A 61,129-nucleotide genomic window follows, 5' to 3' on the forward strand; every position below is an offset into this window, starting at 1 on the left:
TGGAAGAGTCAGGGGAAGAATCTGGAGCAAAAGCACACGTCGTTGTTTTCATGTCCCTCTTTGATGTGCATTCTGGCCTACCCAGAGGAGGCAGAATCATAAAGGCAAGAGAAAGTATGTGATTATGACCGAAGCAGAGTGTCACTAAGGCTGTGTAAGGGGCACAGGCATAAGACTGGATGGAAAGGGTTGTCTGATGGGGAGACCGCGCTGGCCCAGGTGCAGGCTGAAGAGGCTAATAAGCAGGCTTGGTGGGGAAAGGGGACCACTTGCTGAGGTAATGGGGTGGCTTTGCCCTTCAGGGAACATTTAACAATGTCTAAAGACCTTTTGGATTGTCACGGGCTTCAGAGAGGTGTGGAGGGCAGTGCCAATGGCATCTTGTGGGCAGAGACTAGGGCTGCTAAGCTTCCCACAGTGCACAGGGAGGCCCCCAACATGGAATTCTCTAGGCCTGAATGTCCACAGCAGCCCTGAATGTGCCAAGGCTGAGAAGCTGGTCTGAAGGTAAATCATAGTTTGCTGATTTGGCAATTTCTAATTTCTAAAACCCTGGAATGTATGTTTTATCTCCATTTAACAGATGGGAAAATTGACAGTAGGAGAGGTTAGCTGGCTCAATGTTGCTCAAATGCTAAATGGCTGAACTGAGTTAGAGTTTAAGCCCCTCTTCAGAATGTTCAATTCAATCTGCTAGAGCAGTCCACACAAAGACTGGGTAAAAATGAATTTGTTTTCATCTATTATAAATAGAGGAAGGCAAGACAAAATGGGTAGAAATGAATTTGAAAAGCTGAAATGTTCAACCAGTAAGTCTTGGTTAACTAAACAGTATTTAAGGTATCTGTAAAACTTCTGAACATGTTCACTGTAACTAGAAACCTTTCTTCTTTTTACCAATTTATAAAAATAAAAAATTTTGCAAATTCCCAAACAGACCTAATTGGCGGAAAATAAACTGGGAGGAAGAGCTCTCTGAAAACTTCCCCCAAATTTCAAATCCTTTTGTTACTTGATTGCTTAATTAATTTTTTCATTGTTTAAATTCCTTTTAGTAATTTGTTGTTTTTACAAAAGCAGTGAGTGCTCATTATAGGAAAACCAGAAAATTAGGTCAATCCAAAAACCTATAAAGAAACTCCATGAGGAACCTTATACCCACTTACCTTCCTTCCCCCCCCCCCCCCCCCGAGGTCAAACATGGCTTATATGGCTTATTCTTCCAGACCTTTCTCTATTATGGACATTTACATGGATATATTTTCCTTCATTCTTCTCCATTATTCTTGTTTTTCTCTTTCCTTTTTAGCAAAAATAGGATGACATAGTATCTTCTCCATACTTTATGTAACTAATCCCCTATCTTGAACATTCAGATTGTTTTTCAACATTTTGCCATTACAAACTTCACAGAATAGTGAGGAAATTGAATGTATGGCAGCCATACACAAACCTCACAGTCATAATTGTAAGTGAAAGAAGCCAGACACCAACATGTATGGTGTGATTCTATTTATATAATAATCCAAAACAAATAGGCAAAACAAAGTCAGTGTGTAGAGATGCACATTGAGGAGGCAGAATCATAAAGGCAAGAGAAAGTATGTGATTATGACCGAAGCAGAGTAGCTGTGATGATGTGTCGGGAAGGGTATCTGGGGATATGGGGGGGCCAGCTGTGTCTTGATTCTTAAGTGGGTGGGGTTTATGTGGGCATTTACTTTACAATAATTCACTAAGCAGAACATTTATGTTCTCTGCACCTTTGTCTATGTGCATGGCATTTGACAGTACACTTTTTAAATGTTTGAGAGGCGGGGGAGGGGCAGAGAGCGAGGAAGAGACTGTGAATCTCGAGCAGGCTCCGTGTTGCACAAAGCCCAATGAGGGGGGTTGAACTCCTAAACCTTGAGATCATGACCTGAGCTGAAATCAAGAGTCAATGCTTAACTGACTGAGCCACCCAGGAGCGCCTCACAATACATTTTAAAAATGTACAGAATTAAGATAGGTGGCTGAAATATTAACTAGAAATATAAGGCAAAAATAGTTGAAGGTACAAAAGGATGTATGCTACCTCCATTCTACATCAAAATCCCATTAAAAAATTTGATCTTAAGCTATTTAGAGAAGGTGCAAGTGAGTGAGGGGTAGAGGGAAGGAGAGAGAAGTGGGGCCTCACCCAAAGCGGGGCTCACGGTCGCCCGATAAGGGTCTCGGATTCATGAATCATGAGATCATGATCTAAGCCCAAGTCCGATGCTTAACTGGCTGAGCCAGCCAGGCATCCCAAGTCCCAATTAAAAAAAAATTAATGTGGACTATTTTTCCACCAAATTGTCCTTTGGGCTGAATTGTTTCCCCTACCAGAACCCCCACCAACTTGTTCTCCAACCAGATTGTTTTCTATCAAATTGCTTTTGTTTTTGACCAAGTCCCGTGGATTATTGTAAAACGTAGGTACTTTCCGTGGTGTTCTGCCTTCCCTCCTGACCCTGTCCGTGATAAAGTCCTTTATTTATAGTGCACCCCTCACTTGCCGTGTTTGACCCTGTACTCTCTGGGCCACATGACCCCAGAGATTCTCGTCCTGCCTCAGCTGTGAGCTTGAAGTCTGTCTCTTGCTCCTAGTCCCTCACTTGTCAGCCTGCAGATGTGGACAGCTGAGCACGCTGTGTGCCAGGTGCGGGTGTGGGTGCCGGGGCACCTCCGGCGTGGAGACTTGTCTTTGCTCTTGCAGAGCCCCATTTTAACATCAGACAAAACCGAATGTCCTGTGGTATGACGAGATGAGTCCGGATGAGAGGGAGAGTGGGTAGGAAGGAGGGATGTGCAGTTTTGTATGGGGGGAGTCACGAGGGCCTCGGGGATGAGGTGACCTCCGTGCAGAGATGTGAGTGAAGGGAGGGGAAAGCCACGGAGGTGTCAGGGGAGGGCATTCTGGGTAGAAGGAGTAGCAAGTGCAAAGGCCAGGGGTGTTCAGGGAACAGCCCATGGGACAGGGTGGTAGGCTGAGGTCAGGGAGGGTGGCCAAGGTGAGGTCAGGGGGGACTTGCTGCTGAAGACACTCTAGTGTTCCTCTGAGAGACGTCTGTTCCACAGGCGGTGTTTGCACTGGAGGCTGGGATCTGAGGTCTATTTTAAAGGATAATGGTGTGTGGGAGATCCTGGGGGCAGACCAGCTTCCCGGTGACCTCCCCATGGCTTCACTCTCGTCGCCCCTTCACTCTAGACTCTGGCCACTGAGCCCCCTTTCCTCTCTGACTCGTAGCAATAGGTGGCAGTCCCCTCTGGGACTGGCATGTCCACAGCCAAGGACAGGGCGGGGGGCCTGCACTTCTCTCTTCAAATGCACTTGTCTGAGACTCCCCCTCACAGTAGCGCTCAAGAAGTTTTGGATCCTGCTTCCTTGAGGCAATCCTAAAGAGTGCCACTTGCCACCTTGGGTCATTCCTCTGATGTGGAGAATATGCCGTCCATACCGGAGTCCAAATTATTCGTATTGAATGGGACAGGGTTGGGGTCCATGTTCCTCCATGCCACCGGATGCCTTCTTGTAGATAGACCTGCATCCACTAATTTAATCTCCATGGACCACAAGGAGTTTAATGCTGAAATTTGCAAGCGATTTTCTCTCTGAAAATACACAACAGAGCACATTCCAGGCTAGTGACTCGAAAACAATTTCCTCACTTACTTGTAATCCAATGAACTTTCTTGAGGGTCGGAGGCAGGGAGGAGAAAGGGTGGTGTTCCTTCTGCTTCTGACAGGTGACTCAGACCCAGGCCAACTCTGCTACGGCCTCCAGCCTCTGCGGAAACCCCCAGAGGAGCCCCAGTTCCTCTACACAAGTAGGGATTGCTTTCAGCCCTGACGCAGTTCCCTACTAGTCTTGGGCAAGTTTATTTCCACTGCTTAAAAAAACACCACACTCACCTTCACTATCTCCGCTCTGGACCCCAATAACCTTACCCTTTGCTTAGTCAACCTCCCTTTCCTCTGCTTGCCGAAGAGAGGACCAGAACATTTTTTTAAATTATTATACACCGGTAGTGCTCTTTCTTATACACCTGTGTCCTCCCTGTTCTCTACAAAGGCAAGCCTAAAATGACTTCCAAAATTACATATATTAAAATAGAAGAAGAAATCTTAAATAAAAATCAAGGTCAGGGAAAAGACTAAGGGGAATTTAGATCTAAATATCCAAGTCTCAGGGTCTCACGTAATTCCTAAAAGCGAGGTGTGAATTTGGCTTTGAGCTTCCTGACAGCCTAAGCAATAAGAGAAAGGTGACCCATTTAATGAGTCACTTTTTCCCTGAGGAATCACACACCCATTCTTCAGGGAAAGCAATGAGATTCTGGCTTTGAGTTCCGAAAAGTGGTTTTGCCCATTAATGAGGGATATAAGCGTGGGGAAGAGAAAGCGGTGCCTCACCCAAGTCCTCTCTTGGTCATCTGTTTCCACTAAGGCCTCTTCTGGGCCCCATGCTGTTCCATGTCCTGTGCTGGTCTGTGCTTGTCTTGCAGTTGCTTTGACCAAAGCTTTTAATTGCCAAGTTGTGGAGAACTGTCACAGCCCTGGCAGCTGCAGAGTTCACACTTGAAGTGTGGAGTCTTTGTTGACTGGCTAGCACTCTAGCTATTGTTCTGAATTTGCTTTTAGAAAAACCCCTGCCAACCTGGTCCCCCCACTCTTCTGAGGAGGAGCCTGTAAAACGTAGGCATTTTCGCAAGGGTCTCTCTGGTTTAACCAGCCCTGTACTTCCTGGTCTTCCTTTGAGAGTCTCTGAACTGCCCTGTAGGGCTGGAGGGGTTTTAGGATTTGTTTTGACTTTTTGAACAGCACCTAGGTGAGATCCAATCTGAAAAAACGCCCCTTTCCCCACCTTTGGCCACATTCTGTCCCTGAGTCACTCTTCTCTGTCTCCCCCTGTCAGTTTAACCACTTCCTGCCTGCTGTTTGTTGTCTAAATAGCACAGTCAGAACAACATACTTGAACACTTCCTGCCATCTCATGTAATTTTCCCTTCTAGGCTGATATCTTTCCTGACTGTTAGAATTTTGTCTTCTGAAAACCTTAGTTGAGTCTCTGACAGTGTCGGGGCTTCTCTCCTTGCTGGTAAAGGAATCCTGATTGCTCCTATGTGCTGAATGCTCCTGAAAGTGAGGAACGGGGCTGGGCTCTTTCTATACCCTTTCTTCCATAATCCCCCAACAGTCCCAGGAAATAAAGACTATTACTATCCTTACTTTACAGAGTAGGAAAATAGAGCCCAGCACAATTGCCCCAGGTCACCCGGAGTACACAGGCTAGAGCTGGCACTGGCTCTTGGATCCATCTGACCAGAGTCCATGTGCTCAACCATCACCCGGGACCCCCATCCAGGGTATCTAGAGGACATCGTATTCCCCCCGACAATCTCTCATTCGGCTCCTGACCAGAATTCGCTCCAGTGCTCCCTGATAACCGTGTCTTCTCCCTTTTGGGCGATGGGAACATCAGTGAGGCAAGGCAAGAAATTGTCAGACATTTTTAACTAAATGACCTTTCCAGGAGATGGTTTGGCTCTCCCAGACCTACTGGGGCAGGGCCGGCGACTACTGCCGGGTGTCCTCCAGCCTGGCCATCTGGGTGGCCAGCAAGTCGGTTGGGCTGGTGCTTCTCCCTTTCCTCTATCCTCTAGGCCCTCCTCCCAGGTGTCTTCTCTCCCGGGCCCATGGTTTCCTTGCAGGTAGACCTATTCCTGACCCACAGCCCCCTACCATGACTGTCCTAGCTCACGTCTGCCCCCCAGGTCAGGCCAAGAGCATCTGATGAAGGACTCTTCTCTCTTCCCTCAGCACCTCCGTGGACCTCTCCAGCCCGTGAGTCCCCAGTCCGCCAGCTCTGTCTTGACCCTTTGCTCTGCACCTACTCTTGCCTCAGTTGTCCCACTCAATCCTGAGCCTGTCTTCACCAGAGATGCTGCCTTTGTGCACATTGAGGGAGCGTCCCGGAGGCCGTGGCCTGGCAGAGGCTGCCTTCCTGCCTGCTGAAAGGGTGTCAGTGACTCTTGTCCGGCATGCGGCTCCCTGTTCCTCTGGACAAGCGTTCTCCCCTAGTCACAGAGCAGCCCCATCTGCTTTGTGTGGTCCCCACAAGGATGTCCCGTGAATTCCACATGGGACAGAGCACGCAGAGGGCCGACTTGCCACCTGGTCCGTGCCAACCCGTGAACAATGCTTCCTGCAGGGTCCTTTCCTGTGGGGCCCTCGGCCATGGGAAGCCCAATGCCCTTAGTGGGCAGGCCCAGGTGGGCAACGGGAACAAGAGGCTTCCAGAGTGTCTTTGCAGAGAGGGTTGCTGTGTCCCTCCTCGTCTAGGTCATGGTGACCTCTAAGAGGTGGACCAAAGTGGCACTTGATTAAGGGAAACTCCAAGGCCTACGTGGAAGTGTGTTAAGTAAATACTGGTTGAATGAAGTGATGTCACATGGTCTATGACCAAAAAGACTTGTGTAGAAAGAACGTCTTCAAGTCCTGTACAGAATGTCTTCCTCTAGGAGCGTGCTGGGTTATTGTCACAAGACCCCCATGGGTTTCAAGATCAAGGGTTAATCCTCACGAGGGGCAGAGAGGCACGTTAAGATGGAGGGGAGGACAATGACTTAGCAGTGACAATCCACACTTGTCCTGTGCATTCCCAGTTTCTGCCTCATTAACTGGAGCCTAAGGCCCCTTCACAGAAAATAGCCGCATCCAAAGGCTTAAAAAAAAAAATGTTATATATGGAAAACTGATTAAAGTTTGACACTGCTCTTGCAAAAATTGAGGCAAAGGAATGTGGGCTCTGGAGTTCAAGCCCCCCAGCTCTGTGGACTCGGGGCCAAACGTGCGCGCCCCCCCTCCCCCCCCCACCTGCATCCTCTTCTGAGAGACAGGGACAGTGGCTGTGGTCACCAGCAGGGCTGATGTTGGAGCTCCCAGAGGCACTGAGGCAGAGCCCTCAGGACCTATGAGTTGACCATTTTGGTGACATGGACCCATATGGCAGAAAGAAGGACACTTCATCGGGCTGTTGCTGTGAGCGAGCAAAGTCAGGAAACCTTGGGAATAAGATTTGTCATCTTGTGGGGGTGGCTCTTTATGTGAGCGCTGCCTCCGTGATTATCTGCGGCCCAGAGCTTCCTGTCCCTCAGCCACAGTGAGCAGGGGGCCTGGTGCCGGGGCCCGATGCAGCTTTCGTCCGTGTTGCTGACAGTTCAGTGCCTGGTGGGTTTGGTTTGGAATCTGTCCACAGAGGTGGATTCTAGAATCTCCCATCCTAGACTGGCCCAGCGCACGGCTCATGTTTTTTGGAGAAAGCAGAAGAGAAAGGCTACTTCTCCCAAGTAGAAGTACCAGAAAGATCCCCCCCGCCCCATTTTTTTTTTTTTTTTTTTTAATAAGCCCAGCAGGCTGTACACCATCATGGATAACTTCCAGGGCCCCATAGAAACCTTTCAGAATTTTTAGGTGGTTTGAAGAATAGGAGGTCCCTGGTCAAGAAGGAGAAAGCTGCCTTTTTCTTTCCTCTCGACTCTGGACAAGTGCTTTCTTGAGGGAGCAAGAAGAGTTAGGTTGGGACGGTGCTCAGCTCAGAGGCTTGCTGGGCAGGACTTGATCAAGGTCCAGAGCCAGTCAGTGACACTAGAAAGTGGTGCCAGAGGGCAGGGTTTTGTGTTTTGTCCATAGATATGTCCTCAGTTCTATATGACAGAGCCCAGCTCAGAGCCAGCGCTCAATCCCTATTTGTTGAATGAATGTATATAAACCAACCCCCTAAAGCAGGTGCCTTCTTTCCTCTCGGTAAATCTCCTGTGTCTTTCACCGTATGTCCTCCCTGCGTGTGTCCCGTCACCTGCCACATGCTCTGGCCTCCAGGCCACACCCCAGCTGTGCGGGGCTGCCCCCTTCCTCAAACACCTGCCTCTGCTTTGGGCTCCTGTCCTCGCCGACATCTACTTTCTCCAGGGCCCAACTCGAATACCACCATCTCTGTGATTTCTCATGATATCGTCCCTGCCCAACTTTATTCCACAACTATGTGATGTTAAATTGTGACTCCATCTGTCTTCTCAGCAGAGCATGGGCTGGAGGGATTGGGTGCCATCTTGGTTGCCCACATCAGAGGTGACTGCATGGTGATCAGAGACCCAAGGGCAAGTGTGGAGCAGAGAACAGGTAAGAGGGGCAGCTACACGGGCATTGGTTCTGATCAATACATGAGCTCAGCCCGAGCCACACAATCTAGTCTTCTCACAGAGCCCGAGAGCTGAAAACTTTTGGCCAGTGAATATTCTATGAAATTAAGAAATCTGATTAACTCAGTTCTGGAAGTAAAAACCCCCCAAAAGGGCACAAAAGAACAGGAAGACCCAAATTTCTTTAATAATGAAATAATTTATTTGTTAACGGTGGGACAATACAGAAGTTTACATATACACAGCAAAGATTCTCTAAAACAGGTAGTAGTTCTAAAAATGCATGTGCTAACTGTAGTAAAAAGCACCATTCTCTAGATCTTGACACAGGATTTACATTGGCGTCATATTTACATAAAGAAATAAACAGCTAGAAACAGAATTCCATACTCTCTCATCTGTTGCTCCCCTCTCTAGGCTGTGTTTACCATTAGGAAGATGGCCCCCAATGTTGATGGTTAACAGCAATATTCCCGGAGCACCAATTCTGGGGACAGGGGTAAAGGCAAGTTTGGTTCTCAGGTAAAAGCTAAACTGAAGAATGCCCCCATTAACTCACTGCCCCCTCCCCCACCCGGAGTAAGAAATCATACTTAAAATTTTGGATAAATCTTGGAATTGGGTCCCTTACTAATTCTCATCTTATGATTTTGAGAGAAGACAAAGATCCTCAATTTCTTCAGCCATTTAATAGCTGACTCTAGCAGTGCTCGGCAGTTTCTTCTTTCAGAAGAATGTAGCATAAGAAAATCATCCATGTAATAAATACTAATGAAGAAATCATGATCAGTCACACACACAGCACACACACACCCCTCCCCATCCCCAGAGATCTTTGCAAACAAAATATCCCATAGTCACAGATCTGAATGAGAAAATCCACCCCCCTAAAAGGGTCTTTGGGTCATCTTCTCCCAGAAAGGATTTTAAAACTCAGTAGCCAGCTACCTAAACATACTGCATCCAAGAGTTAGATACACACACACACACACACACACACACACAAATCACAAAAACCAGATGGACCTGCAGGAAATCACCTTGTAGCCATGGACTTCCTGGGGTTCAAAACACGGAGCAGGTAAAGGAGGAAGAGAAGACAGATTCAGGGATAGGTTATAAAGCATAATGAAAGTGGTATTCTTGCCCATATGGCATGGTATAAAAGCCTAAATAACATGTATGTATATGCTTTCCAAAAATAAGTTTTCTCTTTAAAGGATGGGATAGAGGCAAGGAGGAAAACAGCTCATAATCCCCTTAGTGAGCCCCAAGACCCTGCTCGGCAGTTACTTTGAGCATTACCATCCTAGGTTGACACTTCCCCTCCCCACCCCCACCCCAGCATTTGCTCTTGGCCACTTCAGGAATGGATCAGAGAGGCCCGTAGGGAACCCAGGTAAGGACTATATTTAAAAAAAAAAAAGTGGCCGATTGCAGGGTCAGGGGCCTGCTGCAGTGCTCAACTTTGAATCGCCCCAGGCATTATCGGAGTCTTGGGTTGACTGGAAGAAGAATTTAGGTCCTGCTCAAGTGATTCTAAGAGGATCACAAACTAGCATTATGTCTGTGACTAGAGAGAGGAGTCGGCAGTCACTATCAGCACCTTGGAGAATTCAAGATCTTTGCTTAGCAGAAGAAATCCAAACGGAATACCCTGGGTGCTTTGCCTGCCATTCTAAGCCAACAGGTGTGGAAAGCTATGCGTTCTGGGATGTTAACAGCACGCACCATTATTTTCTCACTGCACGAAACTGGACTACATACTCTTCCCTTCCCATCTGCATTGCGATGGTATCAGTAAGAGTATAGATTTCTTTTCAGTTTTTAAAAATCAGTTTTACATAAAAATATGCATGTGCCTATATTTACACATCTATATTTACGTACAGTTGTCAAAGTCTTAAAGGCTGGGGTTTATCTTTGCCCGTTCCCCTCCCCCCAACAACCCTAAATAGAAAGGTTTTCCATTTTGCTTAAAACAAGAACAAACAACCAAAAAGACTTTATAGTTCTTAACAGTCACGCTGGTGGATCAGTGAATGAGAGGGTAGGTTGGCAAACGAGGGCTGCCAATCAGCCGCGTGGGGAAGGGGATTAGCTGCCTTGGGCTGAGTTTGCTGGTCCTGAAGTTTACAGTTTTGGTTAGAGGCCGATCTAGCACGCCGATTCAGTCTACCTCGAGCTTTGAAAAGTAATGTCTAACCCTGGTGTCAGTTTATCACAAGTGCATTAAAAATAGAGCAAGTTCCACATTTATATATGCAACCAAATTGAAAAGGACCAGACAAACAGTGCAAAGGTCAAATAATTACTATTTTATATTGGGACAGTACATTTCATATTTCAACCAAAAGACAAAAATGCACTTTAACTTAAACACAGAAAATGGCATCTCTCAGATGCCTTATTTCAAAATCAAACAAATACACAAATTCTGTTCCCTTACCTCCCCCCAATGCAAGCCCACAAGCTGTGCCCAAAGTCTTGAGTTTTCGATGCCTTAAGGCATCTGGCATCTTGGACTTGTGAGGCGCTTGAATGTAGCAATTAAAATGCTTGAGAGGTCTCGCGAATGGTATTCGAAAGGGACCTCAAAGTGCAGATACATCTTTTCAAACATGTTACAGGCTGAGCTGGCTCTTTGAACACTATCACTCTGCTTAAATTCAGGAAGCAGGCTTTAAAAATGCAGAAGGCATACAAGTTGTATTTCAGTGCAAATCTTCAGCTGGTCATTGGAAAAGCTTCCAATTAAAAAAAAAATCCTTTGTGTCACCTGCCCCTCCCTCACCCAAAGCTGAAATGAAGGGGTGGAAAAAAAACAAAAGAATGACAGATGACTTTGGAATCATTTAGGAATCGACTACTTCCAATTAAAATTTTTTTAATGGAGAATCATTAAAATGAAATCTCTTCACGTACAGAATGAGCTTCTGTGTGGAGCACGTTTGAACTCGGAGTCGTGTGGAAGGCGGAGGCGCTGGAGGCGCGGTGAGTCTGGGGGGCCAGAGACCGCAGGCGGCGGGGAGCACAGGGGGGCCGCCGGCTGGTGCAGCCGTGGAGCCCTTAGGTTGCAGTGCGTCTGTGGATTTTAGGAATGTTCTCGTCACTTCGTGACACACACGGTTTCAGCATCACCGGGTTTACAAATGGTTCAAATTCAATGAAAAAGATTTGTCAGAGGCGGAAAACCTCGACGTCAAAAATGTGAATGCAAAAATAGTAAGGGGAACGAACCAATTTTGTAGATACCTACATACAAAGTTTCTAGAACATCTATAAAAGCACAAAGTCATAAGAATTTGTTTTCCATTAGTTTATATAAAATGAATAAATAGTATTTATAGATTTAAGGTGTCTTATGTACATATACATGTGCTCTGTTTTAGCTTAAATAAAAATGCTACAAAGTGGGAGACCACTTAAGGGGGAAATCATAACCAAAAAGAAAGATCAGCCTTTTAAACTACCAACCCAAAAGCCTCCATAAAGAAGATTCTGGGTGTATCCAAAAATAAGGAGAGGAATTCTAATAACACTGTACCATCCCCTCCTGTTCACCTGCAACAGAGTAGAAATGCGGATTTTTCCTTTCACTGATGATGGACACTAGCTCAGCTAGCGCCAAAGCTCAGTTATTGCTGAAAGTTAAATAGGAAAATAGATTAGAATTGGACCAAATGTCACTTATTTGGGGGTGAAAAAAAGGCAGAATCACTTTGTGTTAACTGGGAAATGGAGATCTCATTTATCTCTGAGGTAGGAAAAAAAAATGTTCCAGAGACAAGTAGCATAACGAACTTGGGGGGAAAAAACGGGTCTTGGGACAGCAGTAGACGGCGCGGCCCCGAGCGCATTGCACAGGGAGATTGTACCGTCTGGTGGGTGGGAGCGAGTGCCGCCAGAGCTCTGGGCAGCCTGAGCCCTGCCTTCAAGGGCTCCACTTTTAAGTGAGAAGTCCTGCTCCCATCCACACGCGGGTCAGGGAAGGAGCGCAGGGGGTGTGTGAGGGGGGTTTTCTGGAGGTATTCCTGACTCCTCACTGGGGGTGAGGTCCATGGTTAAGTGCTCTTAAATGCCACTTTCAAAGCTTACTTTGGAGTTCTGAGATCAGGCTCTCAATTTTAAAAGTTTGTTTCCTTCAGGTTCCTAAGCACAAGACCCATTCGGACATTTCTGCTAGGTGAGTAACAGAGCCAGAAAACTCTAAGAAAGGTTTGCTAGACTACACGGGGACGGTAAAGATGAGGGGAAACTGCTGAGATGTGACAGTTGCTTATTCGGTCTAAGAATTCTTGGGTGCTTCAAATTGATTGGAATGTACAGTCTCTCGGACGTTTTATGGAGAGAGAGAAGCTAGTGGATGCAACCAGAAACCCACAATCCTAAGCACTTCCTCGAGAACGTTTACAAAGCCGAGTTTGGTAGAGGTGGTACATGGAAGCTTACGTGCAGGGGGGCTGTGGGCAGGTCCAATACACTACCTAATCCCGTCCGCCGGGAGAACCATCGGGAGGCAGCCGAGGCGACCACGCTCTTAGAGGCCCAGACACGTCTTGTGATGGTCCTGGAGCTTTATCCTCTTCATGCTAGAGCTGGAGTAGCCCTCGTCACTGCCGAGGCTCTGCATGCTTCCCCGCTCGTCGGAATCGCTCACGCTGCTGCTGCTCCAGTCCAGATCCCCCGTGAGATAGTCTGTGCTTTCCACGTCCACATCGATCTCTTCTGTGGGGAGGACAAGAGACACAGGTGAAGCCATGCTTGTGAGGGCTTAGGCCGGAAATCCGAGCCAGCCCCGCCAGGCCCTTCTCTGGACCTGCTGCCTAAGTGCAGAAAGGAAAGAGGGCCTTGTTCCCGGATGTGCCGTTACTCAACAAGTCTAAGTTACCCGTGGGCTCCAAGTTCCTCCCCTGCGCTGCCTGGGCCGGGCCGGGGGACTCACCCCTGTCGGAGTCCGAGCGCTCAGAGGAGACAGTGGAGCCGATGCTGTCCATCCGTATCCTCTCGATGCCCAGCTTCTCCAGCTGCCGCTTCAGGTGCCGCTGTTCTCGCTGAAGCTGGTCTATTTGGTGAATGGCTTTTCTGTCACAATCTTCAAGTTTCTGCAAGTCAGAGGGGGTAGCTGTTGGAGCCCGTGGGCAGATTTCACAATTGGCAATGACTCTGCATCTTCCCCTCTAGCAGTGAACCGTGCCAGCTTTTCACAGGGCAGGAAATCGGCTAGTGACTCCTGCCTTCGTCTAACCTCTTCCGTATTGACTCGGCCGCAGGTACCTGCACCGTCGGGGGCCCTGGGGAGGAGCATGCCACTCTGATGCCCGGAAGAGACAGCAGGTGGGAGCGGCCGGTGGCCCCCTGGGCTGCGGGAAGGTCCTGACCGCCTCTCTGAGCTGGAGCGATGCGTGTGACGGCAGCTGTAATGTGTGCCATTTACAAGTCTGGCTTTTCAACTACATGTTAAGATTATAGAAACACTATTTTGAGTTCTGCCAAGTCCCAATTAACTTCTGTTTGGTAGCAGGAAACAAACAGTCCCTTTTGAAGCCCTGCTTCCAAGCTGTCCAACGTAAGAGCTTAGATACGTTTCCACAGACCACTTGTTTTTACAAATCTGTTTAACTGTAGTTATTTTGCTCTAAACGGAGGTTCTCCACCCCGCGCCCCCGAGCTGTCATGCATACAGGCCTCTAACCGTAACCAAAGTGACACTTGTCCAATGACTAAAGGATTATAAAAACAAGCAAAGGGTAAGGTGGCTGTGGTTCTCAGGAGTTCGAATACCACCAAGGTACTACCAAGCGAGGACTCTGTTTCAGACCCTCTGGCAGGTGAACGTAAAGACCTGGTCCCCTGCCACTAGCGACAGATCACCAAACAGTCCTACAAATCATGGTCAGATGTCACCTGGGACCAGTGCTGAGCAGGTGTGCTCTCCCAAAGACAGATCCATCTGGGACGGTTAGGATGTAAGCGGGGCAGGAGAGGTTTCCCTGAGCCAGTGATACGGGTGTTAAGGTCCGAAGGCCAACAAGATAAGTGGGCGAAGAAGGGGGCGGAAATCCTAGCAAGTGGAGGGAACAGCACGTGCAAAGGGCTGAAAGGGCCTATGGCACAAGGTGCTGTACAGGCACGTGAGGGCCTGCTGCAGTGCACCTCCTGAGCCACTGAAGACTTTGAAAAGGGGTGACATGTTGACTTGATCTTTAGAAGGATTCTTCTTGGGAAGCATAGAGCTTAGTTCAGCAGTGGCCAGAAGGATACAGGGAGGCCTTTATTGGAGTTCACCGTAGTAGATGATGGGGAGGGGAAACAGAATGTGCCCGTGAAATGTTTAGGTGTGGGAGATGACTTAGACGCATGTGGCTACAGAGCAAGAGTTAGCAAGGGTGACCCTGAGTTTCTGGCTTCATCAAATAGACAATGGGATGGGCCATCTAACTTCTGGTACACAGGGGTGAGAACCTCTCAGCTGGGTGCTTGGACCTGTTGGGATGCCTGAGATTCATCGAAGAGGTAGGGTAGGGGAGTCCAGAGGAAAGGGCTCTCTGGGAGATACACGTTTGCTATCCCTCACCAACAGGCAAGCCCTTACTGAAGGTTAAGCTAACAAGGAATCCCAAGGATATACCTACCTTTATGTGCAATTTGGCTTTTGTCAATAAACTCAATGTAGTGTGTCGGTTCGATTCAGGTCCAAGCGGCACTAGCCCCTTCAACTTCTCCAGGCACAAGCGAAGATGGGCCCGCCTATGAAAACAAGGTCCCAGGAGCATTGAGAATTTCAGAGTGGGCTAGGAGGCATCCTGGAAGAACAAGGTCTAACGGAGTCTGAAGTGGGGTGCCTGTGTGGCTGAGTTGGTTGAGCGTCTGACTTTGGCTCGGGTAATGACCTTGCGGTTGGTGGGTTTGAGCCCCGCATCAGGCTCTGTGCTGACCGCTCAGAGCCTGGAGCCTTCTGTGAATTCTGTATCTCCCTCCCTGCTTGTACACGTATACATTCTCTCTCTCTCAAACATTAAACTTTTTTAAGAATACGAAGTTACCCAGGCCCAGTTATGGCAAATGCCACCAAAAACCTCTGGCCAAATAAACATCTTTGGAAATCAGATAGCTCTGGTGAAAGGCACGGAGAAGCAAAAACTGGGGTTTTCTAAAGTGTCCCTATAATACAGGTGCGGGGGCCGGGGCTCCTATCTACTCTTAGGAGGCACATGTAGCAGGTTAGCTCCGGGTTATGATGTGACTTGACACAACAGGCCAAGGTTGTGTCCTACTTCAACCCATATTCTTTTCCCACTCAGGACCACTAGAGCTCTAGCCCTGCTAAATGTAGTCTTTAAACATGTGAATGACCTACATGGTCATTCATCACTGCTTGCTTTATGCAAAAAAAACCAACAACCCAACTCACCATCAATAGGGAGGTGGTTAAATTATGGTAGATCTAGACAGTGGGATATGATGTAGCTATGAAGAAAATCAGAAGGTTTTCTATTTACTACGAGGAAAGAACTCTCAGATATGGTGTGAAATGAAGAAAAACAAGATCTCAGACCATGCATTTAACATGCCACCTGTGGGTAAAATGGAAGAAATATATTTTTGTTGTCTTACATGGACATAAAGTCTGGAATGATCAATAAGAAACTTAGTAATGGTGACAGGGAGAGAGCAGTCAGGGAATAGGCAGGGACAAGACAGTGGACTTTTCCTGAATATATTTTCTGGTTTTTCAACTGTACGCTGCTATTCAAAAAGTTAAATACGTTTTTATTTTTTTAAATAAGGAAAACGCACTGGCATTGCTACACTAACAGGCACGCAGAATGGCTAGAGAACCACACGCAGGTCTTGGCAGTGGGTGGAATGGTGCAGGGGGACAGAGGGAAGGGCAGGGGCCACCTGAAGCAGAAGCCGCAGCGAGCCCCCAGGGACCCTTTGCTGCTAGCTGGCCAGGAGCACAAGCGTCCCTCAAGTTCTGGAGATTAACACCTCCTTGAAACCCTTCTTTGTGCGTTATTTTAGAATCTAGCAGATCCCAAGAGAAAAGGCCAAAATTCAGAGCTTTTGCTTCAGCCTACCAGGTCCTTAAAGCCTTCACAGGTCATTCCAACCCATAGTGATCCCTCCGCTCTCTGAGCCCTTGTTTATACTGCTCATCAGGAAGTTCGCTGTTCTGCCTCAATTGTTTGGTATTTGCTACTTAACCATTCATTACAGACTCCTTAGAAAGTTGCACTTCCACTTAATCATTGCTGAGTTACCACAGGCCTCCCCCCTCCCCCCTGCTTAATAAATGTTTGCTGAATGGCTTATGTCACCTATTCAACTAGGCTGTAAGCTCCTCGAGGACAGTCCATCTCTACACCTGCACCTTCAACGGTGCTTAGGCTCCTGGAGTTTTAGACGCGTGCCCACTGCCCACACACGACCGCTTGGAGCAGGGCTCCCGGGAGCCTGCGAGGCTACCCTCCAGAGGGACTGGGGGACAACCTTGAAGCTTAATCTGCCCTTTTCCCCCTTCTTAACATTTTTGAACATATTAGTGAAAGTTGGGAATGCAGACTAAAAGAAAACTGCCTCAGAAAGCTCTAAGATGTCAATACGCAGGACAATGACCAAGGAAGGCAATTCACACCCTTCTCCTCCAGACTTCGGCTGTTGCCCCAGGAAGATCTACCACGTGCTGCTTCGGACATCCTTTTCTGCCCCCTGCCTCATTTGCTTCCAAGCCGCCCTCCCTGTCTAGGCCTTGAAGGAGCGGTCCTAGACTCTCCAAGGGCCCCCTCAGCCTGGACAAACTGGAGTACAGCCTTCACTCCTGAGCTCGGAAGATTTAAGGAGACAACAGTGCCTTACTAATTTAGAAGACTTCCACTTGCCCTGAAAACCTGTCCATGGGGGATGGCCACAAGCAAAGACTCAGACGAGGGGTTTGCTCCTCCCTCCACTACACGAGGGGAAAAAAAGAAGCTGTGTGTAAAAAATCCTTGTTCACTTTGGATAATCTTCAAAAAGAGCCATGAAAATAGATATTAGAAACACCATGAGAAAGTATAGTCACTTAATTATCCAACTTATTTCTCCCAAAGTTTATAGACTAATTGTCAAGTTAGGGGAAAAAAGTTTAAAAATTAAAATTAGATCTAGACATTTTTCAGCTTGCTTGTTATCTGCAAAGTCTGCATGATTCAGAACAGGGTCCTATTAGTCACTTATGATGTGGGTTTATCTACAAATGAGTATGTAAAGTTTTTAGGAAGTTTGTCTACTGATAAAAGTAAAATAATAAAGTCATCTTTCCATGCATTGTCATTTCTAGTTATACAAGGAGTCTGGCCCAGGAAGTGTAATTTTCACTACCCAAATGTGGGTTTTCCAAAGAATACTTCCAGTTGTGAAACTAGAAATAAGCCGTCTGATAATTCAAGCTGAGGATAATACATGTTCATTCAGTGGTTTCTGGCCTGGTTCTGTGAAAATAAGACCAGAGCCTTTTTCTGGGTTTTTGTCGAGATCCAAAGCCAACTTCCACATTTGGCAGCACCTGCCGTGGCCTCCTCCAGCTCCTCACCACTCAAGCCCGACGCCCGCCCTGCCCACCTGCCACCTGCCGCAGACACCCCCAGGCGGGAACCCCGGCCAGCTGCAGGGAAAGGGGGAAGAAATTCAACTCCTGAACCAGATAAATAAGCAAACAGCCTTTCTGTGGCTCCTCCACCCTGAGACGCGCGCGTACCCTGCACTCTGGGATGTGCAATCCCTCAGCCAAGTCCGACAACACCCCTGAAGCACGAGATCCCAAGTAAGTAACGCAAGCACCTGTCTCTGCTCTCCTCCCCCATCCTGACTGTTCCCCTGCCCGGGACTCTGGTCCTCCAGGAGGGGCCTGACGTCCCGTTCTGAACCTGGTCTAACTCCCCTTGGGGGAACCAGCAGAGGTTCTGCCACACGGACTTAACAGGAAGCCCCTCGATGCCTCAGTCTGATCCCTACATAGACCTTCTCTCATCCCGTCTTCAGCCCATCCTCCTCCTGTTGCCAAGAGCTGCCTCCCAGCACAAGAGGGCTGGGCCAGGTCCTGGCTGCCTCCTGCTCCCAGCTGCCTCTTCTGTTTACGCTGATCCAACTGCTTGGTACCTAGGTCATGAACTTTGATGGACTTCGTGTGCTGACTCTTCAGAAATACCACTTGCATTATTTGGAATGGACTGATATACCTCTGGTCTATAGTAGCATTAAGAGGCCAATCTTTGATCTGAGCTATAATCAGTAAAGCTCAGAATCAAGTGTGCCCTATAACCACAGGTAACTAAGTACAAACTATAGCTTTTCGTCAGTAAAGTTTTGAAACGGATCTCCATTTTTGTTTTTATGTTTAGTTACTTTAGTATTCTGAATCTGTCACTATACAACCAAATGTTCGTGTCATATGTTAAGAGTAAGGGTTTAGGATCCTGGCTTTACCACTTACTCCCTGTGTGACCCTGAGTCACTAACCACTCCATGCGGCATCAGTTTCCTCAGCAGTAGATAGGGGATGGTCGTGCCTGAGAAGGCCAGTGTATTAATGGAGACGAGGTATGGAAGCCCCTGGCCAGGGTCTGACAGGAGTGCTCTCTAGGTGGTAGCAGTTATTCTTTCTATGCTAGCTTCCTCTGTAGACTGACAATTACCAGGAACAAAGAGATAGCACTATAATATTCCTTTTAAAATCAGTAGGAAACTCAAAGTGTCTCACTAGGTAGATAGAGACTATCTGGTAAAATTCAGTTCTTCCTTAAAGTTCTCTTTTGTCATTAAAGAAGTTTAATGGAAAACGTTAACCTCTTTTCTATGGAAATACAGAGCTTGCTTTTGCTAAAGGTACTACTTTTACATTTAAAAAATTAGCAAGGACAGGGAAGGAAACCAACAAATCTCAAAGGCAACCTACAGAATGAGAGAAGATATTTGCAAATGCAATATCTGATAAAGGCCTAGTATCCAAAATATATAAAGAACTGACACAACACCCAAAAAATAATCCAATTAAAAATGGGCAGAAGACATGAGCAGATATTTCTCCAAAGACGACATACAGATGGCTGACAGACATATGAAAAGATGCTCAACATCACTCATCAGCAGGGAAATACAAATCAAAATCACAAAGAGTTCACCTTCCATCTGTCAGAAGGGCTAAAATAAACACAAACAAGTGTTGACGAGCGTGTGGAGAAAGAGAAACCCTCTTACAGTGTTGGTGGGAATGCAAACTGGTGCAGCCACTGTGGAAAACAGTATGGAGGTTTCTCAAAAAGTTAAAGACAACTACCCAATGGTCCAGTAGTCGCATTACTGGATATTTACCCCTAAAATACAAAAACACTAAGTCAAAAGGATACATGATCCCTAGATTTACAAGAGCATTATTTACAATAGCCAAATGATGGAAGCAGGTCAAGTGGCCATCAACAGACGAATGAATAAAGAAGATGTGATATGGGGGCACCTGGGTAGCTCAGTCGGTTAAGTGTCCGACTTTGGCTCAGGTCATGATCTTACGGTTCGTGGGTGCGAGCCCTGTGTCGGGCTCTGTGCTAACAGCTAGCTTAGAGCCTGGAGCCTGTTTCAGATTCTGTACCTCCCTCTCTGACCCTCTCTCACGCTGTCGCTCGCTCTCTCAGAAATAAAAAAACATTAAAAAGAAAAAAAAAAGATGTGATGTATGTGGTATGCATGTACACACACACACTAGTATTATTCAGCCATAGAAAAGAATGAAATCTTGTCATTTGCGATGACACAGATGGGGCTAGAGAGTATTATGCTAAGTGAAAGAAGTCAGAGAAAGACAAATACCATATGATCTCATTCACGTGTGGAATTTGAAACAAAACACATGAGCAAAGAAAAAAAAGAAGAGACAAAGCAAGAACCAGTCTTTTAACTCTAGAAACAAAGCTTTGCTTACCAGAGGAGAGGTGGTATAAAAATTGCACATCTGGGGGCGCCTGGGTAGCTCAGTTGGTTAAGCACCCGACTTTGGCTCAGGTCATGATCTCACAGTTCGTGGGTTCAAGCCCTGTGTCGGGCTCTGTGCTGACAGCTAGCTCAGAGCCTGGAGCCTGCTTCGGATTCTGTGTCTTCCTCTCTCTCTGACCCTCCCCTGCTCATGCTGTCCTCTCTCTCAGAAATAAATAAAAAACCATTAAAAAAAGTTTTATATATTGCCCATCTGAAACTAATATAACACTGTATGTTAACTATGCTGGGATTAAAATAAAAAATTAAAATTTGCGGGGATCCTATAAAGCTAATAATGCATGTGAACGGAAAGACTCTTTAGTGGCCACACATCATGTAGAGGCCTAGATAGAAGGGACCAGAAGGTTGGGAGGGAAGCGTGTGCAATGCACCCACTCCTCCCGGCTAGAGTAGCAGCCAAAGGAAAATACAAGGGCAAATACTGACCTTGGAAATGCAAGCACATCTCTGGACGTGCTGCCTATATTCAAAGAACCTAAAATATCTCACATACAATAGCAAGAAGAAAGGATAGCATACTTAGGAATAAACTTAAAACAGCTTCGGAAGGATGTCAAGGAAGGAAACCATAAAACTTTGCTGAGAGATCTGAGAAAATCTGACTAAATGGAAAAAAGTAGCACATTCTTAAATGTGAAACCTAAAAGTAAAAATGTCAATGTTACCCAAGTTTGTCCACAAATTTAACATAATTTCAAGGGGGAAGAATTCCAACAGTGTTCTTAATGCTGGGAAATTAGTCTAAACTTTATCTAGAAGAATAAATGTGTGAGGGATGGCCAACTTTTTTAAAATGAAGAATAAGGAGGAATGTGTTCTACTAGATCTTAAACTGTATTATAAATACGGCATAATAATTTAAAAAAACAGTATACACTAAAACAGTCGTAGAGCTACAAATCAAGTGCACAGAGCAAAAAATTCACAGAAACAAACCCAAGAATCGGTACGAATTGAACATAGAGATAACACTGCAAGTCCCTGGGAAAAGAATGGATTATTCAGAAAATAGTGGGGAGATTAGCATCAAAATCAATTCCAAATATATGAAAGGTTTAAATATAAAATATATTTGGATACCACAAGTTCTGCTGTTAGTTTTCCTGAACTCTGGTCAGCCATGAATTCTGGAAAAACTAAATATCCAAGTGAAAGGAAGTCATTAACGAAGAGGCACTACCACCTACCGGGGCTTTGGCACGGACAGAGGGCACCTGGGCTAGGTGGCATGCTCTTAGCTCTGAATGCGGCTCTTTTTATTTCTGCCTCCAGACTTCAGACTCCTCGGTTCCATCCAGGTCTCTCCCCCTCTTAGGCCAGCAGATGTGTAAATTGGGGAATAAATGAGAAAAGACTAAGACTACAGGTGGACTGCGCTATCTGCAGACAGTGCTCTTGAATTTGCAATGTTATCCTCAAAGTTCTTCCTGACTTGAATGTGGTCATGATTGGGAATGGTATCAAATCAGGCACGTGTCTGTGTTGTGAGGGACGCACTGTTTCCAGAGATTACTTTTTTTAACTGAAGGTGTAACTGAATGCTCTCCTTTCACAGTAAAGCATAGGACACCAAGAAGAATTAGAAGGTCAGAGGAGAGTGTACAGGTAGGCAGTCAGTGAAGAGGGTAGATAAGTTCATAGATGGAAATCTGGACACATGCACCTGGCTCTCTCATTCATTTACTCCACTGGCATTTCCAAATGATTACTATACACTGCTACTTGGTGCTGGGATATAATGTCGAGTTGGACCAAGTCCTTGCCTTTGAGCTTCCTAAAATTTAGTTGCGGATCAAACATGTAAACATATTATTGCAGAATTATTGATCTGAGTGACCTTCAGATTATGACAAATAGCAGCTCCCACTGAAAGTTCTAGAACTTTTTTTTTATTTGCCCTCACCCAAATCTTGTTTGACTTAACCTCTTCATAAAGGTTGTCAAGCTTTCATAACCTGTTTTTCCCTTTCCAAATAGATCATTCATTCATAAATGGCAGCCCTATGTATCTAACTGTTCTTTCATTATCAAATAATGGAAAGACCAAGATGTATTTCGTGTTAACCCACTGGAGCCTAGAAATAATAATAAATCTGCATTTCATGTCCCTTCTCTTTCAGGAAAACCCTACTTAAACACGATACACTGGATCTCACTAAGGACTACTTTTTATTAAAACTGGACTGGATTTTTCAGATTCTGTGTCTTCCCTTCTCTCTGCCCCTCCCATGCTCATGCTCTCAATAATAAATAAAAATGTAAAAAAAAAAACTTTTTTAATTGGACTGGATTCTTTTAGTTTATTTTGAGAGAGAGAGAGAGAGAGACAGACAGACAGACAGACTGCATCAGCGAGCAACCAACAGAGGAGCAGGAGAGAGAGGGAGACAGAATCCCAAGCAGGCTCCACACCATCAGCGTGGAGCCCAATGCAGGGCTCAAACTCATGAACCATGAGATCAGGACTTGAGCTGAAATCAAGAGTAGGATGCTTAACTGTGACTGAGCCACTCAAGGGCCCCTGGGCTTCAAATTCTTAACCAAAGAAGAAGAAAAAAAATCCAAACAATAAACAATAGCCTATTTAACTCTACAGTTTCACCATCTTATTTTCTATCTTTATGTGGGTGTAGATCCAGCCAATTAAATAGCTTCATAAATCCTACAGAATAATTGGGGGCTGAATAAAAATTTCAGAGATGGTACATATGAGCTATATAGTGAGAAAAACAGGTTTAGTATAGCATAAGAAACAAATCTTAGGGGTCAAAAATTAGACCCTAAAAGTGATTCTATGTCACAAGAGATACTAACTTTCTGCAGATTTGGGGTTGAGAGTGAGCCTTGTCGGGTTAAACAAAAAGTCCAGGTGAAGACTACAAGTCTTGCTTTGAGGGGAAAAAAGTACTCTCCTTTCTCTAAAATGATCCCTTTAGAAACAATCGCCAAAAGCATCATTATTACCAACTTAATTGGAACCTTGGAAGGTTTTGAAATTTTCTCATAACTGAAAGTAATCTTTGTTAAAAATAACAAAGGTAGCTATATAGGCTAGCTGTATGGGAATAGGACACTCAGCAAACAGTGCATAAATAGCAATTCATGGTGGTTACATTTTAAAGTTATAAAATCATTTCTCTACTAAAAAGTATGAAATACATAAGTATATTCATTAATATTTCCTTTCTAGAGCTCAATTTTAAAAACATCCAAATAGGGGCGCTCAGTCAGTTAAGCGTCTGACTTCAGCTCAGGTCATGATCTCACAGTTCGTGGGTTCAAGCCCCACGTTGGGCTCTGTGCTGACAGATAGCTCAGAGCCTGGAGCCTGTTTCAGATTCTGTGTCTCCCTCTCTCTCTGACCCTCCCCTGCTCACGCTGTCTCTCTCTCAGAAATAAATATTTAAAAAATAAAAACATCCAAATACATATTATAGTTAGTACTTGCTCGTTCTCTCACCCTTTGACTATGAAGGACTATGAGAAAAGTCAAGGAGTACCCCAAGTGCTCTAGTAGGCACTGGAAGTTAGCTGAATAATCAGCATAGGTCTCTTCTCCAAGTTCTTCCAAGGGCAGATTCCACCTATCCATGAGATATAGTCCAGGAAAGGCAGATTCTAGTGGTACAAATCTGGGGGTTCCTCCACACCATCAGTGTAGACCAGATTTGTACACTGATAACTACATCCCTTGTTTGTAATAACCAGGCCATGCCCTTAGCTCCATGTGGCAACAAAGCAATGTGGATTTGTTACAACACCCTAGAGTGCAATCTGAATGTGGTCAAGAAAGTTCAGAAGCAGTACGAGTGGTGCAATGCCTACCACAACTCGGGCCCGATACAAAAGCTACACCCCTACTCTCTTCCGATATAAGGGAGCTTGGCCATTTGCAAAGCCAAAACTCAAAAGAAATAACTATAGGGATCTGCAATCAATTAGAATGTCCCGCCAGAAGAGACCTGATTGCAATGGTTTCTCATGCCAGACCAGATGCCGCTGAAATACTGTTAGACCAAATGAAAATAATAGCTTAGATCAGGCTGCTGAGTCCTTCCCACAGAGCACACACAAAAATCTTTTGTCATGGGCTCAGAAGACTCTAGCAGAGGTAATCTCTCTAGACCAGCTGCCTAATTCCAACAAGGCCTGCATATGTACCATTCCAGAAAAACGAGTGTCTATTACTAAAGAAGATGCCAGAGCCTTCTTTCAGGGGTGGGGGTGGGGAGAGTCCATTCTAGCACCTGACTCCTGACCCACTGGCTGCAGCTTATATGCATTCCCTCAGTTTTCATTTGCTGAAGTGCTACTGAAAGGCATTCAGACCAGAGAATTCCCAGCTAAGAGAAGGAAACAGAATTATCATCAACAAAGCCATATAACAACAAAAAATTCAAAGATTTCCTATATTCCAACAAGAATTAATTAGTAATTACACTGGAAATCCAGTAGTGATTTAAAAATATATAGAGGCTCCAGGATGGGTCAGTCTGTTAAGCGTCTGACTCTGGATTTTGGCTCAAGTCATGATCTCGCAGTTTGTGAGATTGAGCCCCATGTTGGGTTCTGTGCTGACTGTGTGAGGCCTGTTTGGGATTCTCCCTCTCCCCCTCTCTCTCTCTGCCCCTCCCTCACTCACACGCGGGCTCTAACTAAAAAATAAATAAAAATAAAAAATACAAATGCAGAAATACTTTTTACAAAAAATATTGCGCAATATCTGTGGGGAAACACCATAAAACTTTAGAGACAGGAAACAGATCTGAATAAATGAAGATACACACCAAATCCTGGATGGAAAGAGCTGATCTGTGAACATGAACTTTTAAAGTTAATTTGTGTTGAAATTATTAAAAGTTTTATTTATTTTGAAAATCTCCAAAGAATCTGAGGGATGTGGAGATGGGTGGACTATAAAATTCATCAGGAAAAAAATAAAACCAGTGAAAATAGCTAAGAAGGGTAAAATTTAAAAAGGAGGAGGGAAGAGAAGGAAAGTGATTTACCAGATCTTGAAGTGCCCGGCAAAACCTCAGTGACTGAAACAACGTGCACTGGGGCGGGACAAGCAGGCAGCCAGTGGGACAGAAGAAGCGGTCTCGAAACAGACTCAGTGGTAAACAAGAATTTAATATATAATAGAGGCAGCAACTTCAAACAGTGAGAAAAACAGTGAGAAAAATTCTGTTAAGGGAAATGATAAGTTGGAAAATGATGTGATATGCAAAGGGGCAATCTCTTTCAGATATATCCTTTATGTTATATAATCTTTTCAGAAGAAGGAAAAAGACACGCCCTGGTAGAAGATTGGGCAAATGTTATTCAACAGGTGATAGATACACACAAAGATACGAAAATTTGGCTGTGCTAATAATGTAAGAAATGCAAACTAAAACAAGTTGCTTGTTTGTTTTTTATTTATCAAATTCATAAAGGTCTTAAATTAGAATATCACCTTGTGAAAGTATAAGGAAAATACGGCCTATAACCTGCCTGGTGGACAGTTCGTCTGTTGACACCTAAAACCAGAACAATGCATATCATTATTTCCACAACTATAAATTTACCCTAAGGAAATAATTATGATGTCGGACAGAGATTTATCTACAAGGTGGTTTAAGGAAGTGCTTTTTCCATCAGCAAAATACTGGGAAGAACCTGAAACAGGGGGTTGGTTATAGGAGTTAGGGCACATCTGTATGAGGTAAATACTGGCCTTCACTAAAAATAATGTTAGAAGAGTTAAGGATACTGGAAAATATTCATAATGTAGCTTGAAAAGAAGATACAAAATATTTACTATATGATCCCATGTTAATGAAACAACACACACTAAAGTCTAGATGGATACGGAACTTAGCAGGAATGTCAGCGGCTATTAACTGTCCCAAGATCTATTACAAGTGATTTTTATATTTTCCAAAAACTGTTGAGCTACACTTCAAAGTTCCACTGGTTTCCTCTTGCTGCTCGAGTTATGGAGGACATAAATTGTTTTTAGAAACACTTTCTACATTTCTCAAAATTTTCTAGAAGATTAGTTTTACAAAGAAAAATACCACACGCTCATTTAAAGGTGTTTCCTTAGGAGGCTAGAGCCACAAAATTCGTTATGGTTATGAGAAGCACAGGCCAAGGGCCAGACACGCGTATCCACGGTGCTATCCCGCCACCCCAGGGGCTTCGTCTTCATCGGGCTCTGTGTTCCCAGCACCAAGTACACAGCATCTTCTAATCTAGTGAATGGCAAATACCCCTACCTCCACCATTCTAGAAGGCTTTTATCTTCCCACCAAGGCCAAGGATATCAAGGTGGCGGTATTGAGTCTAAGATTCTCATAGTGGGGTCCAAATGAACACCAATTATAATTATTCAGAATCTCTGAAGTGTCACAGAAAAGGTTTCTGTTTAAAAATTGAAACCCAAGTATAATCAACTCTGCAATATCCAAGAGAAAAAAAAATCCCACTGTTAGAAGTTCTTTTCCTAAGGTTTTAAGAGACAGGTCAATTTTTTTTATGTGAGGTTTTAAAGTAAAGAATGGCTTATGTGTATTGTGCATTAAGCTCGGTGGGATTCTTTTACAGGAATCAGCCACTAAAACCAGGGAGGCTACAAGAGCAGCTGTTCAACTGACTTCAAAACCGGCAGCTTCTTAAGCATCTACACCAATAAGGGAAGAAGAGCCTGACAACTTCGTTCTTCTCCTGGACTGCAGCAACCAATGCTTGGTTAAATTAAGAAATTCGAGTCTTTACTTCCTTCTTTTCTGCTCACGTGCTCTCGACTAGAGAAAAAATTATCAAGACTTTAAAAGACCAAATTCCAAACGGAAAGAACAATAAGGAAACCAGATAACTGCCTCTTCAACAAGCAAAGGTTGACTGGCCATACAGAAGCAGTTTGGATTAAAAGCAGCTTGCCTGGTGGGGACTGCCACTCCAGTTTTCTAGATTCTTTGCCTCCACAGCCTCTTGTGCACACCTCAATCTTAGCACGTAGCGCACTCACTGGAACAGTCTCCATGTCTTTCTCGTTAGACAAACTACATTTCTCTAATGCCAACTTAATACCCCAGTGTGAACTCATTTAATACCTAGTACAGAGCCCAAGTTCTTGAGACACTGTAGGCAAAAAAGAAATATCCCTGAACTGCTGAAATAAAAGGTAAAACTGACATCGTGTGGCATTCTTGCAGAGGTAAAAAGCACCAAGTTGTAGGAAGTGTAAGAGCCCTGATCTGAAGGGGTAAAACCTTTTTTAAAAAAATATATAATTTATTGTCAAATTGGTTTCCATACAACACCCCATGCTCATCCCAACAAGTGCCCTCCTTAGTGAGGAGTAAAATCTTAATAACAAAAATAAGTGCCTAATAGAGATACAGAAAATTAAATGCCTAAGAGGTTGGGGAATGGGGGAAGACAGCTGGAAGACTTTTCAGCACAGAGTCCCAGTTTACCCAGTTCACCCAAAGGCAGAAAGTGGAGAGAAAATCTCAAGAGGAGAAACAGAAATGACATTTGACTATCTTTCTACCTTAAAAGATACTTTTGAGTTCCCAATTCAGGATATGTAAATCCCTAAAGCATAAAGGAAGCTCTGGCTTAAAACAGTCAGTCACAGTCAGAGAAATTAAAAGGGAAGAAGAGGGCTGGGGAGACGCAAGCGTGTGGTGAGGTACATGCAACCCCTCAACGCTGAGCATGTGCACACACAAAATTCCTCAGTGGAGGAATGCTAAATGTTCACTCTGTTCCGAGATTCTCCTTCCTAGTAAGTCTGGTCTGTCCCTTCACTGACGAAACAGGTCATTCAGATCCTGACTTTCAGAGTCAGACTCTATGAAGAGCATAGAAGGTGTGCATGAAATAACCGTATGTATTTACAGAGCTGTTATTACACAGCATCATCTTGTTCATGCAGAGCACCGAGAAAGCCACTCAGTGTGAACGGGTAGCTGTATTTCAAATTGATGGGAGCTCAGAGACCAGAATGAGGCTTGTTCAATGGTTCTCAGCCCTGGCAGCACATGAGAATCACCTGGGGAGCTTTTAAAAAATACTAGAGCAGAGTCTCAACCCAAACCAATTAAATCAGAATTGCTAGGGGTGAGGTCTGGGCATTGGTTTCTTTCTTTCTTTTAAAAGCTCTACTAAGAATTACCATTAATTCTCCTCCCACCCCCCAGCATGGGAAAAGTGAGTGGTTATGTTTTTTTAAAAAGCCTTTATTAGAGATAAAAGATTTGCTTTAAACTACTCCATGGAGAGGGATGGTTTTGATTACAGAAGATTGACAAAACGTTGGTAATTGTTGAAGCTGGGTGTGGACACATAGGACTTGATTACATTATTCATTCTCATGTGTCTGAAAATTTCTGTTTTATAAAATCAGCAGAGATAAAATTCCCTGATCTTCAAATATATAAATGCATATGATGTATTTAATATAAAATTTTATTTCTTATTTTTTTTTTTTTTTTTTTACTATTGTTGATAGACAGACCACGAGGGGGGCAGGCAGAGAGGGAGGGAGACATAGAATCCGAAACAGGCTCCGGGCTCTGAGCTGTCAGCACAGAGTCCGATGTGAGGCTCGAACCCATGGACTGTGTGATCATGACCTGAGCTGACACTGGACATTTAATGGACTGAGCCACCCAGGTGCCCCTAAGTTTTTTGTTTATTCATTTTTGAGAGGGAGAGGGAGAGAATGAATCTGAAGTGGGCTCTGCATGGGCAGCAAAGAGCATGCTGTGGGGCTTGAACTCACGAATGCAAGATCATGACCGAAGCCAAAGGCAGATGCTTAACAACTAAGCCACCCAGGCACCCCAAAAATATTTTTAAAAACCATTAAAATAAAACCTTTGCAAAGGACTCTAATGTATGACCAGAGTCAAGTACCACTAGGCTACATCACTGAAGGAGGGGCAAAGCTGATTTAGAAAATATTTAAACAAATAGCAAGAGGCAATCCAGGTGAGAGAGATCAACTCAGCTCAGCCAGATGGATCCCAGTGAGGATGGCAGGCCTCCTCTAGTGAATCACCATCTCCAATTTGTGCTATGCATAGATTTGCCTGAATTTTGGAATCTTTATTCACAAGTAAACTGTAAATACACACACACATATGCATGTGTATTTATATATATCTGGATGTATACATGACCTAAGACAGAACTACCGATTATATTCAGCAGTATATAATTTTTTTTTTAAAAACACTATTTGTGGAAACACTGATCATGACCTAAAATTCTTTGGCCTGTGAAACAGTCATCCGGAAAGGCACTCCTCGGGAGAAGCAGGTTGCAGGAGTGAGGGGTAGGGGTGTGGTCTTTGGAACCTGCAAGCCCTTCATCTACCTAAGTGATTTATGGGCAGTGCTGCTTAGCTGGCCTGAGTATACTCTCGTATCAGGTGCTACTTGTGGGAAAAGACCAGAAAATCAACCAAGTCTCAACGAACAGAGTATACATCAAAACGGCCCCCATCCCACCCACAAAATCCCCAACTCACCTATTCTTCTCCATTTCATTGTGAGTTGATCTGAAAGAGGGAACAAGGAAAAGAGAGTAAGATTCTTCCTGTCTTAAACGACTGCTTCAACACCAGTACAATTATTTTAACTTCTTTCTCTCCAAAGTTGGTAGGAGAGAAAACAGAGAAAGGGAGAAAAACTTGGTGGGTTCTACTAAAGAAATTCATCCCTCTGAGGAGTTAGATAAATGTAAATATCTAAAATAGAGTTCAAGGAGGAGTGACAAACTTAAATGTGTGCAAGCCCTAGTGGAAAGGTAATCCATTTTGAGAAGGGAAATAAAAGGGGCCTATTTATACAAAGAGAAAAGCAGCTGCACAATGGGATACGAATGCAGGTTATAGAACACCGAAGCTTTCAGGCTGAGGGTCCAATAGTGGAGGTGGCGCTCCCTCCTAGTCCTGCAGTTTTTTTCTAGGTGTGGTATATATGCCAACACTTTATGCTAAAATGTTTAACAAGAGGCCACATTTTTAAATGGATAACTCTTTCCTCAACCTTTCTACTCCCTGACGTAATTATGTGATCACGTACAACCTCCTGAAAAATGCGACTGGTGAACAGCTACCGCATGATTTCAGGAAGGGGTTTCTAAAACTCAGCTCAACATAAAGACAGCGTAGACTGGTTAAAGCAACAGTTAGGGTGAAATCTGAAGTCCACTGACCGGTACTGTAGAAGAAATATTCTTTACTATCTTGTCCTTGGTTAACCCCTCTGTAAAACTGGGGTAAAAATTACTGTCAATTATCTATCTACTGAACATGCGTGGATCAATGAAGTAGCAACTGTAAAAGTGATTAGAGAGCCCTGGAAGAAAGCTGTGGTGAAGGTGAAATCCCATTATTGTGTTTATAGCTGACCTCAAATACAAGGTCTGGTCAAAGAATTTCTGGACAGGTTTACACAGAAGTTCCCAGAAGTCAGTCAACGTGGCCACTTCTTGCATGTCGTCCTCATACAACTCCTCCCTAACTAATCATAAACTTGAGGAGCCTCCCAGCATTATAAAGGAGCTGAATCTTGACCTTTCTTAATGGAAACTCTGGAATCTAATTTAGGAGATAACACCCTGGCTCAGGTCATGAATTCCATGTGGCCACAATCAGAACCTCACTGGGTCTACAGAGAACTTCTCGCAGTAATCACGGAGAAACAGGACCTCCATGAATGCTCAGCCACTTATTTATACCGGCGGGGGCAACCACCACCAAGTTCATTCACACCAGACAAGGGCGGCAGGGTGTACGTGCTGGTTTACAGTCTTAGAAGGAGAAATTTTCAATCCAGCACTAAAACTTCTCTTCCACAAGGCTCTTGGCACACCAATCTTTATTCACAAGGAGAATCAAGTAAATAACAACATTTTAAGTTTTAGGATATTTGTTTTCTAGATAAAGGACCTCACAATTAGTTACCTCAAAAGCTTTACATTGATTCACCTGGTTTTCCCTCAGCCTTCTTCAGTTACATTTTTCTGAAGGTTTACTTCCTGCAACGGCCAGCAGGATATCATAGTTAACAAGAGTGAGGCCTGCCCAGCAAACCTTTGGCTTTAAAGCACGTGGCATTTTGGATTTAACAGCGAATAGCAAGTTCAAAGTCTGACAGGTTTTTTAAAGCATATAGCAGCAGCTGGTCAGGATCTCCCTGTCTAACTACAGACAGGGACCATCCCAGGACGGCGGTAGAGGAGAGAAAGGTGGATATTTGAAAAGAATCTCTGATTACAGAAAGTAGCACACAGGGCCCTCTTACCGAAAATTTCTGGTTTCTTTCAAGATACATTTAAGAAAAATTCTGACTCCCCAAGAGAAACTTTTAACAAATTCCATAGGAAGCACAACTCCTTCCAAACTTTGAGCAGTGTTTGAAACTACAGATTTGATTACTTAAGAGTATTGAACATATCATGGTTTTTACAAGGGGACTTCTATCTAATGGCAATAACGAAGTGCATTTGGGTGACTGAAATGGAGTGTATCTTTAATAAAAGCCATTAAAAATGATCAGTCCAGAGATTGCTTGCCAACTCTGTTAATGGGTAAACATTTATATTTTTAATTAAAGCATTATAAGAATACATAGACACCTTGCGTCAAAATTACTTTCCGTTGGATTACTGAAGATGTTTGAGAACTCTGGAATCACTGGTAAAGGTCAAATGTCCCCATTTAAAAACATTCTAACAAAAAGGTAACTAAGCCAAACTACGGAGTGTATAAGAAATAGGAAAAGTCCTTGGGTTCAAAAAGACTCTCCACGTCAGCTCAACTGTAGGCCACAGTTGCCTAAAAGAGCTAGGTGGCAGGTGTGAGCTTCCTCTTTCACATGAATGCCAAAGCCTGCTTGACCAATTTAACAAGATATACCTTTATAAACTCTGGATTTCAATCCTAAATAATTAGTAACTCACTTCAAAAATCAGTAGAAAAGGAAAAAAAAGATTCCACCTCCCTGTATTCCAGTTCTCTGGATGATTCTGAATCAACATTCAAAATTTCATGTGGTTTTGTTTTTTTAAACAAGCAACTAGAGAAACTGGATTAAGGTCTGCATTTTCAGTTCCCAAGAAGTTGGATATGTAGCTAATTAATCTTGTTTTTTAATTGTCCCAGGAAAAGTAGCCCCCTGACTCTACAAAGAGCACAGCATTTCAACCTGAAGTAACAAGACTACACGGTTACCCAGTGGTTATATAAACCAGCAGTAATCTCTCCATAGCCCTTACCTCAGTTCAAAATCCTGACCATACATGGCCTTGGACTGAAGTCAATTCAAATCAAGGGGTCAAACTGCATTCTCTGGGGAAGATGTCTCATTGCTCAGGTGAGGGTTATTCCAAACAGGGCATGAAGGAAGTGATCACACTTAAAACAACCTGCTCTTGCTACGTGTCTGCTTGGTGCCATCTCCAGGGTTAGTCATGGTTTCTCACAGATCCTTGCACCACCGAGGGTATTACGCTAATTCATTATTAGTCAAGAATATGGGAACCTGTGGTAGCCTCCTGTCTCTAACCATGGAACGCAAACCAAGCCCATTAACAGAAGAGACCTTTTCCAAAACAGAAGTTACAGCTATTTTTCCAGCAATAATGCTGGATATTAAAGAGAAAGTATCTGTTTCTTGGCTTGTAGTTCTCAACTATCATTATTTTTCTTTGGGACTGACCTACTTCTCTGTCGACAACATTATTTTCTTTTCCTCTCCCCACCACTGAACCTCCTCCAACTTTCCTGTGAAACTTAGGGAAAAAGAAAGTGCTAAGGATTAAGCCTGGACTATTAGTGTGGACAATTCCTCCCAAATCATGGGTGGATAAGAATAAAAGCAACAAATGGACTACATTTTTGAGAAAAATAAACTAAAAGGCTCCCCAAGTTCTTCCAAAACGTTAAAAATACTGTAACAAAATGCAAGACAGCTGAATTGTTTTATTCCACCGCACAATACAAGTCAGTGTTAACACCATTCTTAAAGGCCTGTAAGCCCCACACACAGATCTGTTGGGCACCACCATCAGGTAATGTGAAAGATGGGAGGGAAATGAAAAACCATGGGGTAGTTAATTACCAGGTTCATCCTTCACGTGCCTTCCTATTCAAGAGCTCAGCACATGTGTGCTGCTCACATCCTGTGTTTCTACCGACACTAAGAACAATAGGGTGAATCAAGGACAGAAGCAACAGCAAGAACACTTGAGTTTCAGGTTTAAGTGGGACCTCCTGGCTTTTAGTGGTCTCTATTATGCCACCGAGGCTAACCAAATACAGTTACTTGCAGGGAGTTATTCATAATGGGAGAGGAATAAGGATTCTAAATCAGTGATGAAGATGTGAATGACTTAATTTACTGGAATGAAAAATGTAATTAAACTGATTTAGCAGATTTCCTAGCTAACTTATATTTTAAGGGTAGAGAGAGGAAAAAAGGGGGCAGTATAATTAATAAGTAAGAAACTATATTCAGGGCTTTGATGTGATTTCACTGACCATTAACCACTGGGAAGTGAGATTCACAGATTTTTAAGAACTATAAGGCTAACCTAAAAGGACTGTGGCATATTAATATTTTAATATTATATGTTACTCCATCACCAAAAAGGCAGGCTTTAACCTCAATCATTCCCCTTGCCAGTATTAATAGATGTTAACAGATTATCAGACAAACCACTGCATTTAATTTACATGTCAACTATGAAATCCTACCACCTATGCTAAATTAGATACTTTAACATGTTCATAAAATCTTCACTATGAAAAATAAAAGAAATGGATAATGTCTAGCATTTTCAATTACAGAAAACCTGCCCAGAATCTGCAACTTCTGAAGGCAAATCATGGTCACTGTCAACTAATCCCCCTGGAAGTTTCCAAAAAATTTTGTTCCAAAAGGGAAGAAAAGCAAAATTAATTTTAAAACTTCATAAAGAAATGTAAAGTATTTCCATTCCTCTTTTCTTTTCAGTCCCCTCAACCCAAACAGAAGGGCTGCTTCCTCCAATGGCTTAAGACCATGTGTGCCTTACTGAATCATGATTGCCACTTAATGTATTTAGAGTTACAATCACAACAGGCAACTTCCATTCTGCAGTTTGTGTCATCTGCAGTATAATCTAAGAGAAAGAGAAATATTTACCAAATTACCTGCTACTGCTGTTGTTCTTTTTAGATTTGTTCCTCCGTTTTAAGGCATCTCTGTCCTTGTTATTGTATGGTAACATGGAGGCATAACCATGTTCAGCTTCTAGAAAACCGAAGGATCCAGTTAATGAATGAGACTAGAACATTCAATACTCTCTCCTCTCCACAGCAGTTCCTTTTTAAATTTTATTTTTCCTTGAAAGAATATTGTGGAAAGAAATAAACGAAGCAAGGTGGAATTCTCAGAACAATGATTGCTTTTTAAAATTGTGTGAATACTCTCAGTTCGGAGCAGGTGTAAGGAGCATTCCAGCTGCTCATTGTTGAGAAAGACACGGCAAGTCGCTAAGCTCGTGGTGTCTGGGTTTCCCATTGGCAAAGTCCAGCAGGTTGGTGTGCTTTGAGTGGGACCAGACTCAGGCGAAGGTGCGGGGCAAACACCCGGAGCCCAGAGGGCGGGGAAGGGGGGGCACAGGGCAGGCGCTGCTCCTCCGGCGGAGAGACAGGGCGCCAGGCCCATTTGGGGGCCGGTCGGGAGAGCCCCAGTGAGGTAAACCACGGGCCTGGCCCAGGGGACCCCAGGCACACCATTCGCTTCGGGATGGGGAGGGGGCGGCGCTCGGGACCTCGGGGGCCAGCGGCTCCTTTTCCACCTCCATTCATCGCCTTTGGGGCAGCAGTGGCCTCCCTTCGGACCGCGCGTGGGGAGAGCTGGAGGGGTTGGGAGCGCTCGCGGTCGCGCTCTCCGCGCTTCCAACCACCCCCAGAGAGGCTGGGCGTCCCTACCCGCGGCGGGGCCCCTCAGAGCCCCCAGCCCCGGCTCCGGACGGACCCCTCCCATCCCCGTGCACCTCTCTCCCGCCGCTCCAGGTAGTCGGCCGCCTCTAGCAGCATCTGGATGTTCATCCGAACCGCCGCCGCCATTCTGCACCGGGGGCCGGAGCCGCGGGACCAACCCCCACTGCCCACGGGCTCGCCGCCGCCGCCGGACACCCGCGCCCTGCTGTGGACCCCGCAGAGCAGGGTTGAGAGAGCCTCTCTGGCGACCACGCTCGCCGGAAGGGGGAGGGGGACCGGTGAGCGGGGCACCGCCAACACCGTGACAGAACCCGAAGAAGAGCAGCAGCCGCCACCGCCGCGGAGTGTTTATCTCCGACTCACCATCCCCCCGCCCCCAGCCCCTTCTCTTGACAGGCCCGCTTCGGCTGCAGTCCTCATTGGACACCCTAAAGAATGCCCCGCCCCTTGCCTTGTCCGATTGGGGAAAAACATTACGGCCCCGCCCCCTAGAGTCCGCTCCTCTCTCTAGTTGGTTGCGCTTGACAAGGCCCGGGCTCCACCCCCTCCCTCCAATTGGTGACAGGATTCGCAACTCCGCCTCGTGCTCCTTCCCTGTTTTCCATTGGTTCTATACCGACAACCCCCTTTTGCTTTGTTAGTATTGGCTCAGAGCTACAGAAAGCAATCCACTTTGCTTGTCTCCCATTGGTGGAGCCTGCTGAAACCTCCCAGCTACGATGACGTCACCTTCTTCCAGGCCCCGCGAGCCCTGAGTGGCCCGTGATCGGCGTCGCAGCTGTTCCTCCCCAGGTCTGGCATTGGCTGGGGAGGGCTGACCTGGGTGCCGGCGCTGATTCACCGGCTGTCGCGGAGTTCGGCTCCGTCCAGCCTGTCCCGGCCCCACCGGACCTGTTGCCCGGACCTGTCCCCGGGAAATAGTTCCGAGGGCTTTCCGGGGATCCCTAGAGTTGAAGGCTGGCACCAAGCGTCTCCGGGGCGCTCTGTCCCAGAGCGGGTTCCGGGCTGTAGCCCTTGGTGTGGCGACCACGGTCCCAGAGGTTGCAGGCTTCCCTGGACCTAGGCGGTGGTGGGTCCCGCCGCGAATCCCCCTGATAGGAGAGCGGCGTCTGCAACCTGGTGGGCCCGGGGATCCCTCGGGCGCCACGTGGCTGTAGGGATTGAGGTTTGAAAAGCTTGGCTCGCGTTGAATGCTCGCCGCGCAGTGTTTTTTCTCTCCCTAGAAAGAGGAATCGTGGGCGGCTGTATACAGTCTTGTGCGCCTCTCCAATGGCACTCCCCACCTCTACTCCCAATTGCAGGCATAATCACTCCCCTACACGAGGGGACTTTAAAGCTCAAAAACTTCCCGTACCTGCAGAATGGCGCTGAGTCCGAGGTTCTTTGACCTAAATCTCGTTCAGGGTCTTTCCTTCCCTTCTAATTCTGGATGAAAACATTAAAAAACAACTTCCTCCGTTCAAGACTATAAATGGTGGTACCAATATAAAAATACAGACCTGGGGCGTCTGGCTGGCTCAGTAAAGCATGTGCCTCGTGACCTCAGGGTAGTGAGATCAAGCCCACTCTGGGCATGGAGACTACCCCCCCCCCCCCAAAGAAAAAAGAACTAAAAAATTCAAGTATTATTCTCTAAGCACATCAAGATTTTTGAGATGAAAACTATCTTGCGACATAAGTTACATTAATATATGAACATCTCCACTTTAAAAAGAAATATATTGGTAAGCTTGAACATATTTCATAAAGCTTTTTTAAAAAGTTAATTGTTGCTAATATATGAAAATGATAGTTTACTATGTGTCACCTACATTATCGCTAATCCTCCATATAACCCATTAGTAGGTTAACTATTGACATTTTGCAAACAAGGAAACCGAGGCCTGGAGAAGCTAAATGGCTTTCCTTGTCATCCATTCAGGCAAAGATGGAACCTGAACGTAGGTCTGTTTCACCTAGAGGCCATACTACCAACGAGTGCTTTCTCGGAAGTTGTTCTAAAAACAAGAGTTAAGAAATAGGTTTCCAGACTGAGTCACAGAACACTGACACTCAAACACTGCGGGGGGGGGGGGGGGGGGGGGGGGGGGGGGGGGGGGGGGAGAGGAGGAGAAGAAAAACATGCAAATATAGGCATGATGGGAATTTTTAAACGTGTCTTTTTTAATGTTTGACAAATCCATTAAAATTAAATGAACTCAACAGAATTAACAAGTAGAATAAATGTAGTAAATCATGCCTGACATATAGGAAACATTTTCTGGTTTTAATGGTTAATTGACTCTAAAAGCTTATTCTTTATGAAAGCTAATAAACACAGTGAAGATAAAGGTTTTCAAGAAAGCACAAAAAGCTGGAAAGGAGAATGGGGATAAAATATTTTTTTACGAGTTCTTTTTGGTTATGTGACATTCAAATTTAACTGGTAATTATATATGTTTTTTAAAATGCTTATTTATTTATTTTGAGAGAGAGAACGAGCATGAGTGAGGAAGGGGCAGAGAGAGAGGGAAGATAGGATCCCAAGCAGGCTCCACACAGACCACACAGGACCTGGATTTGGTCGATTTCAGGACCAGGAGACCATGGCCTGAGCCAAAATCGTGTCAGATGCTTAACCAACAAGCCACCCAGGAGCCCCTTAATGAGTAGTTTTTAACTGCAAATTATTTATAAAAACAAATTTGAAAACCATAATGAAATGAATACAATTCCACTAAAGTACCAAAACTCACAACAGTAAAACACTTTGATTTCATTATCTTAAATTTGGATTTTGAATACTTTTATATTTTCTATGTGATTTTATCATGAATATTTAGCATGTTTCTGTATTTTTTCTCTTTTATCCTCAACTCTTTAGCCCAGTCTTATTTCAATACCATGATCCTTCCCCTTGACTTGACCTGATTGAAAACCACATATAGAAAAGAAAAGTTGAAATCTGAGTCAAAATAGTAAATTAATAAATGCCAACAGGTTTATCTTTTTTTTTTTTTTTTTTTTAAGATTTTATCCTTAAGTAATCTCTACACCCAATGTGGGGCTTGAATTTATAACCCTGAGATTCAGACTTGCATGTTCTACCAACTGAGCCTGCCAGGTGCCCACCGCCAGGTTTATCTTAAACTATGAACAAAAAAGTTATATAACAATCACAGAATTAGACGAAAGAATGGACCCTTTTTCTGTTCTCTGGCCATGGTGGAAGAAATTATCCATTAGTCAATAACACCGACTAGGAATTAGGAATTAGTGTCATAAATTTCAAGGGGATTTAGTGCCATCTACTGGAAGTCAAGTAGTAAATATAAAACAAAGACTTTTTCTAGAAATTATTTTACATAAATGTAAACAATGCCCAGTTAAGATAATCTAAAAGTACAAATATTTGTTGTTGTTTTTGTTTATTTTTGAGAGAAAGACAGAAACAGAGAGACAGAGAGTGAGCAGGGGAGGGGCAGAAAGAGACACACAGAATCTGAAGCAGGCTCCAGGTTATAAGCTGTCAGCACAGAGCTAGATGTGGGACTCAAACTCACAAACTGTGAGATCATGACCTAGGCTGAAGTCAGATGCTCAACTGAGACACCCAGGTGCCCCAAAAGTATAAATTTGAAGAAAGAAGTGAAAATCCTAAAACAAAGTATAAGTGGTGACCACTCAGTACCCAGAGCTGAGGTATTACAAAAGCATTAACCAAGAGGCACAAACTCACAAATAAAACATGGGAATTCCAGAACGTTTGAACATACATTTTATGACCAGAATTTTAAATAAAAAGTTATGCATAGGGGCACTTGGGTGGCTCAGTTGGTTGAGTGTCTGACTTCGGCTCAGGTCAAGCCCCACATCTGGCTCACTGCTGCCTGCGCAGAGCCCACAAAGCCGGCTTCAGATCCTCTGTCCCTCTCTCTCTCTGTCCCTCCCGCCCCTGCCCCCATGCTCTCTCAAAGATTTAATCTCAAAGATTAAAAAAATTATGCATAAGCATAGGCTGTCCAACAATAGTTCACATTTCCAAGCAGCCATCAAGATAAACTAATACAACTGGGAAGGAAAAAGAAACTGTTGAAAATGAGGAAGCATAAAACACAGAAGAAAATGTTGAAAATGAGGAAGCATAAAACACAGTATAATAATATACTTGTTAGATAATCTTTACTGCATCTTGTAGAAGGCTAAGACCCAGCCTACTTCCTTTGAGGGGCTCATGTTCCAGATAGGCAAAGGATAGTATGTAAATGCCAATGCCAAGGGCAGGTCCATTAAAAATGCTTGGCGGGGGGTGGGGGCACCTGGGTGGCTCAGTCGGTTGAGCCTCCGACTTCAGCCTAGGTCATGATTATCACCGTTCATGAGTTGGAGCTCCGTGTAGGGCTCTGTGCGGACAGCTCACAGCCTGGAGCCTGCTTCAGATTCTGTGTCTCCTCTGTCTGTCCCTACCTTGCTCACACTCTCTGTCTCCCTAAAATAAATAAATGTAAAAAAAAAAAAAATTTTTTTTTTTAATGCTATGGGGATTGTGGTGCTGGGCTGCCTCTTCAAGTGACTACCTCAGGGTGGCAGGGAAGACAACTGTTGTATTATAATCCCGAAATCTCTAAAAAGTTCCCAAATTGTGAGAATTAGAAAACTTTATTTGTAACTGAGTTTGACACCTAACCATTATGACGATAAAATGAATTTTGTTTTAGGGGTGCCTGGGTGGCTCAGTCAGAATCATCTGACTCCAGCTCAGGTCATGATCTCATGGTTCGTGGGTTCGAGCCCTGCATCGGGCTCTGTGCCAACAGCTCAGAGCCTGGAGCCTGCTTCAGATTCTGTGTCTCCTCTCTCTGCCCCTCCCCTGCTAGTACTCTGTCTCTCAAAAATGAATAAACATTAAAAAAAAAAAAGCCTGTAAAATTCTGCGTTCGAAAAATTAGTCACTCCACATATATTTGTGACTTTAAAAACAGGGCAATTGCTAAACAGTGCTGGTACATTACACAAAACACTACTGTAGCAGTTACAAAAGAGTAGAGATATATATTGGCATAGGAAGACCTCCAAGGTGCTGTTGAGTAAATTAGCTGCAAAATGTTCTTACAGCATATTATTTATGTAAAAAAAAAAAAGCCCAAACTATGTATCTTCCTTATTTGCAACTCTGTTACATAGATAGGCACATAGACAAAGGTCTGGAAGGATACACAGCAAAGGAATCACAGTGTAGGTTGAACAAAAGGACCCGGACTTACAGGTACTGTTAAAAGTTCTGCTTTGTCATCACTTGAACTTTTTCTAGGAAAAATGTGGCCTTTTATTACTTGGGTTAACATAAAAATCTAAGGAAGTGGTTAAGAGAAAAAAAAGGTTCCTGATTGATTTTCACGGATTGAGCAAGTATTCACCGGGTGCCAGGGACCTGACACGTGTGGTGCCGGGATGACAGCAGCAAACAAGAGAAAAGCCCTGGAGCTCAGAGCTCAGGGTCCCGTGTCAGAACCAGACTGTAACAAGTGAACACATTGTGTCAGGCAGTGGGAAGTGCTCTAAGGCAAAGGGAACGTGGCAGAGCATGTGAGGAAACTGGAACCTTCGCACATGCCGCTGGCAGCGGAAAATAGTGCAGCTGCCGTGTCATGCCTCAAAGAGCCCAACAGTGTCTGACCCAGAAATTCCATTCTTAGTGACACACCCCAGAGAACTGAAAACATGTTCACACAAAAACATACTAATGGTCATAGCATCATTATTTATAAAAGCCAGAAAGTGAAACACAAATGCTCTTCAGCTGATGAATTATAAAAATTTGGTATATTCCCAGAATATTTGACCATAAGCAGGAATGAAGTACACACAATACGAATGAACCTTGAAAACCTTGTTAAGGAAAAAAAAAAAAAAACAACAGATATAAAAGGCACTCCATAAAATGGAGCACTGTGTGATTCCATTTATATGAAATGTCCACAATAGGCACATCTTTAGAGACAGTGTATTAGTGACTTCTGGGGTGGGGGGTGAAGGTGGTCAAGTTCGAGTTTATAGTATAGCCACTTAGAGAGACAGGATTTGTTCCATTCAGTTAGTTTCAAAACTCCTGAGAAAGGAATCAACAGACCTGTTTAATGTCAGGTGCTGAAAAGTGACTGTTAATTGGGTGTGGGGTCTCTTTTTGGAGTGATGAGTAAAAAGGCAGAGAGGGAAGGGGGTTGCTATTTTGGATGGGGTGGTCAGGAATGACCTTATTTGGGGCAGAGTCCTAAAGAAGCTACAAATACAAATTGGGGTAAAGATGGGGGAGCAGAGAGGAACATTTCAGGAGGAAGAGCAGGTGCAGACTCTTGAGGTAGACTCACACTTGTACTCAAGGAACAGCAAGGTTAACAGCATGGCCAAGGGCAATAGCAAGGGGGTGAGGCTGTGGGAAGCTAGGGTTCAGACTGTATAGGCTTGTACACTACAGTAAGGACTGGACTTTACTCTAAATGATAGAAAGCCACTGGAGCCGGGAGCAATGTGACCTGATGCACTTTTTAAAAGGTTCATTTTTTGCTGCTGGGTGGAGAATAAAAATAAGCTAAGGTGGTAGCAGAAGGCAGGCCTGTTAGGAGTCTATTGTAGCAGTCCAAGCAAGAGAGACGGCTTACGTTGGTACAAGTAGTAAGTCGTCAGATTCAATGCCTATCAAATCATTGTGATGTATACTTACATTTCTTAACATTTTATGTCAGTGATACCTCAGTAAATCAGGGGGGAAAAAACGTGGCTGGATTCAAAATATATACTGAGATTAGAGCCAAAAAGTTTGCTAATGAACCAGATGTAGGGCACGGGAAAAAGAGGAGTCAAAGATGACGCTAAGGATTTTGGTCTGAGCAAATGGAATGTCTGAGTGAATGGACAGGCCATTTCCTGACATGGGGAAGCCTCAGAGAAGGCTGGGCAGGGAAATGAGAATTCAGTTAACCTTAACCTTGAGGTATCTAATAATCTAGGTGCACATACAAGCCTATAATTCAGTAAAATGGCCAGGCTGGAAGTAAAAATTTGAGAGCCATGGCGGAAGGCATTTGAAGCCATATTGAAGACTCCCTAAGGGAGAGAATGGAGTCCCGGAGCAGAGTCCAGGAATCGAGTCCCAGAGAATTCCAATATTTAGATACTTAGAAATAGAAGATGTGGCACAATTTATGTTTCAGAGAGGTAGCACCCTGTCACAGGAAGACAAAGATGCTCCTTATTTCTTATTCTTACAGAATCAGATGATCTGATGGATAAAAGTTCCTTCAAACCAGGGCGTCCCTTAGGATCACAGGCGTCTTCTCTCTGGATGTTCAAAGATGTCCTCCTTTTCCATTTCTTGGTGTTAGCTTATGGAGAACACCCCTATTGACCTACTGGGTATTCTCACATTCTTTTTTTTTTTTTAATTAAAAAAAAAGGTTTATTTATTTTTGAGAGTGCACATGTGAGTGGGGTAGGGGCAGAGAGAGGGAGACCAAGGATCTGAAGCAGGCTCTGTGCTGACAGCAGGCAGCCCAATGTGGGGCTTGAACTCACAAACTGCAAGATCATGACTTGAGCCGAGTTCAAATATTTAACCAACTGAACCACCCATGTGCCCCTCACATACTTTACAAAGAGTGCTGCTTTGAGGATCTCAAGTCAAATCCCTATTAACACCACACTAACATGAGAATCCAAAAACTTGTAATTTAGTTTTGGGTATATTATTTTATCTCAGAAGTTTTAGCTTCCTTATTAAAACCACAATTGGGTTTTCCTTCCTTAAGTGTGTACAAACGTGGTCAGAAACCTTCTTAATCATGGATAATTCAGAGATACATGGCTTTTTGGTAAGTAGGGGTACGATAGTAATTCTTTAGCTCAGTTGGCAAAAATTCCAAGCAAAATAATCTAACCACCTGGGACAGTGACACTTGTGCAATGGGTACTAAAAGTTGTGCAACTACTGTAACACATCCAATATTTAAGCACTGAAGGCATTATGTAGTAGAAGTGCCAATACTTTCTGCTTTTATAGTCTGAATACATGGTCTGAAAGCCTCAGCTTTCTCATCTGGGAAATACAGATAATGGTACCTGCTCTATCTTATAAGGATTATATAAACAAAGGTGCTTTCTACACTGTATTATGCAATGTAGTCATAATACATTTTTTAAAAAAAAATTTTTAATGTTTAATTTTTGAAAAAGAGCACAAATAGGGGAGGGGGAGAGAGAGAGAAGGAGATACAGAATCTGAAGCAGGCTCCAGGCTCTGAGCTGTCAGCATAGAGCCCGACACGAGGCTTCAACCCACAAACCATGCAATCGTGACCTGAGCTGAGTTCAGTTGGCTTAACCAACTGAGCCACCCAGGTGCCCCCTTTTACTATTTTTAAAAATTCTCAATAAACATTATTTTAATTCTATAATCACTATCATATGTAAATGAATGATTTTACATGTTACTCATATGATTTTACAAGACTTTTTAGCTGGATTTTTAAATCCTTATTGCATCTGAAATTTGACCACCAACTGTAGTTCTACTGAGCTGACTCTTAATTTCAGCTCAGGTCATGATGTCACAGTTCGTGAGTTCAAGCCTCATGTCAGGCTCTGTGCTGACAGTGTGGAGCCTGCTTGGGATTCTCTCTCCCTCTCTTGCTTGTGCTCTTTGTCTCTCTCTCAAAATAAATAAACTTAGAAAAAATAGTAAAAGATTAAAAAAAAAATGCCCATATCAGTGGGGACTATTAAATTATAGTGCATCCTATAATGAACTAGATCTCCTGCCCTTAATGAGAAGAGGTGGTATTATATTCCTGATAAGAAACTATATTAAGATGTACTAGCAAGTAAAAAAAGGCAAGATGCAAAAGTGTGTAGAGTTTGCTTACATTTGAATAAGATATATACACATATGTTTGTGTATATACAGACTATCTCTGAGAGGATACACAATTAGCTCATCACTATATACCCTTTGTTCTATCTGAATTGTGTTCCATGTGTTTGTATTTATTCAAAATAAAGTAAAATAAAATCTAACCACAGAGCCTCAAATATCAGCAAGATATGAAACAGAATGAGGAGTGGCTGTTAGCTCCAATATAAAAACAGCTTCCTTCAGATAAGAAAAAGAAAGGCTTGCCAAAAGACAAGTGGATCCAGGTTTTGGAATTAGCATTCCACCAAAAAATATATATGGCCACACATTTTTTAAATGTTCATCCTTAGAAACTGAGCAAATTAAACCAATTATTTTACTCACCAGATTGGAAATTAAAAAAAAATTACACCCAATATTGGTACACATATATGAAATGGGAATGCTCATATTTTACTGGTGAGAGCATTTTACACATTTATCAAAAGTCTTAAAACATATGCACACACCCCCCACACACACCCGTATCTCATTCAGCAGAGCCACGTCTCAGAAATGAACCTGAGGAAACAATGTAACAAGCACAAAAAGATATATGTGACAGGGATACTACTCAGTTTTAATTAAAACAGCAGATCATGGGAGGGAAGCCAACGTTTGCTAATAAAAGGTTAATAAATTATGGTAAAACCAAGTAGCTACTAAAAGTTTCTAAAGAACATCTAAGAATATTAAAAAAAATGTTCACAGTACATGTGAGAAAAAAGATTAGCAAAGAGAAGAGTATATGAATTCTAATATCATAGGTGGTATCAATAAATACACACCAGAGAGGCTAGAAAGACATACACCAGAATACTGATGGTTTCTGGGGGTAGATTAGAGGCGGTTTTTGTTTAGTTTCTGGTTTCTTACAAATTCTTTTTTTTTTTTTTTTTTTTTTATGTTTTATTTATTTCTAGGAGAGAGAGAGACAGCGTGAGCAGGGGGAGGGTCAGAGAGAGAGGGAGTCACAGACTGAAACAGGCTCCAGGCTCCGAGCTGGCTGTCAGCACAGAGCCCGACGCGGGGCTCGAACCCACGAACCGCGAGATCATGACCCAAGCGAAAGTCGGACGCTTAATCGACTAAGCCACCCAGGCGCCCCATTACAAATTCTTATATAATAAGCACGAACTGCCTTTGAAAAGGAGAAAAAATAAGTGAGGGAAATGAAAATTGGAGGCAAGATAATAAATGGGGTAAATAGCAGTTGAGGAAAAAAATCATAGAAGATAGAAAAAATCTATTTATTTGTAAATTACTAATGAAATCTAAGTCTATGTAGGAAAAAAATGTGTAGGGAGATAATTTTATTTAGTAATAAAAATGTTTATCAAATACAAAAGGGTAGAAATATTGCTTTATTTGACAAACTTACATCCAAATTACTTTTACGTTGTTTTAAAAAGTCCTAACAGGTATCCAAGAAGAAAACATATACGGCGCCCACGACAATAAGAACAAAGACTTGGGGTTGCCGATTGCCCCAACTGACATTTCCTAAAAGAAAAAAGTATTAACCTTCCTTTTTTTGAGTCAGGGTAAGTGAAATGCACATATCATAAATAACATAGTCTTACTTTTATAAGGAGGAAGGACTATGATCCTGCTTTTTATGAATATTAAATATGAAATACAAAATCCACTCTTCTGAGCAAGATGAAGAAAAAACATCATTCTTTAACATTTTAGTTCTCATGCAATGAAATCCAAAGGTCTGTTGAATCCGCCTTTTCGATTCATATACTGCCTATGATGAGAAGAGAAAACTCATTGTTTATTAAAAAAAAATTCTGGACTCCTCTAATAAAAAATAATAATATAAATCATCTACAAAATGGCAAAATCTAGGATAAAAAGTATTCATAGTTATTTAATTCAAATTAAGGATATTATTTCACTTTCAAAATAATCTAAAGCCTTTCAGGTTTCTTTAAAATCAAAATATAAGTATGGAAAAATACTTTCAAATTATTTGGAAAGATTCTACAGACTTAAAAAATCTGTATTTGTAGGTAACACTAAGCCCCTGGTTTTAGGAAATGAAGGAGCTCAAAAATAGGTACCCATCAAGTAAATCCAATTGCATATTGTATTAGTTCTCCTCATAAGACTCTATTTGAAGATAATTTTACAAAGGACCATTGATGAGGATTCTGGTCATCACTTTAACTCACAGCATCCTCAGACCACATTATTCATATTCTAAATTAATCAGAACATCAGTCTTTTATCTGTGGTAAAGGCAGAGAGAAAGGCAATGTTTGATGATGTCTTAACTTTTCAATTCATTGGGAATTCAGTAAGATTTCACATATGGATTGGTGGTTTGTTCTGTGATACTAATAAAATATGTCTATACTTAACAGAAAAATATATTTACAGTTGAAATCCTTACACAATCAATCTTGGTAAATAACTCAGGATGGATCTATTTTAAATCTATAATTATAATGAAATTAAAGCCTGAAGACTTGAGATTATGCTGTTTTGAAGAACTATGTAGAGCTTTAAAACATTTAACCCAACTATCCTTCTCCATAATAGTTATTAGTTGACTTAAAAATTGGAAATTATTTTGACACATCAGAATAGAAGCAAAGAATATTAAAACAAAGGACTACATGGTAGGGGCGCCTGGGTGGCTCTGTCGGTTAAGAGTCCGACTTCGGCTCAGGTCATGTCATGGTTCATGGGTTTGAGCCCCTCGACGGGCTCTGTGCGGACAGCTAGCTCAGAGCCTGGAGCCTGTTTCAGATTCTGTGTCTCCCTCTCTCTCTGACCCTCCCCTGCTCACGCGGTCTCTCTCTCTCTCTCAGAAATAAAACATTTTTAAAAATTAAAAAAAAAAAAAAAGGACTACATGGAAACTGCTACATTTCCTACAAACATGATTCTCCCATAAATAAATTCTTTCCCAAACACATGATTTGTATCATTAGTTCAAACATAATAATGGGGGCTAAGCTTACCTGTACTTCCTCTTCTGAGACACATTTATGGCATAGGCATTTACAGAGCCATCCACCTTTTTCCCCTGGAGAAAAGCAATAAATAAACATAAAAAACGGGAAGGATATGTTAAGTGCTTCGATCAAAGAGCTGGGACCTATAGATATGCTTACATGGCAAAATCCATTTATGAATAAGGTAGCCCAGTGAGAGAATTTTCAAATCCTGATAATATTGCATGAACTCTCAAGTGTTACAACTCTGTTCACAATTTTATAGTTACACATAATGCAACATATCCAAATATTCAAGCCAACAAACATTCATGGTATATATATATTATGTGCAAGGCATGCAGAGAAATAGGGTAACAGGTCCTAATCTTTTTTTTTTTAATGTTTAATTTTATTTTTGAGAGAGAGAGAGAGAGAGAGGGAAAGCACTCGTGAGCAGGGAAGGGGCAAAGACAGAGAGGGAAACACAATCTGCAGCAGGCTCCAGGCTCTGAGCTGTCAGCAGAGTCCGACGTGGGGCTTGAACTCACAAGCTGCAAGACCATGACCTAAGCTGAAGTCGGACGCTTAACTGAGTCCTAATATTTATTTATTTTTGAAAGAGAGTGAATAAGTGGGAAAGGGTCAGAGGAAACGGGGAGGGAAGACAGAGGGAGAGGGCCAGGGAGGGAGGTGGGGGCAGGGGAAAGAGAGAGAGAGAGAGAGAGAGAGAGAGAGAGAGAGAGAGAGAGAGAATATCCCAAGAAGGCTCCACACTGTCAGCCAGAACCAGGAAATCAGGACCTGAGCAGAAATCAAGAGTCAGATGTTTAACTGACTGAACAACCCAGGTGTCCCCGATCCTAACCTTTTTGGTCAAAGAATTCTTTGAAACCAAATACCAGTTATAGATTTTCTCTAGAAAAATTCACATTCACATAAAATATAACTTATGACCTTAGCTCATAGCATTCTCAAATTACAGCTGGAACAGTCATCATTCATTGAGATCCCATTTCTTGCATAACCTTGGAATTTTGCTATTTTTTAAAAGTTTTTTAAATTTATTTTTATTTTTGAGATAGAGAAAGTGTGAGCAGGGGAGGGGCAGAGAGGGAGACAGAGAATCTCAGGCCCGCTCCATGCCATCAGCACAGAGCCCGACGTGGGGCTCAAACTCATGAACAGCAAGATCATGACCTCAGCCAAAATCAAGAGTCAGATGCTCAACTAACTGAATCACACAGGTGCCCCCAAATTTTGATTTTTAAAAAGAATCAGGGGGGGTGGGGCTGGATGGGCTCAGTTGGGTAATCATCTGACTTTGGCTCAGGTCATGATCTCACCATTCCCAAGATTCGAGCCCCATGTCAGGTTCTGTGTTGACAATTCAGAGCCTGGAGCCTGCTTTGGATTCTGTGTGTGTGTGTGTGTCTGCCCCCTCTCTCTCTGCCCCCACGCAACTCATGCTCTCTCAACAATAAACATTAAACAACTTTTTAAAAAATAAACATTAATAGGGGCGCCTGGGTGACTCAGTCGGTTACACGTCCAACTTCAGCTCAGGTCCTGATCTCATGGTTCATGGGTTCGAGTCCCATGTCAGCCTCTGTGCTGATGGCTAGCTCAGAGCCTGGAGTCTGCTTCGGATTCTGTGTGTCTCTCTCTCCCCCCTGCTCACTCTGTTTCTCTCTCTCTCTCTCAGAAATAAGTAAAACATTAAAAAAACAATAAAAAAGGTAAATAAAACATTAAAAAAATAAACATAAACAAAAAATAAAAAGGATCAGAATACAGAATAACAGATGCTACTGTTAAGTGGCACTTATATCTTGGCCTTTATTATGTGGCATCTACCATCTTTTTCTTTTTTTTTTTTTTTTTTACAAATAGTTTATTGTCAAATTAGTTTCTACATAACACTCAGTGCTCATCCCCAAAGTGCCCTCCTCCATGCCCATCCCCCTCTCCCCCCCACATCCATCAGTCCTCAGTAAAAATATGGAACGCTTCACGAATTTGCGTGTCATCCTTGCGCAGGGGCCATGCTAATCTTCTCTGTATCGTTCCAATTTTAGTATATGTGCTGCCGAAGCGAGCACTCTACCATCTTTTTCAATAATTCCTTTATAGGTCTTTTGATTTAGCCAAGTTAACTTACATTTGCTGTTCCTCATGCCTGAATTGCCTTCTCAACACCCATCCAAGAACTCCAACCATCTGGTTCTTATCCATCATTCAAGGCCAAATTCAAATGATTCAGCTGCCAGAAAGTGCACTCTACCCTTTCACGGAGAATGTTAGCTGTGTTCCTCTCACAATACCCTCCGTGATGCATATATACATGACGTTACTTCCCTTATGAGACTGAAAGCTTTTTGATGGAGGGATATGGATGTGGGTCACGTTTGCATTCTCACATCCTAGGCCACTGTACTGGCAAGTGCTCAGACAATGACTATTAAATATATGAACATCACTGGTTAATGCCATTTCTCACACACACATACATGCACACATAGATACATGTGACCTCCAACTCCCTCTGTCCCCATTATTGCTCATGGGAGTATACCCTTTCTGTGTAGCACACTTACTAGATATCTGGGTTAGGGTTAAAAAAAACCAAACAAACAGGATTCTTATCCATTAGCCAAAAGGCCCACAGAGGTAAGATACATATTTGAAGTGGAGCTAAAAATGAATATATTTGGTCTTACTTTTCTATTCCTGTTTTCACTATATTGTGGGAGGAGAGGGGAGGGAACAAATTACTTGAGATGTATAATTTTTCCTTCCCAAGAATAGGAAATAGGCATGACTCAGAAAGACTGGTTGATGTTAACCTATTTATTAAGTTCAATTCCTAAAGGCTTACTGATTTTTTGAAAACAATTTACAGAGTTGTATATTATTAGCCTGTTTTCATTTACATGCTGAAATAGAAAATTATCCATTAAAAAACATAACCAAATTTTGAACCTTTCTAGAATGTGAAAATAGAAGAGAAAATAAGTGAACACGTTGGCATATGAAAAGGTGCCACCATAGACCAATGATGAAAGGTCACAAGGTAACACATTACTGAAAACACAAATGAGTGGACTTTATAACGGACAGCCATAAAGGCAACTGCATACAAACTAAATTAACATCCTTGTAGATGTCCTTAAAAGAACAACTGATGTCATCTGTCCTCATGGTACTCCTTAATTTTTATGGCATCTATGAATTCTTACCTATTTCTCCTTTAAAAAGAATTTTTTCTATGCTTATTTTTGAGAGAAAGAGAGAGACAGAGTGCAAGCAGAGGGGCAGAGAGAGAAGGAGATACAGAATCCAAAGCAGGATCCAGGTTCTGAGCTGTCAGCACAGAGCCCAGTGTGGGGCTCGGACCCATGAACAGTGAGATCATGACCTGAGTCGAAGTTGGACGCTTAACTGACTGAGCCACCCAAATGCTCCACCTATTTTCTCCTTTATAAATAAACATCTTCAGCACAGACTACACTTTTTTTTTTTTTTAAGTTTATTTATTTATTTTGAGAGAGAGCATGGAGGAGGGACAGAGAAAGAGGAGAGAGAGAATCCCACGCAGGTTCCATGATGTCAGTGCAGAACCCGACTCAGGTTCACCAATTGTGAGCTCATGACCTGAGCCGAAATCCAGAGTCAGACACTTAACCGACTGAGCCACCCAGGCAGCCCTCTCCCTGTTTATTCTTACTAGCTCCCTCTCTCTCTATCCCTTCTCTCCTTTCCATATCCTCTCTCCATTTCCCCTCTCCCTCCCTATAATCCCTCTCTTCATCTTCTTCTCTTTCCTCTCTCACTTCCTTATTCTCTCCAGTATTATCATCAGGCTAGATAGCATTCACTCTCTATCTTCCTCTCTTCCGAGGTAGGAGATATGCATGCAGCTACCCAATGGCATCTTTCTCTACAGCTGAATTTAATTCTTAATAGCACTTCCCCTTCCTAGGACCCTTCTTGGCTAACCCTATCCCCCAGGCTTTCAGCCTGTCCCTTCAGAATCATCATGGACTACTCACTACCACTCCCACTACTCCCACCACCTACTCTTCTGGCTCCTGACTGGGCCTCAATATTCTGGCCTCAGTTCCCGCCTCCATCATCTTTCACTTGCAAGACCAGCGTTCTCCCTGCCGCCAGTCTAACCCAGCTGCCTCTCGTTTGTCCTCCGTGTTGTTTTGGCTCATCTTTCTTTTCTCCCCCCACCCCCGCCCCCCCCTTTTTTTCAAAGTAGGCTTCACACCCAGCTCAGAGCCCAACGCAGGTCTTCAGCTCATGACTCTGAGATTAAGAGTTGGATGCTTATAACCGACTGAGCCACCCAGGTGCCCCTCTTGGCTCATCTTTCTAACCACACATATAGAGACGCCTGGGTGGCTCAGTTGGTTGATGTCCGACTTTGGCTCAGGTCATCTCACCGTTTATGGGTCTGAGCCCCGCGTTGGGCTTATGCTGACAGCTCAGAGCCTGGAACCTGCTTCAGATTCTGTCTCCCTTTCTCTCTGGCCCTCCCCAGCTCATGCTCTGTCTCTCTCTCTCAAAAATAAATATTTTTAAAAAATAATAAAAAAAAAAATAAACACACATATAATCCCGCCTAAAAATCATTGCTTCCTCTCCTCAACACCTAAAGAATCAACTCTAAATTCCTTAGCATGGCTAAGAGTATCAAAAGCCTTCCACAATTTGCTTCCTATCCCTCATTTTTAAAGGTATTTTTTAATGTTTATTTTTAAGATCGAGAGAGTGAGCAAGCAAACAAGCAAGGGAGGGGCAGAGAGAAGAAGACAGAGGATTCTAAATGGGCTCTATGCTGACTGACAGCAGAAAGCTCTATGTGTGGTTTGAATGCACACACTGTGAGATCATGACCGGAACTGAAGTCAGACACTTAATCAACTAAACCACCCAGGTGCCCCCCAATCCCTCTTTCTAGCTTCATTCATAGCCACTAGCCACTATCCCATTAGCATCCTTTTACCAGTCACTGAATCTGAAATGGCAGTTCACTGCTTCCTTCTTTGTGCCCTCAATGCCCTTCACACAGATATTTAATGTCTTCTAAAGAAAAGACTCATATCAATGGAAGACATTACAAGTGACAGCATAAGAATATAGGAAAATGTGATGATCATAATGGATTAATTCATATCAGAATGTTTAACTGGCTGCATGTTTTACTTACTTTTGTGGAGTCAAAAGAGGCAAATCCCATTAACTTCATCATTTCGATTTCTTCCTCTGTTTTGCCCTCTAAGTCCTCCTCTGTAAAAATAACAGAAAAATATTTTTTTAAACTCTATCATCTTCTATACAGGTATCCCGCCTTCCCGCTTGTGGTACACCACTTCGCTTTTACGAAAGACCTACATTAGTACTTATTTTTGCTAGCCATAAGACATCTGAAGAGGATTTCTACTTTTAAGAAGAAAGCAATTACTGTACTAATGTAGGTCTTAAAAGCAAAGGGACATATCACAAACTTTCAGAAGGTAAGGGGTACTCTTTGCTTTATGCCATTTTGACTTAGGAGCAACAGGTTAATAGTCATTCCACCTCAGCAGCAGAAAACACACAAAACAATTAGCTAAAGATTTGGGTCTAATGGAAAAAAATTCCTCCTCAGTTTGGACACAATATAACTTAAGATGCTAGGAAGGAATATGCTCTCCATCCTCCACCAGAGAGGCTGCTTAAAAGGACATGCTTAGAGTCTTTAGGCAGGACCATTTTTAATATCAGAGATGACACTAGATTTAAAGGTACTTCCAAAACAGAATATTCTCATGTCTTAACTGTCCTTCCTATCTCAGGAGTACCACTGATAACTACGAACTCACTAAGGTACAAATGATAACAAAAGCTCAAAACCATATGCAATGTACAGTATAAAAATTAATATTAAAATGTGCCCAAATTATACTTTTATAATTTTATGACTAAAGTTCTCTAAACAAGGCTGTACTTTTCCTACAGTTAATCTAGTAACATTACCAGTAATCTGACGTTCTTTGCTCTTTGTTTCTTTTGTTTCTTTCTTTTCCTCATCTCTTCTTTCTTTCAGTCGAGAAGGGGAAGGAGATGTGGATCTATGCCGTCTTGGGGATCTAATATTGAATAAGTAAAGGCGTCAGAAGCAGAGATATACCTGGTGACTTGTGTTGATTGGCAATGATATATACACGAGCTCCTAAAAGGTAAAGGCTGAACAAAAGTCAGGCTCCAGAGAATGAGGAGTCCATTCCCCATAGCAGAATAAGGAAGAAGGTTCTGCCTAGGCCCTGTGATTGTTAACCAAACCCCAAAAATATAGTTTACTGCTTTAATCATCAGTGAGGGCTGAACAAAATTTTTTAAGGCAGAAAAATGTAACTAAGTTTCTAACAATTACAAACACACAAAAAGTTGACTGAAACAGCAACTGACACTAAGAATCAAGAGTCAATTTCCAAGGTTTTTTGAAGATCTCACATTCCTAGTTATATACTTAAATAAACTCTTAACACCCAAAAACCAGTAAAACAAAACAGGGGCCCCTGGCTGGCCCAGTCAGTGGAGGATGTGACTCTTTACCTCAGGGTTATGAGGTCAAACCTCAGTTGGGTGTACAGATTACTTAAAAAAAATTAAGAAAGAAAACCCCCAAAATACAATATACACATTTCGTCATTACTCCTGCCAAGCCTGATGCTAGTGTCTTTCATGTACTATTTCTCATTTATGCCTTAAAAAAAAATTTTTTTTAACGTTTATTTCTGAGAGAGAGAGAGAGAGAGAGAGAGACAGACAGACAGACAGCGTGAGCAGGGGAGGGTCAGAGAGAGAGGGAGACACAGAATCGGAAGCAGGCTCCAGGCTCTGAGCTAGCTGTCAGCACAGAGCCCGACATGGGGCTGGTACCCACGAACCGTGAGATCATGACCTGAGCCGAAGTTGGACGTTAAACCGACTGAGCAACCCAGGCGCCCCTCTCATAAACTCCTTAATGCAACTCTAGGTCAGGGTGTTATTAACCCAATTTTACCAATGGAAATGTTGGGTTTAAAATAAGTGGGCTTAGGGGCACCTGGGTGGCTTAGTCGGTTAAGCGTCCGACTTTCGCTTGGGTCATGATCTCGCGGTTCGTGGGTTCGAGCCCCGCGTCGGGCTCTGTGCTGACTGCCAGCTCAGAGCCTGGAGCCTGTTTCAGAGTCTGTGACTCCCTCTCTCTCTGACCCTCCCCTGCTCACGCTGTCTCTCTCTCTCCTAGAAATAAATAAAAATTAAAAAAATAAAATAAGTGGGCTTAAGTTCCTCTCATTTCATGAAACTGTAAATCCCTTATTAGTGATAAAAACAAAATTGAGGGCAGCGACTAGTTTCTTTGGGACTTGTGGTAAAACTTCTGGTTATTTTCTGCATTCACCTGGAGCGTCTTCTGTGCGGGGATCGAGATCGACTCCTTCGACGATCTCTCTCCCGGGACCGGGACCGTTCTCGGCGCCTGCGTTCTCTCTCACGAGATGTGGACCGGGACCGCCTGCGCTCTAATACAAACCACACAAAGTCTTTTTGCAGAGTCAAAATATTACTTCATATACCTAGAGTTGTGCTGTCCAACAGAAATATAATGCCGGCTATTTCTAACTAATAATAATAATAATGATAATAAAAACCAGGTAGAATTAATTTTAACATTGTTATTTTACCGAATATATCCCAATATGATCATTTCGACATGTACTCAATATTAAAAACTGAGGTATTATATTTATTTTTGTATTAAATAGGAAATTGGGAGTGTATTCTACACTTCAAAGCACTTCTTAATTCGGATCGCGCACATTTTAAGTGCTCAAATACGTGGTTGGAGGCCTCATTAACTTTTTAAAAAATCAAGTCTTGACTAGTTGAAGGTGATAAAACTAACCAGAAAGGGGAGAATTCAAGGGTTTAAGTTAGATCTACGGATCGAAGTCCTGGGTTTTTACATCCCACTGCGTCATTTATGGGTGTGGGCGCCAGAAGATATTAGGAGGTGAGCTCCTTGGCCACAAAATCCTAAATATCGATTTTCCTATTATATAAACTGGTAAGGAAACTAACATTAAGCATGCAAGAACCAGGCATTATCACATGCTGAGTGGTATGGAATATGACATTAATTCTCAAGTCAGGTTTTAAAGATGGGTAGTATTACCCCCAATGTCCAATTACGGGAATTCGGACACAGGTTGGATGACTTGCACGAAGCCACCCAGAAATTAAGGGAATCGTGATCTGATTCAAATCCCTCAGTCACAAATGTCACAAGTTATTGTAGGAGACTGGCAAGGTGTCCACGAAACTCTAACTTAGAGGGTGGGGGAGGAACTGCATTCAAACCGGAGGGCTGAAGAGTATAAGGTTCAGGTCTTCGTTTTCCTATCCACCCTCACTCTTCTCAGGAGCAAAGGGCCCATCTCTCCGCTGCGTTCGTACTTCGGGGGGCGGGGAGGAAACAGGAGAGAGGACACGTCTCCGACCAAGCCCCAGACCTGCCCAATTCCTTCTGGACTCACCCCTCCGTGGGGAGCGGCTGCGGCTGCGACCCATTGGGACTCTTCCTCCGCCTCACGCTGCCCCGGAAACGATTGCACAACAACTTCCGGGAGGGCCGGGTGCTGATCCTTCACCGCCGACTGGAAAAAGTAGAAAAGACCCTCTGGAAGGTTCCGGCTTCTAAAGAAGTCAGGCTGCACGGATTCCACGGCTCCTGAGCCAAGAGGTTGTCCCTAGGGACTTGCCAAGAGGCTCCAAACAAGCCCAGTTCTTGAGCCCCGCTTACAGGCGCTGCTCGCCACCAGAAAGTAAGGCCAGATGCCGGGAGCCATGAACTCCACAAACAATCCCCTCCTGTGACCCACCCACCGGCTTGATTCAGTGCAGCCGGATGCGGTGCGAACCCTCCAGATGGCTTCGGGATCATTACCATCTATTTAATTATAATAACAGAAAGCACACCTATCAGTGCCTTGATAGATCCAAAGGCACCATTTTAGGGAAGAAAGTGTTGGCACTCTGATTCTGAGAAGACTCGTCTCCCTTCCACCCAAAACCCTGAGGTCAGCTTGCTTAACCAGCCCTTTAATTACAACAACCCCATAAAACACTGACCGTCAGCCCTAATGGGGAAAAGGTGACTTTAGAGCGTGAGCTCCCCTTCTCTATTCTCTGGCCACTGAATAAAATACCTTCTTGCCGAATATGTTTGTTTGGTTATTTGGCAAACGGTATTGAGTAGTGAAACAACAAAACCCAAAGCCCTGCCTCTTGGTAACAAGATTTTGGCGAGAAGAGACGGTCCTCTCCTTTCCTTCAGCCCCACTTTCCCAGTGGCTTTCCCATCTTCTGTGTCCACTATGGGCATTACAATGTGCTAGATACCATGGAAAGGCCTGGTAAAGCTGACTACCCTACAACCCAATACAGTTCTCATTCCTCTCCCTTCCCCCCCCCCCTTCGCCCAAGCCCCCACCATATTTCTTCCCAGTTCTTGTCCACATGCATAAAACATTTTTTAAAAGTATTTATTTTGAGAGAAGAGAGCCATGAGCAGGGGAGGGGTAGAGAGAGAATACCAAGCAAGCTCAGCAGTGTGTGGAGCCAGATTCGGGGCTCCATTTAACAAACTGTAAGATCATGACCGGAGCAGAAATTAAGAGTCTGAGGCTTAGCTGACTGAACCACCCAGGCGCCCTGCCACATGCATACAGCATTTTATATCTAACCAATTCTAAACACAGCATATGCAAAATTTGAGTCAACAAAGGGAAGCACTAGGTTGGGGCAGGAGCCAGAAGGAACAAAGGGCAAAGCATGGGTGAGAGCCTTTAATGTGTTTTTTGCAGGCAGGAATACCAGAGACGTGGTAAATTGGCTAAGTTTAAGATTGGTTAGAAAAATTTCAGCCCACTTTGAGATGTAGGGGCTATCCAGAGTTGTTTCGTACCTGGCTCTGGGGTAATTGGGGCAGGGCAATATTGTCTTTGCTTGTGAGAGTTTGATAAAGAAGGTGGTTGGAGTGTTTGGGCTTTTCTTGGCTAGAAGGAGAGACGCTTGCTGTCTCTCTCAGGAACAGTTAGCCCTGAGAAGAGCAGTCTCAGCAAGGGCCCAGATGGCAAAACATCAAAAAAGAAATGAAAAGGCATGATTAATACAACTTTCACACATTTATTGCACACCTATATAGCAGAGGATTGATCTGTGAAAAAGACACAAGTCTGCCCTTGAGCTGCTTGCGGTCCAGTGAGGGATATAAACAAGTAAATGGTGTGAAAAGTGCATTGATAGGGGAAGAACGAGATATTGTGAGGGCATGTGAGACAGGTCCCCAACTGTTTTTGAGAGCTAGGGTTGGCAAGAAGTTTCCAAGAGGAAATAATGTCCAAACAAGACCGTAAAAATGAGTAGAAATTAGCCAGGAGAAATGGGGTGACATTTGTGGGGAGAGATGAAAGAGATTGTCCAGGCAGAGGACACTGAATGTGCAAGGGCAAGAGACAGGGAGAGGCTAGTGAGGCTAGAATAGGTTCATAATCTATGGTTATAGGCAAAGGCAATAGGCAAAGGCAATAGGGAATCTTTGAAGGGTTTTAAGAATGGGAGAGAATCAGATTTGAGTATTCAGAGAACACTGACTAGAGGGGGAATATAATAGGAGGCTGGTAAAATAATCTAGATTGGAAATTACAGTGGCATTTACTAGAATGGTATCAGTAAGTAAAGTGGAAAGTGGCTGAATATGAGAAATAGTAGCTACAACTGGAAAAACTTGATGATTTTGGATACAGTGGATGACAGAACTAGAAGATTCAAGAATGACATCCAGGTTTCTGGTTTGTGAAACTGGGTAGATAGATGGTAGCACCATTTGCTAAGATAAGGCATGTATAATAAATTCTGGAGAAAGATGATGTTCGGATATGGACATGATAATTTGAGGTGCCATTTTGAACACACAGGAGGAGATGCCAACTAGATGTGTATCTGAAGCTCAAAAGAGAGATCTAGCCTGGAACTACAGAAAAATAAATCATCAGAATATAGAGGTTCAGTTGAAGCCATAAGAGTGCATGAAGTCACCTGGTGCAGGCTCAAGACAGAAAAGGGACTGGAAACAGCCAGAGGTGACTAACACAAGTCACCAAAAGGAGATTATGGAGTGGCCAGAGAAACAGAATGAAACCTGGGTGAGTGTGATGTCAGAGAAGTTTAAAAGAAGGCTGCTTTTTAAGGACAAAGTGGTAAATCACAAATTTTTTAATGTTTATTTTTGAGAGAGAGAGAGAGAGAAAGAGAGAGAGAGTGTGAGAGAGAGAGAGAACAGGAAAGGGGCAGAGAGAGAGAGTCGGAAGCAGGCTCGTCTCTTCGTTGTCAGCACAGTCAGATACAGGGTTCAAACCCACGAACCACAAGATCATGACCTGAGCAGAAGTTGGACACTTAACTGGGCCACCCATGTGCCCAAAAAGTGGTAAATTTTAAGTGTTAAAAATAATGAAAAAACCACATCTAACATAAAATTTAGCAACAAAGCAGTTGACTCAGAAGTTTTAGTGGAGTTGAGTTGTGAATGGCTTTTGAAATGGAGATGAAATTTGGAGAACCCTTTTGAGAAGTTTGGCTGATGAAGGGCAAAATAACTAGCAGTGGGTGGAGGTAAATGTTTGGCCCAAGGTTTTTTCAAAGATGGGAGAAATTTAAGCACATTTAAATATTCATGTGAGTGAGTCAGTATAAAGGGAAAAAAAAAATAAAGATACAGAAGAGAAAGGGAAAAAGAACCAAAGGAATAAGTTCCCTAAAGGGACAGTCCTGAAATTAAACCTTATGTGGGAAAAGAAATGGTGTGCCTCCAAAAGACTCCATCCCCTTTAAAATGTGGGACAGAAATTGGGTTTGGCTAGGGCTTCCTTACTTACTGATCAAGTTGCCTTCTCTCAGGATGTAGATTATCAAGCACTGTGTCTCTTTCAGCACTGTATCTGGAAGAAAATCCTCTATATTTCTGATAGTTTGAGGTTCCCTCATTCCATTTTAGTGGAATTTCAGTGGGGTCAACACCTGTGATCACACTTACTTTTAAGTTCCCTCCCCAACCAGTTTTTCAACATGTACCTCACATAAGAACCAACATTAATAATCTGTGATTGTCTGCAAATGTACTGTTCTCTAGCTTTGGTTGAATTTTGTTTTGCATTGCTAATTTTATTTAATAAGAAATCATCAGCTTTTACAAAAATATCCTACTTTACCATTACATGTGGATGCATGCTGCTTATTAAGCAATCTCCTCCCTAGTCCAACCACTAGTTAAGTGACTGATGATGTTTGAGGCTTTTTGCTTTTATACTCCTGTGCCTGGACCTTGGGAAAAATGTCAAACTCTCTGGCTGGGGAGGAATTGTATTATGCTTTTGATTTTTAGGTCCACATTGCTTGAAATCATGAGTCAATATATCATTTCAGGTGACTGACAAGTTATCTATGATTTGTACCCCTGGCTTTATTATCTTTTCTATTACTTACATGGGTCATCTTTAACTTATATTTAATTATAATAGACCAATATTCTGGGCCAACAGAACTTGCAACTAGATGGAGATATTTTGTATTTCTACTAGTAGCAATATTGTAGACACTAGTTACATGTGGTTATTAATCATGGTGTGCCTAGTATGACTGAGGAAATAAATTTTAACTTTAAATTAACTTAAATAGCCATGGTGACTCTTGGTAACTTTACTTTTGCACTTGATATTGAAAATCATCCTTATATAATGGTAATCCCACTAGAAGACTTAAAATGTGATAAAATGTTAGCCAATGAACACTCAATAAAAAAAAGGTAGTGACTACCACTGTTCATTTAATTTTGCCTATATCCTGCTACGTTTTAAGGCAAATCCAGTTTTAAAAAAAAGGTATGTTAATAGTCCTCTTTCATAATTTAGCATGAGAGGGGCGCCTGGGTGGCTCAGTTGATTAAGCTTCAGACTCTTGATTGTGACTCAGGTCATGGATTTCATGGTTCATGGATTCGAGCCCTACGTCATGCTCTGCATTGACAGTGAGAAGCCTGCTTGGGATTCTCTCTCTCTCCTTCTCTGCTTGTGTTTTCTCCCTCTCAAAATAAATAAATAAACTAAAAAAAATTTTAGCATGAAACTCTAGAATATTTTCTATTAAGGACTTTACTGATAACCAAGTTAATCAAAACTAATAACCAAGTTACTGATAATTATTATTAATGGGTAAATATTGTTTTATAGCTTTAACAGCTTAATAAAGGACTTGGCAAAGGCTATAAGGCAAAGGCAGACAAATGGTTTCATATAAATTGTTTATATGATACTTCAGGTGACATTATTAATACTTCATTGAAAATATTCCTATTGAAAAGGATAAAAAGTTGCTGCTAACAAAAATACAAGCAGATCTTTACTAGCTGACAATTATCAGCTTTTCAGATTAGAACGCAACCTACTTGTGACTGAAGTAGTTGTTATTGTTTGTGGATGATGTAAACAATTTGGCTAGCAAAGAACCAATGGACAGGAACCATACAGAATTCCAATGTGGTTAATTTATATAATGAAATAGTTGATTTTACTTACTAATATATTCAATCTTTCTCTTTTTCCCAATATATTTTTTAAATTTTTTAAAATGTTTTTTTATTTATTTCTGAGAGAGAGAGCACGAGCAAGTAAGCGGGCGAGGGTCAGAGAGGGACATACAGAATCTGAAGCAGGCTCTAGGCTCTGAGCCCGATATGGGGCTCGAACCCATGAACTGTGAGATCATTACCTGAGCCAAAGTCAGAAGCTTAACCGACTGAGCCACCCAGGCACCCATCTTTCTCCCAATGTTTCTAAAAATTCAATTAATCACATAATTCAAATTAAGATTGTTATTTATATATTTTTTAGCAAGGAACCTCTGATG

At 43.1% G+C, this 61,129-nt stretch overlaps 2 protein-coding genes and 1 non-coding gene across 6 annotated transcripts; all 3 read right to left on the reverse strand.

The window, feature by feature from the left end:
- Positions 1 to 9,646: 9,646 nt before the first annotated feature.
- MXD1 (MAX dimerization protein 1) lies at positions 9,647 to 35,626 on the reverse strand. Of its 2 annotated transcripts, XR_005529732.1 has the most exons (7): positions 35,308 to 35,626; positions 34,460 to 34,559; positions 29,789 to 29,818; positions 14,862 to 14,976; positions 13,172 to 13,331; positions 12,714 to 12,954; positions 9,647 to 11,311 (listed from the first exon to the last, which is right to left on the reverse strand). XR_005529732.1 is itself a non-coding variant. In XM_039239594.1 (6 exons), exons 1-6 carry the CDS (start codon positions 35,378 to 35,380, stop codon positions 12,767 to 12,769), a joined length of 666 nt encoding a protein of 221 aa, XP_039095525.1. In that variant the 5' UTR covers positions 35,381 to 35,626; the 3' UTR covers positions 9,647 to 12,766. The 2 variants fall into 2 exon arrangements, 1 of the variants encoding a protein (XP_039095525.1); XM_039239594.1 differs by having other exon boundaries at positions 9,647 to 12,954.
- A 9,890-nt stretch (positions 35,627 to 45,516) lies between these two features.
- Positions 45,517 to 55,821, reverse strand: SNRNP27 (small nuclear ribonucleoprotein U4/U6.U5 subunit 27). Of its 3 annotated transcripts, XR_005529720.1 has the most exons (7): positions 55,702 to 55,819; positions 54,567 to 54,687; positions 53,156 to 53,268; positions 52,347 to 52,426; positions 47,156 to 47,220; positions 45,764 to 45,933; positions 45,517 to 45,683 (listed from the first exon to the last, which is right to left on the reverse strand). XR_005529720.1 is itself a non-coding variant. In XM_039239554.1 (6 exons), the coding sequence occupies exons 1-6, from the start codon at positions 55,733 to 55,735 to the stop codon at positions 45,575 to 45,577; spliced, it is 522 nt and encodes a 173-aa protein (XP_039095485.1). In that variant the 5' UTR covers positions 55,736 to 55,821; the 3' UTR covers positions 45,517 to 45,574. The 3 variants fall into 3 exon arrangements, 2 of the variants coding, with proteins under 2 accessions (XP_039095485.1, XP_039095486.1); XM_039239554.1 differs by lacking the exon at positions 45,764 to 45,933 and having other exon boundaries at positions 55,702 to 55,821; XM_039239555.1 differs by having other exon boundaries at positions 45,517 to 45,933.
- Positions 49,124 to 49,230, reverse strand: LOC120236682. The gene has a single exon (XR_005529739.1). It is a non-coding gene; the product is annotated as a U6 spliceosomal RNA (small nuclear RNA).
- Positions 55,822 to 61,129: the final 5,308 nt, after the last annotated feature.

Source organism: Hyaena hyaena, unplaced genomic scaffold (genome assembly GCF_003009895.1).
Source record: "Hyaena hyaena isolate Hyena2069 unplaced genomic scaffold, ASM300989v1 scaffold_158, whole genome shotgun sequence".
Classification (NCBI taxonomy): domain Eukaryota; kingdom Metazoa; phylum Chordata; class Mammalia; order Carnivora; family Hyaenidae; genus Hyaena; species Hyaena hyaena.

Coding starts and splice junctions, on each gene's coding strand:
- SNRNP27 (XM_039239554.1), bottom strand. CDS start 55,735: ATGGGTCGCAGCCGCAGCCGCTCCCCACGGAGGG. Junction 52,427..53,155: donor CAAAGAACGTCAGATTACTG/GTAATGTTACTA, acceptor TTATTTTTACAG/AGGAGGACTTAGAGGGCAAA. Junction 47,221..52,346: donor CCTCTTTTGACTCCACAAAA/GTAAGTAAAACA, acceptor GCTTTTCTCCAG/GGGAAAAAGGTGGATGGCTC.
- MXD1 (XM_039239594.1), bottom strand. CDS start 35,380: ATGGCGGCGGCGGTTCGGATGAACATCCAGATGCTGCTAGAGGCGGCC. Junction 34,560..35,307: donor CCTGGAGCGGCGGGAGAGAG/GTGCACGGGGAT, acceptor TCGGTTTTCTAG/AAGCTGAACATGGTTATGCC. Junction 29,819..34,459: donor AAGAACAACAGCAGTAGCAG/GTAATTTGGTAA, acceptor TCCCTCTTTCAG/ATCAACTCACAATGAAATGG.